At 43.3% G+C, this 72,089-nt stretch overlaps 1 protein-coding gene across 2 annotated transcripts; it reads right to left on the reverse strand.

The window, feature by feature from the left end:
- Positions 1-6,860: 6,860 nt before the first annotated feature.
- On the reverse strand, positions 6,861-59,744 carry LOC147615187 (uncharacterized). 2 transcript variants are annotated; one of them, XM_086779214.1, is made up of 8 exons: positions 59,511-59,744; positions 58,175-58,267; positions 49,845-49,908; positions 49,609-49,763; positions 8,089-8,278; positions 7,697-7,812; positions 7,408-7,474; positions 6,861-7,213 (listed from the first exon to the last, which is right to left on the reverse strand). In XM_086779214.1, the coding sequence occupies exons 1-8, from the start codon at positions 59,555-59,557 to the stop codon at positions 7,181-7,183; spliced, it is 765 nt and encodes a 254-aa protein (XP_086635340.1). In that variant the 5' UTR covers positions 59,558-59,744; the 3' UTR covers positions 6,861-7,180. The 2 variants fall into 2 exon arrangements, with proteins under 2 accessions (XP_086635340.1, XP_086635341.1); XM_086779215.1 differs by lacking the exon at positions 8,089-8,278 and having other exon boundaries at positions 49,632-49,763.
- Positions 59,745-72,089: the final 12,345 nt, after the last annotated feature.

A 72,089-nucleotide genomic window follows, 5' to 3' on the forward strand; every position in this document is an offset into this window, starting at 1 on the left:
AATTTGCAGAACGTCAACTCGCATGAGTTAGCATTGCAACAATATGGGACAACCCAAAAAAAGATTCAAGACAACTCTCTCTCTTCATGCACCGTTTGGAGTCACCACAACAAATGCAGGGGAAGCTACCTCTGACCTTATTTCTACTTTTAGTTTAGATGCTCTCTTGAATGAAAATGAGGTTGAACAAATGCCTTGTAAAAATAAAAATAAAAACATATGTGAGAACTTTTCTTCATGCATCAAAGATTTCTTTTCCATGGGCTTATCCTATAATTGATAATAATGGAAAAGACCTAATTAAATGTAGTGTACACCGAAATGAAAGCGAGGAATATTTTTGGAGATAAGGGTAGTAGCACAATTCCAAAACAAGCCCTTGAAGTTCATCAAGCTTCAAACTCTAAAAAATGTTACGGCCGAACGGAGTTGACGAGTGGCGCATACATGAGAGAGTGGGTTACTGGCCTCTTAACTCCACACGTGCAGTCACATGCAGACCCAGTATGTCGACAGGTGGTCGACAACTTGGGCCTTGCATGGCTGAGCCATCTAGTGGGTGGTGTCATGGAGAAGAAGAGGGAGCGAATGGATGGGGGGACTAGGATCCGAAGGCTGAGGAGGAGATGAAGCGTCATGGTGAAGACATTGAGGAGGGGGAGAGCTCCAAGAGGAAATGTGTGCTGGATTGGCTGAATGAGAAACTTTGTTCGCATGTTAAAAACAAGGTATGTTTGAAGCTCAACCAGGAATTCGTCACTCAGAAGCCAGATAGGTCTATTTCTCGATGTGCAGTGTATTCATTTTCTGTCCAGGTAAACCTCTGTCCAAAGGGGAATTAGGAAGATGGCTTCAGGAGAGTATTTTGCATGATAGTGTTGTATCTAAGATTTTCTATTTGGAAAAAGGCTTCTTTAACATCCTCTTTGTCAAGGGTCAAGCACTCTCTAAGCTATTTGCTAAAGGGCCTCTATTTGTTGGGCAACGTCTGGTGCATGTCTTTCCTTTTGATCCGATGTTGAACGTTAATAAAAGTATGCGGAGTGCATGCCTTGTGTGGGTGGAGGTGGTCAGTCTTCCCCCTGGCTCAGGCCTGCTTTGCGAGATATAGCCCAAGCTCTAGGTCCAGTGTTGTATGTCCCTAACAATGAGGTGGGAGGGAGGCAGGGTAATGTGTTTATCACCCGGAAGACTTCCATTGAAACTCCAAAGTCAATTGATGTGGACCTGGGTCAACTGGGTACCTTGGAATTAGGTCTTAAATTCGGTGCCTTCCTAGGTGCATGTTTTAGGTGTGCGGGGGCTTCAGCCACATTGCCAAAGATTGCCCTGACGTGATGGTGGCCGCTAAAAGGGAGGAGGTAAAAGAGGATAATTTGACTGGAATGAATAAAGCTAAAACCTCAGTTGAAAGCTAGAAGAATGAGGAGAAAGGTAAAGAAGTAATGAATGAGTTTGGGAGATGCACCTTGAAAGGGGAATGCGTTAAGGTTAAGGGGAAACCCATCATTAGACAAGCTAAGGCGGCAGAAGCCAGGAAGGCTTAACCTAACCAAGGATCAGAGGGTAAAAGGCTAGATCTTTGTGGGAATCTAAGCCCTACCTATTACTCTAATCCTTTCAATCCACTTAATGTGATAGTGATAGTCACCCCTCGTCTCTGAACAAAGATTTGACTTTATAGTAGGGGAAGCTTGGAAAGGAATCCAAAATGAACAGAACAATATGAGGAATGAAGAGGAGTTTGAGATGGTATTAGAGACTACTCTTTCATGAAAAATTATCTAGAGTTTATTGGATGTACGTGGAACGTTAAGGGCATCAAAGATAAAAAGAAGCACCTTGTTTTGGGGATTAGTGAAATCTTGGGGCTTCTTGGTTTTTGCTATCCAAGAGCACAATCTTTTTGGGAAAATTCCTAGATTAGATAGGTTTAGTGAATGGGCGATTTTTTATGGTGGGATTAATTTTGGGTACAGTGGAGTTATGACCCTAGTGAGAGGAGAGATCTTAATCCCAGTGTCATTGCCAATTACCCTGAGGGTAGGATTTTGGTAGTTGAGGTTTTGTTAAACGGGGAAAGAATATGGATTATTAATTTATATGGGGCTCACAATCATCAAATTAGGAGTAATATGTGGAATTAGATTGCCAACTTAAATATTCAAGTTCCTTGTATTGTCCTAGGGGATTTTAACATGGTGGAAAAGGTTGGTGGAAGTACTGTCCTCTTAGGGAAGGAGAAAGGGAAATGGGAAGAGCTTAGAAGGGGACTGGGCCTTAAGGATAGCTGGTATATTTAGGTGACTGGAGAGACAACCCGGGTCATACCTATTTCAGCCTCTAATATATGTCATCTTCCAGAATTGAGAAGGTTTTTTTTAGTCAGCAAGCTTCGTGGGTGCCTCATACTCTGAGAGTCTCTGTAGATTGTAGTTCTACCCTTTCTGATCATCTACCTCCTCTAAAGTGGGGCTGGAACATAAATGATGGGGCTGACATAGATCTCTCTCATTACCCAACAAGGAAACTGAGAGGAGTCAATAACTTGCTTCTTACGGACCCTCTCTTTGTGGATTATACAGAAGAAGCAATTAGTAAACTTAAAAGGAGAAGGGGGGCTGATGGTGCCTAGAGGCAGTTTGCCAATGAAATGCAGGGGATTATCAGAGCTGTGGGTAAATTGAGGGCTGAGGAAAGGAGGGGAAAGAAGGAAATGGGCAGCCTTGCTAGAGGAACTCCTTGTTTAAGAGACAAACTAAAGGTTTGGATGTTGAGGATACTGCATTGTACTTTAAGTGCCAAGCTAGTATTAAGGAGGAGGAGGATAGATGGTCCAGAGAACATGAGAATTGGGCTAAATGGAATTTCTTTAATCACAAAAGGAAACCACATAGTAGATTATTCAAACTTCCAAAAAGAAAGAGTGATATAGTGAGGTCGTGGAAAGCATTCTAGATGAAGATGAGACCCCCTTGAATGATATGAATACTCTTGCTACGAAGTGGGTTAAATTCTTGGGATCTACTCTTAGCATGAAGGAAGATTGTTCTTTGAGGAGGTTTCAAGCTAAAGATAGGTTGCTTTGCTTACTGAGCCAAAATGTGGATCCAGACAAAGAAAGATGGTTAGAAAGGGATATTGATGTGGAGGAATGTTGGTGTGCCTTGTTAAAGTTGGGGAGAGATAAAGCCCCTAGCTAGGATGGTCTATCCACTGAGTTTTTTATAGCCATTTGGCCTTCCTTCTTGAAGGATTTTGTGGGTGATATTTGTAGGAGAGCTTTCAATACGAGGCTTATGGATAAGGATTTTAAAGAAGGGCTAGTGAAGCTTATTCCAAAACAAACTTCCTGTAAAAACAGGTTTGGTCACTGGAGGCCCATTACATTGCTAACCAGTGATTTACAAAATTCTGGCCAAAGTGATTGCTCTTAGAATTATTCTAGTGATGCAAGATGTTACTCTTGCTTGGGGAGGCTACTATAAGGTGTTGTTAAATGGAAGAGTGGTAGGTAGATTTGAGATTAATAGATCAGTCAGACAAGGCTGTCCTCTAGCCCCCCTTTTGTTTGCTATTGCTTCTCATCCTCTAGTGATTTCCCTAGAGATGAACATATTGGTTTGCTTTTTAATGTCATCAAAGCTTGTATTCTGTGAGAAACCTGGTCTAACAGGAATGCCATTGTGTTTATGAATGTTTTATGTACTGGCTTGCAAGAGTCAGACTTAAAGCATAAGTGTGTGCATGTGCTGGTTTGTATGCAAAGTGAATAAGATGAGATGCACTGAGCTGGATGTGTTGATACTGAATCTGTAAAGAAATATCATTTGAGTCCTGCCCAAGGTTTGGTGGAGCTTCAAATATACTCGGGAGTAAGTTCCTAATGCTGATTTGTATGCTGCAGGTGAGGTGTTGGGAAGGGAAGAAGAGACCCCCCAAATTTGGACCAAAAACTCAAAGGTGGTACCGTAAAGTAAAGCAGGATGATCATACTTTTTTTGCCTTTTTAGAAAACCCTGTGGGAACCAGACCCATTGTCAAGATTTGGTCTAAGGAGGAGGGAATGTTGGAAAAACAATCCCCTCCTTGTGGTGGATGCACTACAGAAGCAATGATGGAGGCCAACATCTTGCAAGGGTATCAAATATCTTGGGAGCAATCTTGCTTTTTGATGGAGGAGGAGAGATGGGATTGTCTGTGTATAATTCTAAATGAAGACAAAAATGATTTGTAAAGATCAATAGTTTAGATCTTACTTGGTTGTACTACAATTTTTGGACAATTTCTAAGTTAATATATATATAATTACTATTGATCCCAAAAAAAGTGTTAAAGAAAGATTGAAATTTAAAACAAAAATACCATCTAATCTAATTGAGAAGCATGTTGATTTGATGAAGGTAGATGCTCAAAAAAGATGCATCATTAGTGTGATGCAAGCTCCATGGCTTGTTGCTATAAATGACATGTCATTGGAATCTTTTCAAGACTTATGTCATTTTCGTATGTATATGCGCAAGGTGATACATGTAAGAAAATACGACTTGTGCGCAAGATCTTCCACAAGACAAAGCAAGGATTATGGAGAACAATATTGAAATACCATTGCAAACTAAACTACAAATTAGTGGCATTTGCCCATCTGTGCGCTCCAGCAAGGAAGCACACATGCCTAGGAAGCACATCGTAGGAAGCTTGTCGCACCAGCCATCACACACTAGTTTCCAGAGAGAAGCCATGTCTTCACCTGGCGAAGTACAGCGGTGGCCGAGCTCTACAACATACGAGGCTAAGTCGCACTCAACCCAAATGTAGCTATTGTTGAGCAACTGGTGGATATCAGTGATGCACCTATGCTCGACGATGACAGAGGGCTTCCTGCATTTGGCCATAGGTATGTCTACTACAAACTTGCAAACCAACATCCGCTTCTAGGGGGGAGGAGTTGGACGTCCGCTTCTAAAAATCGGTCGTCCATGTGGCTATGGAAGTGGGAAAGGGGGGGAGAAATATAGGGGAGGAGAGGAGGGTGTTTGAGTGGGGCAAAAGCTCAAATGCATGCAGCCAGGAAGGGGGGAGGGTGGTGGGCACGACGCTTGTGGGAGCTCCAGCTCTCCTCTTGCTCTCAAATGGCATGTTGTGGTAGATGGACTCGTGGACTGTTGTGGTAGATGGGCTCATGGACTTTTGATGTTGTGGAACCAGTTGATGAAAGTACACAACAATTTGCTGGAGATTATGAAGAAGGTGGTACTTGTAAACATTTTACCTTCCAAAAAAGAGTATCATAGCTAGCCGAGATGATGTTTTACCACATGTATCTCTCAGTGTACCTTTGGTTTCTCCCTTGCAACAGTGTGTCTGATCATGTAATATTCTCCTTTCTCGACATCGTCCAGTGTAAAACTCCTCTCAACATTGTCCACTGCCTCTACATTCACACCAAGATTATTGACTACACAGTAGCATCACTAAGCAAGTCATAACACGCTACATTTATGAATTCTAAGAGGCTACATCATTAGGATCTATTGGACAAGGATCTGATAATCCCAACTTGCAACGTGAGATTTTTTGGTACATGATATTCATGCATGATGCATAGTGGAAGAAAACAACTGTCTTTTCTTGAAAAGTCACATATGAAATGTGAATGAAACAAGACAATGGACTAGGATGGCATCCCCATTATTTTGACATACAACTCCCATCTTGATCTCCTAAAACACATAAGTTATTTCTCTTGTTTAACTAGCTTGCACCCTGAGCAAGCAGTCAGCTACAAACATCAGCAACACATTGTTGCATATCCCTGTCAATCTTGAGTTACTCATGGTCAAATCACTCCATTGTGCCTATCCCACCATGCTTCCCCCTTGACATATACTTCTACGTACTTAAGAACCTTCTTTCCATCTTCTCCACGAAGCACACAACTATGAACATCGTCACTTGGAAGGGGCAGAATTTGGAATGTTCATGGCCACAAACATTGCATTCTCTCATTACACATTCCAAGTGATGGGAAATAGCTGCTGCAAGTTTAGAAGAGAACAAACGGTTACACTTTCTACTGATCAAATCTTTGAGGAATGACATTTGCAACTGTTCAATGCAGCAACATGCGTATCTGTCCTCTAGATTGTGAACAAGGCAAGGCTTCACGCACTTGGTGGGAAGGCTTCATGCACTCAACCAAGCACTAGTGTTTTCAACTTTTCAACATGCCTTGAAACACAGAACAAAGCTCCACTGGCAAGCACAAAATGCCATGTGATTACCATACAACCTGCTATTTAGTGGACTGCTATATAGTAAAGGTTTACTACTAATTGGTTGACACCAACTAAGCAGTCCAATAGACATCATTTATGCTCCAAAGCCAAAGCCATCTCCCAAGCTGCTAGTTAGCAAGGGTCTATTTGTAACTACCTAGAGGTGAGGAGCTTGTGCTGCTAGATGGTAGGTAGTTAACCCATTCTTTGTAGCAGCACATGCTTTCCACTCCAAGGGATTAGCTTTGCTATCTAGTAGCACATTCTTCCCACTTCCAGCTAGTTAGCAATAGCCTGTCGCTAGCTAGCAAGTGGTTGTCATATAGTAGTATGAGCTTTTTATCCACGTAATTGTCTAGTAGCAAGCCGCAATGTGCCTTCACTAGCTTGTAAACAACCAATACTATATAGTAGGCACCCCTGCTAACTAGCAGTAGGCCGATTGCTTTATCAGCATTCTTTTAGCATAAAAAGCTTATGCAGCAGTTGGTAACAGGAAATATACAAAAACATTAACTTTGACTTCAACCCTTATCACTTCAAACATTCTACATTGTCAAATATCAATGTGAAGATTTTGAAAACTACTAACTTACTATATGCTTAACTTTAGAATTCCTCCAAAGTTTACACAATGTATTTTTTGATACTCTCTCAATGTAGATGGAAGTGGTACAATTGACAATAAGCAGGGCATTGACTCAAGTCTACATGGTTCATACCTTATCCAACTTGCTGTATAGTTTACAACATGAAGTGTGTGTGCTCAAGAATCGACATTAGATAATACATATATATACAAAACACCATAAAACTTCAATAACTCTTCTTTGTTGACGATGATTGGATAAGATCCACTCCAGCCATTCTTCTTTGTAGTCCACTTGGATTTGCTGTGTTGCTTATTTTTGTGATTCCACAACAAAAACAGCTTTCTACATGGGACAAACATGCCAAGCAAAAGAAATGTCTAAAACAAAGAAGCCAATCAGGTTACAATGCCTGATAATGGACAAGGTCCATAGATGTATCTCTTGATTAAAGCACCTCTCATTATAAAGATAATTTGATGTTTTCACATCCAAAAATTTGCATGAAAATTCTAAAAAATAAACAGGATTTAGCGTACCTCATCTCCAAACTTCAAGGTGTCGCCACAAGAAAGTTTTACTTCAGTCCGAGGCCGCAATTTTGACCTGTAATGTGTCATTTTTGGGCACTTTGTCACCTTTTTGAAGCAAAAATAAAAGATACATTACACTTACCAGTTTTCTAAATTTTACACACAAGTTATGTATAAATTTGATTATCTTTTTTGCATCTTTGTCTTTTTTATGTTAAATTATCCTGATAAAACTTATGGTAAGTGAATCCTTCAATCATCAAAATCCAGAAAGTCACCATGCTTAGCCTTTCACCTGTTCAGATAGGTGCCATTTGTGCTCCCAAGGTCAACAACAAAGTACTCACGAACATATTTCTTGTAGGATTTCAGCACATCTTTGCCATACACATGTGCATGAACACTCGAAACCTGTCAACAAACTTAAATTAGAGAAGCGCAACTCTAAAAGGTGTTCTCCAAAGCTGAGCACTACAAAGGAAATACAGATGAGAAGCATAACAAAGCCTAAACATATATTGTGTTTCCAAACTACGCAAGGCCCTTTGGGTCTAGTCGCCCATCCCTACTTCCAGATGCCTTAGGAGGGCGTATGATTTCTATGGAAAATGAGGGTTAAGGGACAGGTGCCCTTTTTGAAGCCACCCTAAAATAGTTTTGAAATTATTCAAGTGAAAGATCCCTTACCATTGGTAAATCTACCACTAATGGCTTTATTGACCCTGATACCAAAGGTGCTGCCCCCACCAGTATGCCTTCTCCAGAAATAACCTCATTACTTGTTACTTGAGCTTTATCAGCAGGTCGTAGCACCCAGCATTTCTCATATTCTCCCCAGCCTTCACTCCTCTTTTTGGCTTCCCATTTCTGCATCCACCTTCAAAATGGGCAGACAAGAAAGTATCACTTATATCCCAAAATCTCTCTCTCATCCTACTAAAGATGGGAAGTACATATGCACTCATCATTTTTAATAATACCTTTAGATGGCCTCGCTTCCCACATGGCCGAGGCTCTAACACAGTTGACTATCTATGAGGTTTGTGACTGAGGCTTCTATTACATGCAGGTAAGATGACGAAGCACCTTACAATAGGACGGGTGGGACGAAACCATGTTAACCAATGGAGTGGTTATCATACCCCCCTTCCTAATGGTAACCGCATGAAGAGACCAATCCACATGCTTTAGGGCTTGTTGAAGATGGAGAGTTTGTTTGGCCCCTTGCGTTAGAAAGCATGTCAAGGTTGCATGTGGTGTAATGTGGACTTAAAATCTTGATGTGAGGCCTTAACTTTGGGATTGTGAGTTAACTGGGCCCGTACAAAGAAAGAGGGCCCGTGGCTTTGCTTTACAGATTCATGTGCCAAGACCACCTTCATTTGACTGATGCATGGTTGTTTCCATACTCCGTACGACTACATTTCGTATGGAATACCGTACGGTCTTTGTACTGTCCACAGTTTTCGACCGTTTTTGCTCGTTGCCTCCTGTGTGCAGTTTTGCAAGTAGCCACTTTTAATCATTTTCGGCCGTTTGGATGTCTGTTTTCAGCTGTTTGACTTTGGCATATGGGCTATTATGCCATATGCTATAGCCTATAGCCTCTACCTATTTAAGGCTCAAGCCTTCAAGCTCAAGCTCTCAAGCCATCAAGCTCTAAGGCTTAACCTCCTCCGACGCCCTCACCTCCTTCCCTCACTTAGGAGGTACTAGCACCGTGGACTACCTTATGGGATCTCCGGCTTTGGTACATTTCTCCCCGACTTCTCCATCCCGCCACCCCCCTTGAAGCTAACCATGCCTACCTCTCTTTCACTCTTACCTGCACACCACCACCCCCCCATCTCACATTACACTCAGGTCCTTTTTTATCACAAGCTTGACCTTGTTTACTCAACCACATCCACTGCCAACTCCAGGATGTGGAACCTATTGTCCCCCCTACCCACCTTCACATCACAGCTCACCACCATACTCCGCACATCCGCCACCACTTCTTTCATCTGCACGCGGTGGTCTACCGCCAAGCCACCTTGCAGTTCCATGCCCTAGAACTGTTGGTATGATGACGAATGCCGGGGCCCGGACCACACGCTCCTGTCTCAAGCATGAGGGGTAACGTGAGATTGGGCAAATCACGAAGCGCCAAGCGCAACGGATTTCTCAACAGCTCACCCAACACAAGAAACGGGAGTTCTACGCTCGGGAAAGAGGATGAGTTATACCGAGTTTTCTTAGGGCCGAACTGCAAAGAGACGCCTGGAGGAAACTCCGAGAACATCACCCTCCCCACCTATCACCTGCCCAGACACATGGCACTCCTATGCATGTTCTCTCTATCATATCCCCCATCAGCCACCCCTACCCCCACCACCAGATCCCCGTTCCACCACCTCCACCTTCTTCACAAAGGGCATGGTCCTCAAGGCCATTCGTGTTGGGTTTTATGCTGTGTATGCACCCAGAGGAGTGCTAGTGATCATCAGTAGATTACTGGGGCACTTTTTACTTCAGTTAGTGGAGGTTTTTTCCCCAGTTTAGGTCAGTTTCACTTATATGCAGTTTATAAGTGTTTTGGTCCACCCGGCACATTTATGGCCGGACATGTGAACACTTATCTTTTAGGGTCACTATCATGTGGCTATTGTACTTCACTTTTCTCATCATTGAAGCATACTGGAAGTCGTGTTCACTCCTCTCTCTTGGTTTTCACGCCTGATTGCCTTCTGTAAACCCTAACCCTAATCCTTGAGTGCCTTCAATTGGTATCAGAGCATTGAAACTCTGCATTGTTGCTGCCCGTACAGCATACGTACACCTTGTCTGCACCGACTTCAGTATACCTTGTCTCCGCCGGCTTCAACATCTGCTGCCCGTACACCCATTGTGCGCCGCCTTCAGCTACAGCTGTGCGCCTGCTGCCAATACACACCATTGTGCGCCGCCATCAGCTACACGTGCGCATTAGCTGCCCATACGTACAGTCAAGCGCCGCCTACAACCTCAGTACCTGGTCGCCTTCAGTCGGGTACTGTACCTGCATCGCCTTCAGTTACTGTACCTGCCCATACAGTCAAGCGCAGCCACCATCACCTGTGCGCCTGCTGCAACAGGCGACTTGCTTCCGTACAGTCAGCGCCTGTACCTGATAAGCACATCTGAACCTGCAGCTGACGTGTAACTGGTCGCCCTACTCCGTACAGTGCACAGTACAGCACACGACTGCAATAGTACAGTCAAGGTATCTGCACAGTACAGCCGACCAGATTCTGCCACGTCAACATTCGATTGCAGTTAAGCCTACTGCTCAGCACAGAAGTGGTAAGCATTACATATTTTGAATATTGGGCATTTTTATTTTCTCTGTGAAAATATACAGGCACAACAGGCAGATTTTCTATCAAAGAAATATACAGGTTTTTTGCACAGTTTGGGTGCAACAAATTTGGGCATTTTTGGGGCATTTTGGCATTGTGTACGCCATTTGCTGCTCTACTCAGTCAATGGTGCATTGAGCTGCACATTCAGAGGATTGAGAGTGCAGGCAGATTTGGGTGAACTGTATTCAGTGGAGTACAGTTATTATCAGGGTTTCTGCTATTGGGTTTTTTGGTAAACAGGTACAACATTGTGCGTAAAGCATAATGGCAAATCAACAGCAAAGTGATGTATTCACATATTTGTCTAAGGAAGACAAATTGGATGGCACGAACTACTCCTTGTGGAGTTTTATGCTGAAAAATGTGCTTGTGGCAAAAGGTCTTTGGGATTTTGTTAGTGGTGATGAACCACGTCCAGGTCCATTGGCTCCAGAGACTCCTCCCCAAGGGGGTGTTCGTGGACGAGGACAACAGGTACAGGCTCCAGGACAGCCATTGCCTGTTCAGAGAACAAATGCTCAAAAGACATGGGATGCCAGGGATGCACAAGCTTTGTCACTCATTGCATTGTCAGTTCAGAGGTCCATTATACCTCATATTCGTTCAGCTGGCTCTTCACAGAATGCATGGGTGACTTTGGAGCAGATGTATGCTGCTCGTAATGAGGCTAGGATCTCATTTTTGAAAAGAGAACTGGAAAATCAGAAGATGAATGAAGGAGATGATATGTCTAGCCACTTAAACAAGCTGCAGGATTTGAGAGAGCAACTCATCAATGTGGATGAGATTATTCCTGAGACACAGCTTGTGTCCACCATCTTGCACTCTTTGCCAAGATCTTACTTGGCTTTCCATACCTCTTTGAACCTCAGCATGAGGAATGCTGTTGAACCCCTCAAGTATCAGGAACTTGTTGCTCTCTTACTACAAGAGGAGCAAATGAGGAAGAATATGAATATGAACACAAATGCTGAACAAGCATTTACTACAGGTCAAAAGGGGAAAGGAAAAACTCAGCCAAAGAGTGCAAATCAAAACTCAGGTGATGGTGGTTCTTCACAGGATACCAAGAAAGGTGATGGACAGCCCAAGAAGAAGGGCAAATGTCATTACTGTAAGAAGCCAGGTCACTACATCACGGAATGTAGGAAGAGGATTGCCAAAGAGAAGGCAAAGGAAGCTGGGATGTCTGTTAATGATGCTCCTAAAGCTCCTCCAGAGACTGCTTCTTTTGTTGAGGACAGGGATTACTGTTTTTATACATGCAGCTATGATGCCTCTTGGTCTTCACAGGCACTCAGTTTGACAGAGCATGCATGTACTTGGTATTTTGATAGTGGTGCCTCAAAGCATATCACATCTCGCAGGGATTTGTTTAGTCATGTTGGCCCTGCCCCTGTTGGCAAAACTGTTCAGTGTGCCAACAATGCTTCATATCCAGTTTGTGGCATTGGGGAGATTCAGCTTACAGCCATTGATGGCTCCATTCTCCGCCTTACAGATGCCTTATATGTACCAGGGATAAAGAAGAATTTGTTGTCCATTTCTTCTTTAGCACATTGTGGAATGCAGGTCTACTTTGATGATGATAAATGCATGGTCAGAGACAAAGCAAATGCCTTGACCTTGATGCTTACTGGTACACTATGTCATGGACTTTATGAGTTGGATGCATTTCAGCCAGTGGATCAGTCTGCTTATCATGCATTCACTCTTACTCCAGCTATGGTTGATGCGGAGTTATGGCATGCTCGCATGGGGCATGTAAATTTTGGTAGTCTTATGCTTATGCAGCGACATAATATGTTTACAGATCTACCTCTCATGGAGAAGCCTCCAGATCACATTTGTGAAGGATGTATTTTGGGAAAAATGCACAGGTTTTCCTTCCCACATGATCAGGCTCTAAGAGCAACTGCAAAGTTGCAACTTATACACAGTGATCTTTGTGGTCCCATGCAGACGAAGTCATTAGGTGGTTGCTTTTATTTTGCAACATTTATTGATGACTTCTCTCGTATATGCTGGGTCTATCCTTTGACACAGAAATCACAGGTATATGATGCATTTTTGGCCTTTGTAGCACTTGCTGAGACAGAGTCAGGATGCAAGGTGAAGACTCTCCGTTCTGACCGAGGGGGGGAATATATGTCACATATGCTGAATTCCTTTCTTGGGAGTAGAGGTATAAAACATCAGTATACTACTCCTTACACTCCACAGCAGAATGGGGTTGCAGAAAGGAAAAATCGGTCACTCATGGAGATGGCCAGATGTATGCTAAAGGCAAAAAGACTACCACATATCTTTTGGGTGGAAGCAGTAATGTGTGCTTGTCATATTTTGAATCGATGTCCCACAAAGGCATTGGTTTCTATTACTCCTTTTGAGGCTTGGCATGGCCGCAAGCCTTCTGTATCGCATTTTCGTATCTTTGGGTGTCTTGCATATGCACACATACCCAAAGAGTTGAGGAGGAAGCTGGATGATAAAGCCACAAAATGCATTTTTGTTGGGTATAGCCGTGAGAGCAAGGGCTACAGGTTATATGACCCACTATCCAGGAAGATATTCATCACTCGGGATGTGATTTTTGATGAAAAATCAGAAATATCCATGGCTGGTTATGAGGCAAATCAGGCTGAAAATGATGTGTTTGAAGGTCTACTACCCATGGAGTTTCATTCCACAGTTGGTGATCCAACTCATGAGGGTACTGGACAGCCAGCAAATGATGTAGGTGGTGCAGAAATTCAGCAGCCAAATGAGCCAGAAGCTGAACCAAATATGGGACAGCAGGCACCACAGGTCAGACATATACCTAGATGGTATTTGAGGACATTACAGGACAGCCATTTAGAGGGTCCTCTTGCTGGTCGTACTCGTAGGGAGACAAGGACCAATGAGCATGCACACATCATGGATTTGAATCTGGTTATGGCAGCCAGTTTACAGGATGATGATGAGCCTGATTCATTTGTGGATGCACGAGATAATGTGCATTGGAACAAAGCCATGCAGGCTGAGATTGATTCTATTAAAAAGAATCAAACATGGGATTTGGTTGATCTGCCCAAAGGCAAGAAAGCCATTGGTACTAAATGGGTCTATAAGTTGAAAAGACATGCAGATGGATCCATTGACAGGTACAAAGCCCGTCTAGTTGCAAAGGGCTATGCACAGAAGAAGGGCATTGATTATGAGGAGACATTTGCTCCTACATCCCGTATGTCGACACTTAGGTGTGTCATTGCATTGGCTGCACATCGTGGTTGGGTTGTTCACCAATTGGACATAAAGACTGCATTCCTACATGGGGACCTCGAGGAGGAAGTTTATGTATTTCAGCCCATGGGATTTGCAGAACATGGTCATGAGGGAAAAGTTTGCAGGCTGAAAAAGGCCTTGTATGGTTTGAAACAAGCTCCACGAGCTTGGTACGCAAAAATAGATGCTTTTCTACTCACTCAGGGATTTGTGAACAGTCCACCAGAGGCCACTCTGTATGTAAAGAAAGAAGACACAAATCTGCTGGTCATCAGTCTTTATGTGGATGATCTCTTGCTCATGGGATCAAATGATGACAAAATTGTAGCTTTTAAGGAGATACTGCAACAAACATTTGGCATGTCTGACTTGGGCCTTGTACATTACTATTTGGGCATACAGTTTGTACAGGATAACAGAGGCATTGGGTTGTTGCAATCACGTTATGTTGCTAAACTTCTGGAGAAGTTTAAATTTCAGGATTGCAAGCCTATTAGTACTCCTATGGAGCCTGGGATGAAACTATCACTACAAGATGACAGTGTTTCCTTTGATGCCACTACATATGCTCAGGCTGTTGGGTGCCTCATTTACTTGTGTAATACAAGGCCAGATATTCAGTATGCAGTCTCTCAGTTGAGCAGATTCATGCACAGCCCACGGTTGTCACATTGGCAAGCTGTGAAGCGTGTATTCCGTTATTTGCAGGGTACCTCGTCTCTTGGTTTGCTTTATCCTGAGGGGGGTGACATGCAGTTACATGCTTACAGTGATTCAGATTGGGCTGGTGACTTTGATACCAGACATTCCACTAGTGGAAATTGTTTCTTCCTTGGCGCTTCATGCATTTCTTGGCTAAGCAAGAAACAGACCACAGTGGCCACTTCGTCTTGTGAGGCAGAGTACAGAGCAGCCTACACTACTACTGTTGAGTGTGTTTGGCTGCGTCGTCTCATGACTGATATGGATATTTCAGTGGAGGAGCCTACACCTATCTATACTGATAGTCAGAGTGCCATTGCTGTGGCCAGGAATCCTGTGTTTCATGCTCGCACGAAACACATTGAGATTCACTATCATTTTGTTCGGGAGAGACTCCAGGCAGGAGATATCAGTCTGATCTACTGTCCTACAGATCAGAATGTGGCAGACATCTTCACCAAGGCATTACCACGTCCGAAATTTGAAGCATTCCGCAATGCTTTGAATTTGTTTCCTTTTGGTGGATGATGTATAGTGATCACATATCACTCCAGGGGGGTTTGTTGGGTTTTATGCTGTGTATGCACCCAGAGGAGTGCTAGTGATCATCAGTAGATTACTGGGGCACTTTTTACTTCAGTTAGTGGAGGTTTTTTCCCCCAGTTTAGGTCAGTTTCACTTATATGCAGTTTATAAGTGTTTTGGTCCACCCGGCACATTTATGGCCGGACATGTGAACACTTATCTTTTAGGGTCACTATCATGTGGCTATTGTACTTCACTTTTCTCATCATTGAAGCATACTGGAAGTCGTGTTCACTCCTCTCTCTTGGTTTTCACGCTTGATTGCCTTCTGTAAACCCTAACCCTAATCCTTGAGTGCCTTCAATTCGCAGACTACGCAATGGGTGAGCCCAAGATCATGAGGGACTAACTGCAAGTACATCTCGCATGCCGATGATACACTGGCGCCCCTACTAGCCTACATGTTCAATAGAGCCCTTTGTGAAGGATTTCCACCCTCCTGGTCCACCAGCACTATCACCCCCATCCTCAAAGCTGGAGATCCACTTGATCCTAATAATTACAGGACGATCATGATTGGCCACACATTGGCCAAACTCTATGGATCAGTGCTAGAGGCGGATCTCAGTTCGTTTGCAAAGAGCCAGGGATGCAGAGCCTCAGGACAGGTTGGCTTTCGGAGGAGCTACTCTACCCTTGACCACATCTTCACCCTCTATGCCATCATCAAGGAGGGTAGAGCACGACATCAGAGGATTTATTGTTGCTTTGTGGATTTCCGCAAAGCTTTTGATATTGTACCCCGAGCCCACCTCCTACACCGTCTACAGGAGATAGGAGTCCCATCTGACATGGTTTGGAGCATCATCGCCCTCTATGAGTCTGTCACCGAACGAGTGAGAGTCCTACCTAGGAGGTACATCACAGGAGATTTCCAACACTGTTGGGGTGAAACGGGGCTGCCCTCTATCACCCACTCTTTTCGGCCTCTACATTGATGAGATCTCGAGCTTCATTGATGGATTAGGCGGGACTAGTCCCACACTGGCTGACATCGTGCTCCTCTCAGATTCAACTAAGGGACTTTAGAGATAGTTGGATGCCTTACAGGACTTTTGCACTCAGCAGGACCTCTCTGTTAACCTTGGTAAAACCAAGGTAATGGTCTTCAATACCTCTCGCCCCTTCACATCCAGATTGACCTTCACATATAGAGGGGATCTTATGGAAATTGTAACCGCTTCCTACAAGAGGCCTGACAAATCGGAAGATAAAATACACATATTTTAGATCACTTAACTAATTCAAACAATGAGCAACACTTGCAACATTAAAACTGAAAATAACAAAGAACACTTGACACCATCACTGGAGCCGCAAAGAGTCGGGCCTCCCCCTCAATACTGTTGTATTTCTTGTAGTATATATATGTACAAGTGTTCACGGGCCCTAGGCCAGATTTCTCCATAACAAGGAGCGAATACAACTGGTAAACAATATGATGTTGTCGGTGAAGAATCAGTTGTCGGAGTCGACCAAGTCACAAGTAATCTCCCACCTTCACTGGATGAACACTTGCCCTCGCTGGTCTCCCGGGACCATGCACCAACAGGCATGCCCGTACTAACGCCTGGCAGGGTGAAACACCGCGGAGGAAACAATACCTGGTGCTCCCGAATCACGTTTTCTCCCAATTTTTCTCATTCCCCAAATGACCTTCACTGGCTCCTCAAAATGTGAGGACGCGGTCAGAATAATCATAGGAAAAAGTCACCGTCCCGGTGGTCTTACTTAATGAAGGCAACAGGATAATATATTTTCCTGACAAGACTTGTACAAACAACATTTAATTTTACCAATATCAATACAAAATTAAATACCTAACAAGGATTCAAATTCAATCCTCAGGAGAGAAGCTCATCCCCTTTTTAATGCACTCCCAAACTATAGGCGGATCCTGGCAACAATAGATGCTGGACAGTAGCTGGTACAACTGCAGGTATAACTGGGTACTCCAACAGCAGGTACACCAACAACAGGGGGTACACTTGCAAGTGCAATCGGATACTGGAACAGTAGGTGCAAGTCGGGTGCAGGACAACAAATGCAATCAGGTATAGGACAGAAGGTACAGTCGGGTACAGGCTGGTACAGCAGGTGCAGTCGAGTACAGTCAGCTACAGGCTGGTACAGCAGATGTAGTCGGGTAAAATCAAGTACAGGCTAGTACAGCAAATGCAATCGGGTACAATCAAGTACAGGCTGGTACAGCAGATGCAATCGGGTACAAAGTGCTGGACAGAGGCGGATACAGGCTGGTAAACAGAGACGGGTATAGGCTACTGGACAGAGGCGGATACAATGGAAGGTGGGTCCAGCTTCCAGGCGGGTACTTTCCATCAATCACAATCCCACCAACCATCCACGTGTGGGGAAAAGGAGTTTCTTCATGCAATACTTATTATAAATATTATTAATAATGTTGGGCACCCACATTAGAACAAATGTCCAACCAATGTTTAAATGTGTGTGAACACCCAACCTTATAAATATTACGGTTGACATTACTTAAGGGATTTTACATTTGAAAAGGCCAAAAAGGGTAATACTTACCACCTGTTCATACGCCACACCAACTCATCAGCAAACAGCACACCCACGATACACTGTGGACTTCCCGTCCAGTGTACTAGGACATGACAGTAGGCAAACACACGAGAACAAGTCATGCAAAAACAAGTTTATGCATGCAAACATAAATGCATGTGCACATGTAATGAACAAAATCTCCCTTTCATGAAACTTGTACAAGGATTTCTTGTCGGGCACAAAACTGGCGCGACAGAAATGTGAAGTCCTGGTTTTCCTATGGAGTGACAGTCCCATAGACAAAACATAAGTCCTGGCACGAGCCTTCCTATGGAGTGACAATCCCATAGACAAGGTTGGCACAAATATTAGTCCTACCATGGAGTGACAGTCCCACTGATAAGACGCAATCCTGGTCATACACGGGTGGCAGTAAACAGGCTCCCGTCCATATGGCACAATACTGGTCACACACAAGCGGCACAAAACTGGTTCCCGTCCATGTGACACCAAATGACTAACCCTTTCACATGGGCCACTGGCCTGGCCACATGTGAATATGGTACAAATCTGGCCGCTCTTTGGAGTGACAATCCCATAGAACTGGCTCCAGAAATGGAGATGGACCAAATGCTGACATCCCCCCCGGCTTCTAAATAGTTGCCCTCAATTGAAAAGCCTCAAGATATGCCTGCAAAAGCTGCGGGTAGTCAACAAAGTAATCCTCATCCACCCAGTTTGCATCAATGGGTAAGTAGTTCTTAAATTTCACAAGGTATCTCTTGGAAGGCTTCCCAGGTGATAACTTTCTCTCCTTATGAAATACAATCTGCTCTGGCTGGAGGATCTCCTGAAGCTCATCAATCTCGGGCGGATCTTCTGTGACAGGCTCGTCCGGATTTGGCCCCACATACTTCCGCAAAAGACTCACATGAAAAGCATTGTGAATCTTCCAATGGCTGGGTAAAGCAAGCCTGTAGGACACTTCGTTGATCTTTTCAATCACTTTGAAGGGTTTATAATATCGAGTAGAAAGCTTTGGATATGGTCCCTCGCGTCCTGGCCTCTTCCGAAGCCTAGCTTTCTCAAATTTTAGCAATACCCAATCACCTTCCTTGACTTGCATGTCCCTTCTATGCTTGTCGGCAACCCTCTTATGCTTGTCTTGTAACCTTGCAATGGTTGTCCGCAGTTGAGCAAAGGCTACATCCAAGTCACGCACATACTCATCGGCTGCAAAAATCTCATCCTTTGTACGAAGGATGGGTAGCAAGATCACTCTGCCATAAATAATCTCAAACGGGGCCTTTCCCGTGGAGGTATGTACTATGTTATTGTAGGCAAATTCTACAAGTGGAAGATACTTCTCCTAAGCACTCTTTTGATCTGCCACATAACACTTCAACAATGATAAGCTGATGAGAACTCAAGTTTAGTGCCTATTTTATCAACTAAAGCCCTCCAAAAGAGGCTCGTCGTCTTGGGATCTCTATCCCCAACAATGGACTTAGGCATATCATGATGTTTGAATATATGAGCAAGAAAAAGCTTTGCCATATGATCAACTTTAATGGTTTTCTTGACGGGAAAAAAGTGAGCTTGCTTGCTAAACCTGTCAACTATGGTCCAAATAGCATCATTTCCATGCTGGGATCTAGGTAAGTCCATGATGAAGTCTATAGTAATGCTTTCCCATGGTTGCAAGGGAATAGGCAATGGCTGAAGCAAACCGGGAGGCTTTTCCCTATCAAATTGCACCTTTTGACAAGTAATACATGCGCATACATAGGCCTCAATGTTTTTACGCATGTTTGGCCAAAAGAAATATCTTTCTATCATGCGTGTGGTGGGTAAAATACCTCTATGACCAGCATAAGGTGGAGCATGACATTCCTCCATAACCTTTGGACGCATATACTTCACCACACATAGGCAATTATCCTTCATAAGATAACCCTCTTTGATCACATAAGAGGCATGTGAGTGACCAGCCATCAAATCAGTCCATATATGGGAAAAATCAGCATCCAAATGATACAAATCACGCATGGCAAATAAGTCCCCATGAGAGGCCACTGAAACTGCAACTATATAAGACTTCCTGGACAAAAGCATCTGCCACTACATTCTTCTTTCCCGGAGTATGAAGAATCTGAAAATGGAACATGGAAAGAAAGTTTGCCATTCTCATTTGCTTCTCCGAGAGCATTGTTTGAGATAGAAAGTACCTCAAGCTTTGATGATCTGTCTTGACTACAAATTCAGCCCCAAGAAGATAATGCTTCCATATTTTGAAGGCATGAATTACAACCAAGAGCTCTTTTTCATAAATGTCCATATGGATCTCGGCATCATGCAATTGACGGCTCTCATAAGCAACTACATTACCCTCTTGATTTAGGACAGCTCCTATACAATTCCCACATGCATCACATTCCACAATGAATGGCTTTTGCAAATCGGGAACAATAAAAAATGGGTCCATAAATGATAGCATTTTTTGAGTTACAAGAAGGCATCTTGCTCATTCGAAGTCCATTGGAAAGTGGCTTTCTTCTTTGTAAGATCATGCAATGGCGAGGCAATCTTAGCGAAATGCCTTATGAATCGCCTATAGTATAAACATAACCCAAGAAAGCTACACACTTAATGTACATTTTGCAACTCTGACCAATTCCGAATGGTTTTAATCTTAGCAATATCCATTTTTACACCCTCTTTGGATACGATGTGGCCCAAATAGTGTATCTCTGAGAGGAAGAACTCACTTTTCTTAGCATTTATGAAGAGTTTATGCTTTCGCAACTCTTCAAACACTGTAGCCAAATGAGTCTTATGTTCATCCTCATTCTTGGAGAAAACCAAGATATCATCAAAGAATACACCTATGAATTTACGATGGGGTCAAAATATCCTGTCCATCATACGGTTGAATGTTGCCGGGGCATTGGTAAGGCCAAAAGGCATCACCAAAAACTCATACAATCCAAAAGCTATCCTGAATGCGGTTTTATGGACATCCTGGGGTACCACACGAATCTGGTGATAGCCACTCTCCAAATCTATACGACTGAAACAAGCCGAACCATCAAGCTTATCCAAGATGTCATCTATGCGTGGGATTGAAAACCTATTCTTGATGGTGAGCTTGTTTAGAGCTCGATAATCCACACACATGCGGAAAGATCCATTCTTCTTTTGTACAAGAAGCACAGGCGAACAAAAGGGTGAGGAGCTTGGCTAAACCAAACCCTTCTCTAAAAGCTCATTAACCTGCTTCATGATCTCCTCTTGTTGTGCGGCACTCACACGATATGCGGGTTTGTTAGGTGGGGAACTACCTGGCACAAGATCTATGCGATGATCCCCGGGTCTCTCAGGAGGTAGCTCTCATGGCAATGCATCAGCAAAACAATCTTTATATGCATTAAGAAAATTCAGCCTATCTTGAGTCAATACATCCACATACACATTACTTTGTTCAATTTTGTCACGAACAAAAACCAATTACGCGGAAAGACTCTTTTTCATTGCCTTATTAATTTGGATGTGAGATACAACTAGGATGGAATCCCCTTCTTTGCGAGCATTAATGACATGCATGCGGCCTTTATGCATAAAGGTGATCCTGTTGGTTTTATATTCTTTGCGGGACTCAAGCCTATGATGCCAAGGCTTACCAAGCAATACATCACATCCATTGAGAGGGGCAATCAAGACATGCTCATGATCCAAATAACCCTGTATATGTATGCGCAACTTGCCAATAAGAGGAGTCACTTGCACCTCTTTGCCAACAAAAGCAGCCTCTACCTCAATCTGGGGTCCCATGTCTCCAATCTCTATGTCCAAGACAGCTACCATCTGTGTAGAGATGAAGTTATCTGTGGCACAATCATCAAACATGAATAATGCAGGCTGATCCTTGATTTGTCCCCAAGCTTTGCATACCACTCTCTCTTTGCCATCATGCTCAGTGTTTCCCTACACATCGGGAATGGCATGCACATTTGCCTTGGGGGGCTTGTCCTCTTGCTTTTGCTTGCGAGTAGGGCATTGCCTAGACATGTGCTCTTTACTATCACAAGAAAAGCATTTCCTCTCTTTGGCATATTGCTCCCTTTGCTCAGAGGTCAAGCCAAACTTATTCTTCTTTGGTGCAATGTCCTTGGATGGGATACTTTCAGCTTTACCTCCCTTTTGGGATTCTCGAAAGCTCTTGTTAGGTGGCTGTCCACCTTTTTGCAGGTTTGGGACAGCCCTCTCTTTGCTAGAACCTCCCTGATCTTGCTTAATTTTAAGCACCAATTGCTCCGTAGCAAGAGCAGATGCTATGAGCTGCTAAAGGGTGTGTTTCCGGTGCAATTCGATGCCCAAACGGTAAGCTGGTTGCAATCCGGAGCGAAACTTCCTCTTCCTTTCATCTTCAGAGAGTTGCATAAAGGGAGTTATGTCACATGCACTCTGCACTGTAGTGCATGGTGACAAACTGGCTCATCATCATCAGTGCAACATTGTAACAATATCAGTACCATTTAGGATGATATTTATCGTACGCCGCGACCCCATTGTAATCCTCAAAGAGACGCATTCACGCATATACAGTCAGTAGAAACCTTAGGGTTTGCATCAGAAAGCATCCTGCATATTGCACATCATTCATGCATAGCATCTAGACCATTGCAGGAACCCCAAATATCATCCAATATTTATCATGATATTTACTAGGATTTTTCTCGTATTTTTTCCATCATTTTCAGCATTTTATACGCATTTATGCATTTATTATTGGACATGAGCAGTCGGCCAGCTCAGGCTCAGTAGCTAGCCGACTGGCTCCATGAGTCCATATAAATAGAATTCTTGCATCATCATTCATTCATTCCATCATATAAACAGAATTCTTGCATCATCATTCATTCATTCCATCATATCCAGCCAACAGCACTCAGGCACATCATATTTAGCCTTGCTTTCGCTTCAGTCCCATGCGTTTTGGAGAAGCGTGTCATCCTACTGCAAGAGGAGCATCAACACTTGTGCATTCAGCCCTCCATCAGCAAACGCAACAGTTCTCAGCATTCAACCATCAGTGCGTTTTTTGCATCCATACAGTTTTCACCATTCATTCATCGTTTTGCTCCAGCCACTTCGTGAAGGTAAAACGCAGCATTCATATTCCTTTACAGCATTCATACTCAGTCTAGAACAGTCCCAAACAGCCCCTCTCTCAGCCCTAGCTTTGCATCCCTCCCTCATTCCATTGGGAAGAGTGCATAGGCTCGAGATTGAACATCTTTGGTGCTTCTACAGCAGTGCATAGTTCAGCCCAACACTTGGTCTTCAAAGGTCTTGCGTTTGGCTTATCGTCAATCACACCGTCAATCTCTTTAAAGATAATAAAGCAAATACTATCTCGGTAACGGGATAGGGGGCCCTTCAGTGGGTAATTCGGGACCCCATATGGGGTGTACACTTCTCATCTCTCTCTCTCATATCGCTTTAAAATTTGAAGTCATTAAAGTGGATTGCTAAACTCGCGAAACTCAGGATACACAAGACGGTGTGAGCATTTGTGTGACATGATCCTCCAATACGAATACTTCCGCTACATGTTACATTGGTATCAGATTCAGCTTGTCCACACACACTGTATCCTAGCGTGAGGGCATCCTTGGATGGTCAAATTGCGTTCCGGCACGACCACCGACTTCAGCATCATGTCTACAAAGGACAGTACCCATCAATCGAAAGAAGTCTCCCCCTAAGAAGACCTTGCTCTTCCGACTACCGCAGACACCATAGCTCTTCTTAGAGAGCTCAGAACAAGCTGCTCATGGAGCGTCTCCAACTCTTGGAGGCAACTGCAGCACGTTCTCCTCCGCCTCCAGCAGCCCCCGACTACATCTCCCTCTTCTTTCAGATGGAACAACAAAGGAGAGAAGACGAGGCCAGAAGGATAGAAGAAAAAGCAAAAGTAGAAGCAAGAAAACAACAAGAAAAAGCAGAAAGACCGGACTATGAGGAAGCCCAACGCAAGATCGACGAAGACCGGTGTTAGGCTGAACTCGCCGCTCGGGAGCACCAACGAGAGCTCGATCGAGAACGTATGTTACTCGAGCACCAAAGGGAAAAGGAGGCCATTTATCTTAGATACTAGCACCTCTCTTCAACATCCCCCGCCTCAGGTGCCACCAGTAGCAGTCCGCAGCAGCATCAACCAAATTTCAGTAAGTATGATGGTACGTGTGATGATTTAGCACTTAATCAGTTTATTCATCAATTTACTGCTCATTTTCCAGGATCACGGATCCTCAGGATAGAGTCCACGTAGCGGCTCCCCATCTCACTGGTGAGACAGTCACTTGGTGGCAGCATCGGTCTAATCTTTATACAGACCAGACCATGGGTGTCACAGCTTTTAGCTGGGATACATTTGTCCATGACCTGAAGACCAAATTCCTCCTGCCCAAGTACATGACCGGTCTGGCAGATGAGTTCTATGGACTCAGACAGAACGGATCCCCAGTCCTTCAGTTTTCCGGCAAGGTTATTACTTTAGCACAGTAGTTAGGGCTATCTGCGCAAGCCAAGTTGGAGCAATTCATTCATGGATTAGATCCTAACATTCGGTTCACAGTTCGCAACTTTGAACCAAGTACATATGACCGGGCTTTGACTCTCGCTCAGAATGAAGAAATGAAGATGAACGGAGGCAAGCCCAAGCAGTCATCCCAGTCCAATACCAAACCCCAACCACGGAAAGGTAATTCGTCTTCTAAAGACACTAAGACAGACAACAGTCCTAGCTCTAGTTCAAGGGGTAAGGAACCCAAGCCTAAGAAAACCCCTGAGGAAAAGACTAAAGCAGGCATCACCAGGGCTATCTTCCTCCAGAGGAGCAAAGACAGTATCAATCAGAAAACTGATGTTTTTTCTGTCATACCATTGGGCATGGTAAGAAGGATTGTCCAAAAACGCAAGCGGAGCAAGCCTCCAAAGAGCCTTCCGCCAGAGTTGCCACAGTATCTCCCGCTCCTCCTGAAACTCGCAGCGGGTGCCCGGGGGACTAGGGCCTTTGACACACTTGTTGATATCATCAATGCATATTAAAACATTTAAACATGGCCACAGCCTTAACACATATCCATCATCACTTTGCATAAAACATAAAAGCTAGACAAAACATCCACAAATGCTGAAAATGGAGCTTGCACGTGTGACACCGCATAGAGGTCGGAATGGACCGACCCCCCCCCTTGGAGTATTTTATTACCCAAGGAGAATAATATCATGTACAAGCTTTGAGGGCCTAACTCTCCCCATGGGAGATGCCGGATTATCCATATACAAATGCCATAACACAACCCAACACAAGGCAACCAAGCCGGAACATAGGCTGTAGAAATGCCGAGCCAACAATATAATCCATATACCTCCGTGTGGGTACTGATTCTTCCCCAAAAACCACGGGTCTTCATGCAATAGGAAGGGTACAGTAAGTACAACTCTCCATTCAGCCGGTACAATAGGTACAATGGCTGGTACAACCGGTATAATGGCTGGTACAACAAGTACAATGGTAGGTACAACCGGTATGGTGGCTTGTACAATAGGTACGGCAAGTACAAAAGCTGGTACAGCCGATACAATGGGTGGTACAGCAAGTACAAAAGCTGGTACAACCAATACAAGGACTGGTACAGCAAGTACAACAAGTACAAATGCTGGTACAATAAGTACAATGGCTAGAAATCATAATAAATGATTAAATACCCTTGCCTTCAGTATTTCTTCGCGATGGAAGCCTCCAAAACAGTCCCCAACAGCCGGTATTCTTCATGGGCAGCCTTCAAGTGAGAGAGAAAGAGAGTAGCCATCATTAGGGCAGCCTGTAACCGTGGTAGAGGCTAGTGTGCAGCAAGAGAGTCTTTATTTATGAAGAGAGAGGGCTCCAATTTATAGATTTGGGTCTCCCATAAGCTAAAATGGCAAGACAAGGCTACAATGACAAGTGGAGAGCCACACAATAGCTAAAGTGACAAGTGTGAGGCCACTTGTCTCACTTTGATCCATTTTCTAACAAGTGTCAGGCCACTTGTCTCACTTTGCTCCACTTTCTTGCCACATGTCCCAATCTAAGAGATGGGTCCTTCCATAATCTTTACCTCTAAAAATATCCCAACTGGTAGACATTCTGTCATAGGCACTTTGCCAACGTCCAAGAAAGAAATCTCCATGGATATAATCCATCGCAATAAAGGGAGCCATGAAAAGAATTCATCCCATTAAAGGGAGCCAAAAACAATGTTTCCCTGAAACCATGTCAAGGCAAATAACACCACCTTTCTCCTTGCATGGCTATACAAGGGTTAGTGAACATCAAAAACACTTCATAGTAAATAGCAAAAGCACCAACTTTGCAAACTCAAAGTATACTTAGGTTTTCTTTGCCAGGTTGGTCATGAAGCCAAAAGAAATATCTCGTCACCATATCCTTAAGATATCCTGAGATATATCTCCATATAGCTTGCCTGTAAGCTTGATAATATAATCCACAATATCCATATGGAAAGAGTGCTAAACGTGTGCACATAAAGCCAACTTCACACTTCCACGATAAAATTATGTGAATTCATAAATCCTTAGATCAACAAGCTGTCTACTACTCATGCTCTTGCTTCATAAGCTATAATGCGGCTGGCCATGCTTAACACCAATCATGGTAAGTGTGGTCCCCACTTGAGATCTTTTGTCTTCCTTATTGATAGAAGGAAGCCTCCGCTTCCAAGAAAGCCTATGCTCTGATACCAATGAAACTCGCGGCGGGTGCCCGAGGGACTAGGGCCTTTGACACACTTATTGATACCATCAATGCATATTAAAACATTTAAACATGGCCACAGCCTTAACACGTATCCATCATCACTTTGCATAAAACATAAAAGCTAGACAAAACATCCACAAATGCTAAAAATGGAGCTTGCACGTGTGACACCGCATAGAGGTCGGAATGGACCGACCCCCCCCTTGGAGTATTTTATTACCCAAGCACAATAATATTATGTACAAGCTTTGAGAGCCTAACTCTCCCCACGGGAGATGTCGGATTATCCATATACAAATGCCATAACACAACCCAACACGAGGCAACCAAGCCGGAACATAGGCTATAGAAATGCCGAGCCAACAATATAATCCATATACCTCCGTGTGGGTACTGATTCTTCCCCAAAAACCATGGGTCTTCATGCAATAGAAAGGGTACAGCAAGTACAACTCTCCATTCAGCCGGTATAGCAAGTACAATGGCTGGTACAGCCGATACAGTGGCTGGTAGAGCAGGTACGATGGTTGGTACAGCCGGTACGATGGTTGGTACAACAGGTACGATGGTTGGTATGGCAAGTACAATGGCTGGTACAACCGGTACAATGGTTGGTACAGCAAGTACTAAAGCTGGTACAACCAGTACAAGGGCTGGTACAGCACGTACAACAAGTACAAATGTTGGTACAACAAGTACAATGGCTAGAAATCATAATAAATGATTAAATACCCTTGCCTTCAGTATTTCTTCGCGATGGAAGCCTCCAAAACAGTCCCCAACAGTCGGTATTCTTCATGGGCAGCCTTCAAGTGAGAGAGAAAGAGAGTAGCCATCATTAGGGCAGCCTGTAACCGTGGTAGAGGCTCGTGTGCAGCAAGAGAGCCTTTATTAATGAAGAGAGAGGGCTCCAATTTATAGATTTGGGCCTCCCATGAGCTAAAATGGCAAGAGAAGGCTACAATGACAAGTGGAGAGCCACACAATAGCTGAAGTGACAAGTGTGAGGCCACTTGTCTCACTTTGATCCATTTTCTAACAAGTGTCAAGCCACTTGTCTCACTTTGGTCCACTTTCTTGCCACATGTCCCAATCTAAGAGATGGGTCCTTCCATAATCTTTACCTCTAAAAATATCCCAACTGGTAGACATTCTGTCATAGGCACTTTACCAACTCTTGGTATCTGCTCAATTCCAGACGTAATGACGCGAACAGAATTTTCATCGGAGTCGGGCCAAAAATAGCAACTCTCCTAAATTTTAGGAGTGTGGTCCTTTGTATTCTAGGATAATCCCCCATTCCCAAAGCTTGTACTTTCCAAATATTTAAACATTCTAGAGTCCACCATGTTAGCACTTTCATCCCCAGTTTCTGCTCTGTATGGTGCCCATTTGGTCCCCTTTTGCATGGCCCTTGCTTGTGGGCTGGCCACCCCTTTTTTAGTATTTTTCTGGGATTTTTCCCAGCCATTCTGGCATTTTTCTAGGGAGCCATGTCCAACAGCTCCAGTCGGCCTGTTTCTATGCTCTAGTCGGCCAGCTCTTCCCCACTATAAATAGTGGGTGCTGGCCTCTCATTTTTCATAGAGTCTTGTACTTGTTTGCTCCCTCACTTATGAGACTATCACTGTCTCTTGCTTGGGACTGTTTTGGTTCAGTATATTCAGCATAGTTTGCTCCATATCTCTCTCTCTCTTGCACTCTCTGTTCAGCACATTCTAGTGCCACTTTGCTTCCGCTCTGTGCACTCTTTCATGGTATCATCGCTCTAGGTTTAGCAACCTTTCTGCTGCCCCAGATTCAGCCCTGTTTTCAGCACCTTCTCCTCTGCGTTTTCTTCCAGATCCATAGCCTTTGCTGCTGCGTTTTCTGGACAGCACTCTGCTGGTCAGTTTTTCTTCAGATTGGCTTCACCGATTCAGCCGTCTGGCTCTTGGAGATCAGCGTTTCATTGCCCACTTGGAGATTGGACTGCAGGCGGCCTGTTTTCTACAGAACAGCACTTGTTCATTGCTGCGTTTTCCTCTCCAGTGGTCCTTTCCCTTTGCAGAGGGGGCTTGTGGTGTTGCAGGCTTTGGTGGCACTCTTGGTACCTGTGGAGGACACCTTTTCTTCAGAGATTGTGCATTTCTTGAGATTGAGCCCAAGCTCTTGTGATGGCTGCTCCCACTTCTCTTCATATGTTTGCTGAGTCTGCCAAGTTGGATGGTTCCAACTACACCCTTTGGAAGGTGAAGGTGAAATCGGCCTTGCGTGGCGTGGATCTCTGGGATTGGCTTGTTACACCAGCCAATGCCACCCCTCCCACCCTTTCTTCCGGTGGTGTGACTCAGGCACAGATTGATATTTGGCAGTCGAATGATCGACGTGTTTACTCCTTCCTGATGTTGAACTGTCAGGATGCTGTTCTCTCTCATGTGCGTACAGCTGATGCTGCACATGAAGTTTGGAAGGCTTTTGCAGATCTCTATGAGATTAAGTCTCCGGGTCGGATTTTGGCATTGGAAAAGCAACTTATGAACTTATCAGTTTCTGCGTTTCCATCTTTATCTGCTTTCATCTCGAAGATGAAAGATCTCCGGGACGAGCTTGCTGTTTGTGGCAAGGACATCTCCACAGAGGATATGGCTATTCGGCTGCTCTCCAAACTTCCAGAGAGGTTTGATGCATACTTTCAGTCTCTTGTTTCTTCTCCTCGTCCTGTTCCAGTTACTTGGGAGGAAGTTCTCCCCTCCATTATGCAGATAGAGTCTCGCTTTGAGGAGCGGACTGGCACCTCCGGTGGCGCTGATGGAGCTTTGGCAGCACGAGATAAAGGGAAGTCTCAACAAAAGAAAGGTAAAGGGGGTTCTGACAAGAACTCCAAGGATTCCGATAAGGATAAAGACAACAAATCTTCAAAGAATAAGGACATTGAATGTCATTATTGTGGCAAGAAGGGTCACAAGTCACCCCAATGTCACAAGAAGAAGCGTGATGAAGCAGCAAAGAACTCTTCCTCAACGGCGGTGTCTCAACCCAAGAAGGATGATGGAATTCTTCTCTTAGCAGGTACTCGGCGTATACTTGCTCTTGTGACTTCTCAGTCACGGTCTTGGATTGTTGATAGCGGTGCTACTGCTCATATGACACCCCATCGAGATTGGTTCGAGGACTTCACTGCCAGATCAGGCGAGATCACTCTGGGTGATTCTTCTTCTGTGCCAGTGCATGGTCATGGCACTATCCCCATCTTCCGTTCTGAAGAGGACAAGAGGTACTTCTCTGACGTTCTGTATATTCCAGATTTGGCTTTTAACCTTTTGTCAGTGAGTGCTCTTACAGCTCAGGGTGCGGAGGTGATCTTTTCTCGTTATGAGATTACCATTCGTGATAAAGCGACTGGTAGCATCTTGGCTCAGGGAGTCCAAGATAGTGGTCTCTACAAACTGACCGCTCTGCTTTCCTCTGGTGCTTCTTCTGCTCTTTGGCATGCTCGGTTTGGCCATTTGAGCTATCAGCTTCTGCAGCGAGCTTCGAAGGATGGGTTGGTTGATGGATTACCAACCATCAAGGCTCCGTCTTCTCCTTGTTCCTCTTGTTTACAGGGGAAGCAGCACCGAGCCGCCTTTCCGAAGGAGGCGACACACAGATCTTCGACATCACTTGCTCTCATTCATGCAGACTTATGTGGTCCTATGAGTACCGCGTCTTTGAGTAAGGCGTTGTACATGCTCGTGATGGTGGATGATTTTACCAGATATACTTGGGTTTTCTTTCTGAAGACCAAGGATGAGACTTTTCATCACTTCTGTGATTGGAAAGCCGAGGTGGAAAAAGAGACCGGTCACTCGGTCAAGGCTCTCAGGACCGATGGAGGGGGTGAGTTTACATCCCAGGAGTTTCAGCAATATTGCAAGACACATGGCATTCGGAGACAGCTTACTACAGCATATACTCCATCTCAGAATGGAGTTGCCGAGAGGAAGAATAGGACCATTATGGAGATGGCCCGTGCTATGCTTGAGCATTCTTCATTACCTCGACGTTTCTGGGCTGAGGCGGCTTCCACTGCTGTCTACATTCAGAATAGGTCTCCTACTGCTGCTCTTCCCGACAAAACTCCATATGAGGCTTTCCATGGTGAGAAGCCCTCCGTTGTTCATTTCCGGATATTTGGATGTACGGCGTATGTTCATGTGCCTAAGGAGCACCGCTCCAAGTTGGACTCGAAGTCTCAGCGCATGACTTTTCTCGGATACAGCACTGTGTCCAAGGCATATCGTCTTTATGATCCTCAAGCCGGTAAAGTTGTTGTGAGCCGTGATGTGGTGTTCGACGAGACTCCTACATCTTCAGAGGGGGGTGGTGAGCTTCTTCTTCCTGCACCTCCTTCTCCTCCTCCTACTCCTCCTCCTGCTCCCGCTGTTACTGTTACACCTTCAGCTGAGGATTCTCAGTCAGATGATGATGACCCTGCTCCTCCTCCGGCGAGTTCGAGCAGATCTGTACCTGGTTGGTATTATCAGACAGTTCGTGACTCTGGGTTACGTGAGCTTCCTTCTGCTCCTCCGCCTGGTTCTCTTCGGCGTTCTTCCAGAGTTTCAGGAAAACAAATTCATGAGGGCAACATGTTTGTTAATTATGCTCTTATGTCTACAATCATTAATGGTCCTTCTGATCCCACTTCTGTAGACGAGGCTCTTTCACATGAGTCTTGGCGTCATGCTATGCAGACAGAGCTGGATGCTATCGAACGGAATGGCACTTGGATTTTGGTGCCTCGGCCTCTGCAGCGTAAGGTGATTGGTGTGCGTTGGATCAAGTAGTACTAGTTTAGGTGAAGACAAGTAAACCCAAGTCTAGGGTAGTCAAAGCAAAACATCTTCTCAAGGGAGCACGTAAGGGACAACAAGTTCTCCTTGCCAAGCTCAACAAAGCTGTTGAACCTAGTAAAGAATCAGAACCCTCTTGGCTCCAACAAATTTTTGGCATCTTTCTTGATGAGCTTACAGGACTACCACCCCCTTGAGAAGTTGACAATGAGATCGAGCTAATTCTTGGTGCTCAACTTGTCTCCAAAAGATCCTATAAGATGTCTCTCCTTAAAGCCATTGAGCTCAAGGAGCAACTTTGCCGACTCATTGAGCAAGGATTTGTACGCCCCAGCAGCTCTCCTTGGGGAGCACCCCTTCTTTTCCAAAAGGATTGCACTCTTTGTCTCTGCATAGATTATCGGGGGCTAAATCAAGTCACTATCAAGAACAAGTACCATATCCCTCTCATAAACGAGCTTCTTGACAGGATTCATGGGACCCAATTTTTCTATAAGATAGATTTAAGATCTGGCTAAATCAAAGTTCCGAGCTGATGGCAGCTTGGACAAGCACAAGGCGAGGTTGGTTGCCAAGGGTTATGCTCAGCGCCCTGGTGTCGACTTCGATGAGACCTTCGCTCCAACGGCCCGGATGACTACTATTCGTACCGTTCTTGCACTTGCAGGACATCATAGATGGCCCGTTTTCCAGATGGACGTCAAGTCGGCTTTCTTGAATGGAGAGCTTACACAGGAGGTTTATGTTGATCAGCCGCCAGGATTTGTTGTTCCGGGCAAACAGGATCATGTGTACCGGCTGAAGAAGGCTTTATATGGTCTAAAGCAGGCTCCGCGGGCTTGGTACCAGCGGATTGATGAGTTCTTTCAGAAGCTCGGCCTGCGCCGTTCTCATGCAGATTCGAACCTTTATATCCTCCTTGAGAGGGGGTTGATTGTTATCATTGTGGTCTATGTTGATGACCTCATCTTTACAGGTTCTTATTCTGTGCGGATCCGTTCTGTTATGGATGCTTTGGAGACAGAGTTTGAGATGACGGATCTGGGCCTCTTGCACTATTTTCTTGGCTTTGAGATTTGGCAGACCTCGAAGGGCATTTTCTTCTCTCAGCAGAAGTACACTCGGGAGATTCTCGACAGATTTCAGATGACTGGGTGCAAACCAGTATCTTCTCCTTTGGATATTGGTGAGAAGCTTTCTTCACTTGATGCTTCTCCAGGGACTGATCAGGGACAGTATCGGGTTCTCGTCAGTTGTTTGGTATGGTTGACCTACTCCCGATTGGACATATGCTTCGCAGTCAGTTTATTGAGTTCCTTCTCATCCAAACCCCGTCAGCAGCATTGGCGGTGTGCTCTCAGAGTTCTTCGGTACTTACGTGGCACTCTGGATTTTGGCATCTTTTATGGCCAAGGACGCACTCTTGTTGGATGGTCTGACTCAGACTGGGCTGGAGATCCAGATACACGGCGCTCGACCACTGGTTGTGTTTTTTCACTTGGGTCTGGAGCCATTTCTTGGAGCAGTAAAAAGCAGCCTACTGTGGCGCTTTCCTCTACCGAGGCGGAGTACCGTGCAGTTTGCTATGCTGCATGTGAGGCGATATGGTTGCGGAGATTATTGGAGGAGCTTGGCTGTCCTCCTACCGGATCTACTCTTCTTTGGTGTGACAATCAGAGTTGCATCGCCATCGCCAAGAACCCTGTGTTTCATGCTCGTACGAAACACATTGAGATTCAGTATCACTATGTTCGTGAACGGGTTCTTGCTGGAGATTTGCGTTTGGAGTATTGTCCTTCCGCGGAGAATGCTGCAGATTTGTTCACCAAGCCGGTTTCTCAGGCTTCCTTGGCTCCTCATCTTCGGATTCTCGGAGTTTGTTCAGCATCTGGTGCTGAGAGGGGGTGTTAGCACTTTCATCCCCAGTTTCTGCTCTGTATGGTGCCCATTTGGTCCCCTTTTGCATGGCCCTTGCTTGTGGGCTGGCCACCCCTTTTTTAGTATTTTTCTGGGATTTTTCCCAGCCATTCTGGCATTTTTCTAGGGAGCCATGTCCAACAGCTCCAGTCGGCCTGTTTCTATGCTCTAGTCGGCCAGCTCTTCCCCACTATAAATAGTGGGTGCTGGCCTCTCATTTTTCATAGAGTCTTGTACTTGTTTGCTCCCTCACTTATGAGACTATCACTGTCTCTTGCTTGGGACTGTTTTGGTTCAGTATATTCAGCATAGTTTGCTCCATATCTCTCTCTCTCTTGCACTCTCTGTTCAGCACATTCTAGTGCCACTTTGCTTCCGCTCTGTGCACTCTTTCACACCAGACCCCTTTCAGACTGGGAAATGTTTAGGCTGGTGACACCTTCAGACCTGCCTGCTACCACCAATGCAGTTCAAATCTTACCTTCTATGCATCCCATGCCATCCGTGGTACTTGATGCTAAGCAGAAGGGTGAGGCGACAACCGCCTAGAAAAGCTTGATCCGAGCTTATGGCTCTGCCAAGGGCCGCCAGTTCATAATCCTTTTTGACATGGGCAGTTCTGAGGATGCCATCTCTCCCCAGTTGGCTACCAACATGAGCTGTACCTTAGTGCCCTATCATTTGGAGGTAGACGGGTTTACACCTGGTCTCCGAACCCACATATCTCAACGGGCACAACAGTTTTCTTTTCAGGTTCAAATGGCCTCATTCCAGCGAGATTTCATTGTCACTCCTCTTTTGGGATGTGACATGATCTTGAATCCAGTGGTTTCGACAGTATGAACCTATTCCCAATTGGGGGCAAAACACCTTTATTATTTCTAAAGGTTTTCCTGAGCCTGTCATGATTCGAGGAGTTAGGAGCATTCTTGGCATTCCTATGATTTCTCATCCCCAGGCCCGATGAGCTATCCGCAAAGGAGCAGAAGGAGCATTGATTTATGCTCAGACAGCTTCTATCTCATCGATAACCGCTGTCTCATCTCCTTCAGTCCCTCAGTTGGCAAATCTCCTTTCTCATTCAGACATTTTTAAGGATGATCTCCTACCCAGTATCCCACCCTCTCATCCTGTGGATCATCATATCGATTTGGTCCCTAGGGCAGAACCTCCTAGCAAGTTTCCCTCTTGTCTTTCCAAGACTTTCAAGGGCAAGCTAGAACGGCAATCATCATTTGAAACCTGTTCCTTATGGACGCATTTTCACAGTCATCACAGACTACCAACCACTTCAGTGGCTCCTGACGATGCCAAGTGCCCAGCGGAGTGATCAACACACTCGACAGGGTCAGCTCTTTCATCAGGTTGGAGGAATGATCGAGTACATCCCTGGTCAGCATAATCCAGTAGCAGATGTTCTTAAAGGTGGTACCAAACGTTATGTACTGTACGGATCCGTACGTACTGTACGTTGTTTGGTACGGGGGGAAAAAAAATTTAAGGTACGTAAAAATACGTAACATTAGTAAAAATACATAAAAATACATAAAATCTTAGAAATTTCAGCCACCTACATAAAATTTCAGTCCATGTCAACATTGACATATAAAACTTTCGAAATAGAGACACAACAAGGTCACAAACCTACTAATTCAAAAGTGAGAAATTAGAATCACAAGTCGTCAATCATACTTAATAAGTTAATCGTACTTAATACTTAATACTTATTACTTAAGACAAGTCACATTGTCACAAGTGAGTCGTGACAACTCACAATTCACATCAAAAAATGATGAAATTTGAAAATGAGTATGAATAATGACAAAATGTGCCATGTCCATACAACATCAAATCAAAACTAAGGTAATCCAAAACAAAACTCATCATCCGATGAGGATGATGACCCTGGAGAATCAAGCATATAACCCTCCGTGATGACATTGCCCTCGTCATCATACTCAGGCCCTGTCATCATGGGCATAGGTGGGTGGGCTGCCTCAGATGTCCCTGTCCCTACCTCTGCATCATCCTGCTGGGTAGTGTGAATGAGGCGAACGGCCTCATTCGCACGTGCTCGAGGAGTCTGAATAGCAGCTTCCCTCTCCAGGCGCCTCTTCGGCCAGAACTCTCTGCATCTACAGGTCCCTCATGTAGCTGAATTTTATAAGCCCGGGCTCTCGATCTCGTCACCCGCCTGTCTACACTCTCCAACTCTCTATGCAGGAGGCAAAGAATCTCGTCCTACTCATCTCTCAACCATTGCTCTGCCTCATCAATGGTGGTAGGATCTGGGACCATCTTGACACGTGTTGGATCCACCTATTCAACGTAAAACCAAAGAGAACGCGGAGTGTCAACGACTCAACTGTGTGTATACTATAGTATAAAAGCTATGTAAATGGGAGGCCAATCCCCATAAGAGAATGAATAGGATAAACTCACCTGTTTTGGGGTGCCCAAAGCATGATAAGCTCGTACGAGCTTCATGTTGGCCCTACAAAGACCAGTCTATCTAGTTGAGAGGTGCTCAAACGATTGCGTATCTTTGTATGTATGAGCGAGTAAGCGCTCCAGCTGCGCTCACAAGCACCTACTGAACAATCCTGCACTCCAATTCAAAAAAAGTGCTTCATTCATGTGAGCTCGGCAATTCCCAACAAGCTTCACAAGACTAGTTCATATGGCATAGTACATTCATGATATACATACCTGAGAGCACTCGCAGAGCTATATCTGTAAGCTGTGGAAGAACCTGTCTTCCATAGTTTTGCCACCAAGTAAGAGGAAGCTTGGTGGCCTCTAGTCTAAGAGCAACAGCTCTAGCAAATGAGGGTCCCAAGTTGTTGACCCACCTGCAGAGCTCCGCATCAATCTCCAATTGCTGCTCCACATCATACATACTATTAATGTACCTATCTCGTAAGGTGAGCAGCTCCCTATCATGAAAGAGAAGTGGCATCTTGTAGAAAGGATAGAGGAATGCAGCCATCCCATGAATGGGGCGACTCATATACCCCCATCGATAATCCACAATAGCCAATATATCATCTCAGCTGCAAGAGTAAAATAAACAGAGAAGTGGAGCGATTAGTAAGTCAAGACTCAAGAATCAAGATTCTGTAATCGGCCATCAAGAATCAAGATTTTACTTACCAATTCTGTGTCAGGGACGTACAGGCTGCAATATGACTCTTCATCTGCATGAAGAGGTGGTACACTAAGCCCAAAGTGGAGCCCTCCATGTCTGTGACTCGCAGAAGTACAAATATTGGTTGCAAAGCCACTAAGAGAGTTTGCACATCCGTCCAGGGGGTCTCATCCAGTATCCATCTCTGTCTGTATTTAGTGGGCTCTGTATGTATTTGATACATATCTCTCCACTTTGGATCCACAACTCTCTATGATAGTGGATCTCTCAATTTGAAAAGCCTATGTAGCACCAAATACATATAGGCAAATCTTGTCTTGGATGGCCGCACCATATCTAGCTTGTTGTGGCTCCTAAAGATAGCCAATGCCTGGTGCTTCTTTCTGAAGAATGTAGTGATCTTCGTGGCATCAGAAACTATGGGTTGCACCCAACTCAGCTTGCCTATGTCCTCCATAAGCAAATCAAGGCAATGGGCTGCACACGGTATCCACACAATGTGAGGAAACTCCGCCTCCACCATGTCTCCCATTGCCTTGCAATTAGCAGCATTGTCTGTTACAACCTGCACCACATTCTTTGGACCAACCTCAACAATTGCCTGGCGAATATGCTCATAGATACTCTCAACAGTGATGCGTTCGCCTGCCTTCCCAGCATCCACAGCACGTAAAAAATACGTACCAAGACATGAAGAGACAAGAATATTGATAATGTGTCGTCGCCGTGTGTCACTCCAGCCATCCGAAATGATAGTGCAACCAAATTGTTGCCAACCTGCTTTCACTGGCACCAATGCCTTGTCTATCAAGGCCTTTTGCTCATCAAGCATCATGGTGCGCATCTTTTTGTACTCAAGCCCTGACCATGACTCCATGTGTCCAACCTGGGCTATAGTTCTGACCATCCTCTTCCATTGGTCAGTCCTCAAAACATTGAAGGAGATATTGCACTCTATGAAAGTGTGAGCAATCTCCATCTCAGCCACCTTTTGCCTTTGTGCTTCTCTATTTCTCTTCCCCTTATCCAACGGGGCAGCCCTCTCTGCATGGACTTCATGGGCAACCAAAGATGTTTCACAAGGCATGGTGGCATGTGCATTATGAATCTGTGGCCAAGATGCATGTGACCTCCCTAAATGATGCAATGTCTCACCACGAGAAAACTCAATCGACAAAGTCTTTCAGCTTGCATGCCGACCACTCTCCCCATGATATACATCCTTTGAATCCACAAGGCCATCATGTCGCCCACTAGTTCCAACATGCACATACTTGTTTGCTCTTGTCCCATGAGAAGTAGATGCATGGCCAGAAGTGACCGATACCTCTTCCTTGTGTATAAAAGACCTCCCCAAATGATGCAATGTCTCACCACGAGACAACTCAATGGACAAAGTCTTTCAGCTTGCATGCCGACCACTCTCTCCATGATATACATCCTTTGAATCCACAAGGCCATCATGTCGCCCACTAGTTCCAACATACACATACTTGTTTCTTGTCCCATGAGGAGTAGATGCATGGCGAGAAGTGACCGATACCTCTTCCTTGTGTATAAAAGACCTCAACTGTTGAGATGCTGGGTCTTCCTGCTTCAAACGAGGCGGATTCTTGAATACTAACTCCCCATCCTCTCCTTCTTTGAGATCACCCTTTTGGATGAGATAAAAGAGTGCCAACTCCCTTGGCTTCTTGCCCACTTCACGAGCCATAGACTCAAAGGTCATATCCACCATAGCATCAGCTTTCCTTGCTTCAATGACACTTTGTACATGGGGATCTTCATGCAAGAATTTTAGCTCTTGCTCCTTTGTCTCCAAAAGCTTCTTCATATGCTCCAATTCAGCCCTCAATGCATTGGGCTCATCCTCATGCACAGGCTCTTTTCCACGGGATGGCTATCCCATGCATGCACTGTCATAACCTCTCTCTAGAGGCTTGTGCCTTCCATACAATGCATCGGAATCACGAGAAGCACTAGACTAGCCTTTTCAATTTGCCACTTCCAAAGGGTTGCCTTGGCTGTCTATTGAGTCAAGTGTCTGTATTTGAGACAACCGGGCTCTGATACCAATGTAACCGCTCCCTACAGGAGGGCCTAACAAATCGGAAGATAAAATACACATATTTTAGATCACTTAACTAATTCAAACAATGGACAACACTTACAACATTAAAACTGAAAATAACAAAGAACACTTGACACCATCGCTGGGGCCGGGCTCCCCCCCTCAATAGTGTTGTATTTCTTAGAGTATTTATATGTACAAGTGTTCACGGGCCCTAGGCCAGATTTCTCCATAACAAGGAGTGAATACAACTGGTAAACAATAAGATGTTGTCGGTGAAGAATCAGTTGTCGGAGTAGACCAAGTCACCGGTAATCTCCCACCTTCACTAGGTGAACACCTGCCCTCACTGGTCTTCCGAGACCGTGCACCAACACGCACGTCCGTACTAACACCTGGCAAGGTGAAACACCGCGGAGGGAGCAATACCTGGTGCTCCCAAATCAACTTTGCTCCCAATTTTCCTCATACCCCAAATGACCTTCACTGGCTCCTCAAAATGTGAGGGCACGATCAGGGTAATCATAGAAAAAAGTCACCGTCCCGGTGGCCTTACTTACTGAAGGCAACAGGATGTGATATTTTTACCTCACAAGACTTGTACAAATAACATTTAATTATACCAATAACTGAATCTGAAAATACAAAATTAAATACTTGACAAGGATTCAAATTCAATCCTCAAGAGAAAAGCTCATCCCCTTTTTAATGCACTCCCAAACTGTAGGTGGAACAGCAGCTGGTACAACTATAGGTACAATTGGATACTCCAGCAGCAGGTACACCAGTAGCAAGGGGTACACTTGCAACTGCAATCGGATGCTGGAACAATAGGTGCAGTCAGATGCAGGACAGCAAATACAATCAGGTACATGACAGAAGGTACGATTCGGGTACAGTCAAGTACATGCTGGTACAACAGATGCAGTCGGATACAGTCAAGTACAGGACAGCAAGTGCAGTCAAGTACAAGCTGGTACAACAGATGCAGTCGAGTACAATCAAGTACAAGCTAGTACAGCTGATGCAGTCGGGTACAATCAAGTACAAGCTAGTACAGCTGATGCAATCGGGTACAGTCAAGTACAAGCTGGTACAGCAAATGCAATCGGGTACAGAGTGCTGGACAGAGGCGGGTACAGGCTGGTAAACAGAGGCGGGTATAGGCTGCTGGACAGAGGCGGATACAATGGCAGATGGGTCCAACTTCCAAGCGGGTACTTTCCATCCATCACTCTCCCACCAACCATCCATCTCTCCCACCAACCATCACTTTCCATCCATCACTCTCCCACCAACCATCCACGTGTGGGAAAAAGGAGTTTCTTCATGCAATACTTATTATAAATATTATTAATAATGTTGGGCATCCACATTAGAACAAATGTCCAACCAATGTTTAAATGTGTGTGAACACCCAACCTTATAAATATTACGGTTGACATTACTTAAGGGATTTTACATTTAAAAAGGCCAAAAAGGGTAATACTTACCACCTGTTCACACGCCACACTAACTCATCAGCAAACAGCACACCCACGGTACACTGGGGACGTCCCGTCTAGTGTACTAGGGCAGGGCATGACATAGTAGGCAAACACACGAGAACAAGTCATGCGAAAACAAGTTTATGCATGCAAACATAAATGCATGTGCACATGTAATGGACAAAATCTCCCTTTCATGAAACTTGTACAAGGATTTCTTGTCGGGCACAAAACTGGCGCAACAAAAATGTGAAGTCCTGGTTTTCCTATGGAGTGACAGTCCCATAGGCAAAACATCAAGTCCTGGCACGAGCCTTTCTATGGAGCACAGTTGCATAGAAACGCGTTTCGTACACGTTCAAAACGTACGAAACGTTTCGAAACGTTTCGAAACGTACGAAACGCGTTTTTTTTCATCATGCATATTTTAAAAACCTACGCATCGAATCGTTTCGTACGACGCACTTTCGTTCGCGTTTCCCAGTGGCAGCCGCCTGTACATTTTCGCCGATTTGTGTGCCAGCCGCTTTATGTTGGTTTTCTCTGCACAACTCACAAAGTAGCACACTTTTTTCTCTTCCATCAATATTTATGGCATATCTTCCACACGGTCCACCCTTGCTCTATTGAGGCCTAACTTCTAAGGCTATCTACCTTCTCTTCCCCTTGCTCTATTGTTGGCCAAGATGACAATTAAAATCATGAATCATATAATGAGATTAGTTTATGTTTTGTGTCGCACTTGCAGGGCCAACAATCTGCATTTATCCCCGCCTTGTAGGATGCCTCGAACAGGTGATTCTCTTTGGAACAATGTCACCTTCGAGTCTAGATATGGTGGCTCGGGCTCCGGAAAGTGAAAATGCAACCTTTGTGCTGATAAGCACCATGGCAGTGTCACCAGGCTGAAGGCACATTTGTCACAAACAAAGGGTTTTGGCATCAGGCCATGTAAGCATGTGCCACAAGAAATCTATGATAGCCTAAAGGCTTGGAAGGCCATGCAGCTAGGTATCCCCCTTGAGGATGAGCTAGTTCAGGGCCTTGTGAGAGGAACTGGAGTACATGGGCTCTTTTTCACACGAAAAAGAGAAATGGACTCTCCACAGCACAATTGGAGAGGCTTGTCTTTTGTCATTGCAATCTCCGATTGCTAGAACAAAAGGGTTATCCCGTTGAGCCTCCCCAAGTGAATCCAAATAAGATTGATATCATGAAGTGCAAGGAGATTCCTGACATTCCTTAAGAGGAGAGAGACATCTATTCTATGCTCTATGAAGAGATCATGGCTCCGGCTCGCACTACACGATCTTCTCGAGAGGCTACTACTAGTGGTGCACCTGCACCTCTAGAGAATGAGGCATTTGAGGACTCGGCTACCGGCAGTGACCTTGAGAGTGAGGCTGCAGAGGCAGAAGATGCAAATGAGGATGACATGAGGATGCAGATAGTAGCTAGCAACTGCCAGCATCATTTTATTTGGACATGTTATTTAGTTTGAACTTTGGACATATTATTTATTTTGATCTTGGATTTTGAGTCATGACTCATCACCCACGTGGTGATCCTTTTGATTTCTATTTAGTCATCAGTGATCACCCACGTGATTTCTGTTTAGTCATCAGTGATCACCCACGTGATTTGTGATATCATCATATCTTACATGTATTTTGTTTTTATTGAAATGAATTCAATGTGGTCTCTTATAAGTTATGTCAACAGTTTTTTCTTTTGTATATTTTAAGTTAAAAATATACATGCTTTTTCTATTTTGTATGAAACTTTTTTGTACCCATTTCTTACCTGTTATGAAACGTTTCAAAATGTATGAAACCCGTTTCATACCTGCCGTTTCAGAAACGCCTGGCAACACTGCTATGGAGTGACAATCCCATAGACAAGGTCGGCACAAATATTAGTCCTACCATGGAGTGACAGTCCCATGGATAAGACGCAATCCTGGTCATACACGGGTGGCAGCAAACAGGCTCCCGTCCATATGGCACAATACTTGTCACACACGGGTGGCACAAAACTAGTTCCCGTCCATGTGACACCAAATGACTAACCCTTTCACATGGGGCACTGGCCTGGCCAACATGGTACAAATCTGGCCGCTCTATGGAGTGACAATCCCATAGAAGTGGCTCCAGAAATGGAGGTGGATCAAATGGTGACAGAGATTGTCTCTTCCTATGTCTACCTTGGTGTCACTTTTAGTGGCCCACGCTTCACCATGCTTCCCCAGCACATGCCAAAGTGACACGGGGATATGCCTCTCACCCCTTCACATCCAGATTAAGCTTCACATATAGAGGGGATCCTATGGAGATTGTCTCATCCTATGTCTACCTGGTGTCACTTTCAGTGGCCCACGCTTCACCATGCTTCCCGCAGCACATGCTAGAGTGACACGGGGATATGTAGCCTTGAGCTTACTTGAGCGGCAGTGCTTCTAGGCACATTTCCAGGAGCCCAGGACGAAGGGCTGGCTTTTTGACAACCTCGTCACACCAGCCTTGATGTATGGAGCAGCCTTCCGGGGACCATATTTATCCAATGAGGATTGGCAGTGAGTTGAGAGGCCCCAAGTCATGATGTTCTCCCGTATGATCCGCAGCAAACCATCAATCCCACACCAGATTATCTAGGCAGAGTTTGTTGCACCCCGAATGGTCATGGATGCACTCTTCCAGACAGTCACACCCCTCCATCGCATTAGTCACATGGATCCCCACAGGTACCCGAGGCTTGCCTTGGAGTCCTCAAGACAACTAGCACTTGAGGGCCACTCTAAAATATGGTCTGCACTAGTTTCCACTTGGTTCTCAGTATATGGGCTCCACGTGGACCGCCTACCCCCCCTTCAGTACGGTTTGGACTACCCTTTTCTCCGGCTCTCTCACAAGGATATCAACCAGGTTATCCGGTTAGATCTTCTTAGCCTCTACGCCCATTGCACATGGATCACACCTCCACAGCTCCCCACAAAGATGCACTTCTACAAAGATCACTTCCTCACACTCACTGAGGATGGATTCATCCGGCAGCCGGGCTACTTGAGTAAGTGTTCACATGTCCCATGTCATGCGGATTGCGATTGGCCAGATACGGGTTTCATCCCACCGCCTCAGAGTGGAGATAGGTAGAGCTAAGCGCATCTTCAAAGTCAGGAAGCTCATACAGAGACCCAAAGAGGAGAGGATCTACCGATTATGCCCCACAGAGGTTGAGACGGAGGAGCATTACATATGCCGCTGCCCAGTATACTATGAGATCCGTGGGAGGTTTCACTGTCTATTCCGTGATGGATTTGGTCCACTCTCTAGGATCATTGACTTCCAGGACCAGCGTTGCCAAGACCTCTTCCTGCTTGAGCTCCGCAGACACAGGGACACCTTGAGAGAGCTTCGGCCCCAGCCACCTCGCCCCCTCCCTCTCCAGCCAACCGTCACCAATTTCTTCTGGACCCAAGAGGTGGAGGACAGCGATATAGTGGATCTTGTGCACCCTCCACACGAGCTACTCCGGACCTACCTCGCCCGAGAGAAGTTACCTCAGACCGAGCCTCCGCATTCCAACGTGCCCGATGCCTCGGTCCCCCAGCCGTTGAAAGAGTGCACAAAGCGGAAGCAAATAAGCACTAGAGTGTGCTGAGTAGAGAGTGCAAGAGAGAGAGATATGGAGCAACTATGCTGAATATACTAAAGTGATATAGTCCCAAGCAAGAGACGGAAGTAGTCTCATAAGTGAGGGAGCAAAAGATAGACTAGGCAAGATGAAAAAGTGAGAGGCTAGCCCATCTATTTATAGGTGGGGACAGCTGGCCAACTGGAACTGCAGAAGCTGGCCGACTGGACATCTGTAGCTGGCTGACTGGGAAAAAGGCATCCAGGCTAGGAAAAATCCCAGAAAAATATATAAAATAAGGGTGGCCAGCCCACAATCAAGGGCCATGCAAAAGGGACCAAAAGGACACCAGACATGGGCAGAAACTGGGGATGAATGTGCGAACATCCCCTCTCAGCACCAGATGCTGAACAAACTTCGGGAAGCCGAAGATGAGGAGCCAAGGAAGCCTGAGAAACCGGCTTGGTGAACAAATTTGCAGCATTCTCTGCTGAAGGACAATACTCCAAACGCAAATCTCCAACAAGAACCCGTTCACGAACATAGTGATATTGTATCTCAATGTGCTTCGTACAAGCATGAAACACAGGTTTCTTGGTGATGGAAATGCAACTCTGATTGTCACACCAAAGAAGAGTAGATCCGGTAGGAGGACAGCCAAGCTCCTCCAATAATCTCCGCAACCAAATCACCTCACATGCAACATAACAAACCGCACGATACTCCGCCCGTCTCTCTAGAGGAAAGCACCACAGTAGTCTGCTTTTTACTGCTCCATGAAATGGCTCCAGACCGAGTGAAAAAACACAACCAGTGGTCGAACGCCGAGTAACTGGATCTCCAGCCCAATCTGGATCAGACCATCCAACAAGAGTGCATCCTTGGCCATAGAAGATGCCAAAGTCCAGAGTGCCACGCAAGTACCGAAGAACTCTGAGAGCACACCGCCAATGCTGCTGACGGTGTTTGGATGAGAAAGAACTCAATACAGACTGCGAAACATATGTCCAATCGGGAGTAGGTCAACCAAACCAAACAACCGATGAGAACCCGATACTGTCCCTGATCAATCCCTGGAGCAGCATCAAGTAGAGAAAGCTTCTCACTAGTATCCATAGGAGAAGATACTAGTCTGCATCCAGTCATCTGAAATCTGTCAATCTCATGTGTGTACTTCTGCTGAGAGAAGAAAATGCCCTTCGAGGTCTGCCAAATCTCAAAGCCAAGAAAATAATGCAGAAGGCCAAGATCCGTCATCTCAAAATCTGTCTCCAAAGCATCCATGGCTGAACGGATCCTCACAGAATAAGAACCTGTAAAGATGAGGTCATCAACATAGACCACAATGATAACAATCAACCCCCTCTCAAGGAGGATATAAAGGTTCGAATCTACATGAGAACAGCGCAGGCCGAGCTTCTGAAAGAACTCATCAATCCGCTGGTACCAACCCCGCAGAGCTTGCTTCAAACCATATAAAGCCTTCTTCAGCTGCCGATACACCTGATCCTGTTTGCCTGGAACAACAAATCCCGGTGGCTGATCAACATAAACCTCCTGTGTAAGTTCTGAACTCCGTTCAGGAAAGCCGAGTTGATGTCCATCTAGAAAACAGGCCATCTATGATGTCCTGCAAGAGCAAGAACGGTGCGAATGGTAAGTCATCCGGGCTATCGGAGCGAAGGTCTCATCGAAGTCGACTCCAAGGCGCTGAGCATAACCCTTGGCAACCAACCCTCGCCTTGTGCTTGTCCAAGCTGCCATCAACTCGGAACTTCGATTTGTAGAACTCTGGAAGATCACCGGAGAGAACCAGGCAAAGGAGCAGAAGGAAGCTCACATAACCCAAAATCACGAACTGTCTGATAGTACCATCCAACACAGATCTGCTCGAACTCGCTAGAGGAGGAACAGAGTCATCATCATCTGACTGAGAATCCACAGTCGGAGGTGTAACAGAAGCATAGGGGGGAGGCGGAGGCGGAGGAAGAAGAAGCTCACCACCCCCCTCTGAAGATGTAGGAGTCTCGTCGAGCACCACATCACGGCTCACAACAACTTTGCCGACCTGAGGATCGTAAAGACGATATGCCTTGGACACAGTGCTGTATCCGAGAAAAGTCAAGCGCTGAGACTTCGAGTGCAACTTGGAGCGATGTTCCTTAGGCACATGAACATACGCCGAACAACCAAATATCCAGAAACGAACAACAGACGGCTTCTCACCATGGAAAGCCTCATATGGAGTTTTATCCAGAAGCACCAAAGTAGGAGACTTGTTCTGAATGTAGACAGCAGTGAAAGCGCCTCAGCCCAGAAACGTCGAGGTAATGAAGAATGCTCAAGCATAGCACGGGCCATCTCCATAATGGTCCTATTCTTCCTCTCTGCAACTCCATTCTGTGGTGATGGAGTATACGCTGTAGTAAGCTGTCTCCAAACGCCATGGGTCCTGCAATATTGCTGAAACTCCTGGGATGTAAACTCACCCCCTCCGTCGGTCCTGAGAGCCTTGACCGAGCGACCGGTCTCTTTTTCCACCTCAACTCTCCAATCACGAAAGTGTTGAAAAGCCTCATCCTTGGTCTTCAGAAAGAAAACCCCAGTATATCTGGAGAAGTCATCCACCATCACGAGCATGTACGCCTTACTCAAAGATGCGGTACTCATAGGACCACATAAGTCTGCATGAACAAGAGCAAGTGATGTCGAAGATCTGTGTGTCACCTCCTTCGGAAAGGCCGCTCGGTGTTGCTTCCCTTGTAAACAAGAGGAACAAGCAGAAGATGGAGCCTTGATGGTCGGTAAACCCTCAACCAACCCATCCTTCGAAGCTCGTTGTAGAAGCTGATAGCTCAAATGGCCAAACCGAGCATGCCAAAGAGCACAAGAAGAACTAGAAGAAAGCACAGCGGTCAACCTGTACAGACCACTATCTTGGACTCCCTGAGCCAAGATGCTACCAGTCTCCTTATCACAAATGGTAATCTTTTAACGAGAGAAGATCACCTCCGCACCCTGAGCTATAAAAGCACTCACTGACAAAAGGTTAAAAGCCAAATCTGGAATGTATAGAACGTCAAAGAAGTACCTCTTGTCCTCGAAAGAGCGGAAGATGGGGATGGTGCCATGTCCATGCACTGGTACGGAAGAAGAATCACCCAAAGTGATCTCACCTGACCTGGCAGTGAAGTCCTCGAACCAATCTCGATGGGGTGTCATGTGAGCAGTAACACCGCTATCCACAATCCACGACCGCGACTAAGAAGTCACAAGAGCAAGTATACGACGAGTACCTGCTAATAGAAGAATACCATCATCCTTCTTGGTCTAAGACACCGCTGTAGAGGAAGAGTTCTTTGCTTCTTCGTCCCACTTCTTCTTGTGACATTGGAGCGACTTATGACCCTTCTTGCCACAATAATGACATTCAATGTCCTTGTTTTTAGAAGATTTGCTTTTGTCTTTATCCTTGTTGTTATCCTTGGAGTTCTTATCAGAACCCCCTTTCCCTTTCTTTTGTTGATTCTTCCCTTTATCTCGCGCAGCCAAAGCTCCATCAGGACCACCAGAGGTGCCAGTCCGCTCCTCAAAGCGAGACTCAATCTGCATAATGAAGGGGAGAACTTCCTCCCAAGTAACTGGAACAGGACGAGGAGAAGAAACAAGAGACTAAAAATAAGCATCAAACCTCTCTGGAAGCTTGGAGAGAAGCCGAATAGCCATATCCTCTGTAGAGATATCCTTGCCACAAACAGCAAGCTCGTCCCGGAGATCTTTCATCTTCGAGATGACAGCAGATGAAGATGGAAAGGCGAAAAGTGATAAGTTTATAAGCTGCTTTTCCAACACCAAAATCGACCCGGAGACTTAATCTCGTAGAGATCTACAAAAGCCTTCCAAACTTCATGTGCAGTATCTATTGTACGCACATGAGAGAGAACAGAATCCTGACAGTTCAACATCAGAAAAGAGAAAACATGACGATCATTTGCCTGCCAAATATCAATCTGTGCCTGGGTCACACCACCAAAAGCAAGGGTGGGAGGGGTGGCATTGGCAGGTGTAACCATAGTCACAAGGAATGGGCATTTTTAGACTCGGGAACGTTGGGGATGGCTGCATCTTCCCGTTCCAATTCCCGTCCCATGTCACTCTATAGTCACAGGGAATGGCCATTCTCAATCTTTTCCGTCCTCGTTCCCCATCCCCATTTCGCGTCCCGTGTGACTATCCCAAAGATCAACACCACGCAAGGCTGATTTCACCTTCACCTTCTACAAGGTGTAGTTGGAACCATCCAACTTTGCAGACTCAGAGAACATATGAAGAGTAGTCGGGGCAGCCATCACAAAAGCATGGGCTCAATCTCGGAAATATGCACAATCTCAGAAGAAGAAGTGTCCTCCACAGGTACCAAGTGTGCCACCAAAGCCCGAACCACCACAATCCCCCTCTACAAAAGGGAATGTCCACCGGAGAGGAAAACGCAGCCAAAGAGGGGCTACTGTCCCTAAAAAACAAGCTGCCTGGATCCAAACTCCAAGTAGAAGTAAAACGCTGATGAGAATATTACCTTTTGGCTGCAAGCGATGAAGCCAAACTGAAGGGTTAAGGGGCTGTAAATAGGGCTGAATCTAGGGCAGCAGAGGGAATCGTTGAACCGGGAGCGATGATACCATGAAAGAGTGCAAAGAGCGGAAGCAAATAAGCACTGTGTGCTGAGTAGAGAGTGCAAGAGAGAGAGAGAGAGAGAGAGAGAGATGGAGCAACTATGCTGAATATACTGAAGTGATACAGTCCCAACCAAGAGACAAAAGTAGTCTTATAAGTGAGGGAGCAAAAGATAGACTAGGCAAGATGAAAAAGTGAGAGGCCAACCCACCTATTTATAGGTGGGGAGAGCTGGTCGACTGGAACTGCAGAAGCTAGCCGACTGGGAAAAAGGCATCCATGCTGGGAAAAATCCCAGAAAAATATATAAAATAAGGGTGGCCAAGCCCACAATCAAGGGCCATGCAAAAGGGACCAGAAGGACACCAGACATGGGCAGAAACTGGGGATGAATGTGCTAACAGCTGTCGGCCACGATCACCTCATTAGCTCCAGATCCAAGGCATGCTCCCACCGCCATCGAGCTACCTTTCCACGTGACATAGCTGAGGGAGACCTCTCGGCCATACTCATTAGCCCCATGCTTGATATTTTGGAGAGTGGTATACCATCAACTTGGAGCTGATGTTGCTCTCATGTTTCGATATTCTTAGTATTCCATGATGAGTTTCCATGGACAATTTTGTATCACCCTAGTGAGATAGCTATGTTTATGTTTTCTTTCTGTTTTATTTTCCATTCCATGATGTATCTAGATATGCCATGGACATTATTGTATCACTTTGGTCTCATAGGCCCATTGGGTCTTTAGTAGACGCTTAATATATCTTTCTTCCTTTATCTCTCTCTCTCTCTCTCTCTCTCTCTCTCTCTCTCTCACCCTCCTTCTATGATCTCTCTCAAGCTCTCAAGCTCTCACATTTGAAGCTCTCTCTCTCTCTCTTTGCCCCCCTCTCTATTCTCTATTCCTCTATTCCTCTATCTTCAAGGCTCCATAATCCATTGCCCAAGCATAAGTTCCACCCTCCTTCCCCTCTCTATACTCCTCTCTCTAAGCCGCTCCTCTCTTCATCAATCACAATGACGAGAGACATGAATGAAGCTTTCATATTGCATGCCATCCATGTCTCACAAGCTGCCGGAAGATCAAAATGCTATAGGTGGACATGCAAATATTGTGGCAAGCCTTATGTGAGTGGACATTTGTAGAAAGACAATGGTGAATTCTCTCACCATTCACGCATTTCTTTCCTTGCCTTTTCATTAGCACGTTGGACTTTGACTGCTTCTTCCTCTGCTTGGCATGCTATCCTATCTCTCTCTATTTGAAGTTCTCTCTGTATAATCTCATCCTCCCTTGATACTTCAATCTCACAAGCTTTGATAACCTGAACATCAATATTAATTAGAAACCAACTTTTAAACAACTTGTCTAAGAGTACCAATATCAAAACCCAGTATATAAGTACCTGAATAATGTCCCTTTTCCTTCGTCCATCTTGAAATTCAGTGGGCCTGAAATGCCTTTTTGACCTATCATCAAGAAAGGGTTGTCCACAGTAAAGCAACCACCACAATCTCTATGCAATGAAACTAAAAAGGAAAGGATTCCATGGTCACAATGGTGTTGTTTTTGAATAGACAGATTCACTTTTTCAACAATTGAGAATTATGCTTATCAAAATATTTCAACTTGGACTCTGGCTAATATATAAAACCAACAAAATCAACTAATTGGATCTTCTAGCAGGATCAAGATTTAAAAGTCCATCAGACAAGTTCACAGACCAAGCTCCCAAAAAGGTGATGCGTACATGGCCCATTTCCCTCTTGTGCGGGGGTGTGTTCATAAGGTCCAGATGAATGAGTTTATAAAGAGCACCCAAAACCGCCATAACACAAGAATGTGGCAGGCCTAGTGGTTAAAGTATTCTACAGATGGAGATATAGGATTTGAATCTCCCTGACCCCACACTAGTTATCTTTTCATAATTGTCTATGAATAGTCTGGCTTGTCCATGCTGGATGAAATTCCTAGGTGGTACTGGTGGGCCCTTTGCCCAGATGTCCATGCCACAGTGACAAGTGTGAAGATGTTTACCGGCAGAAACAATTTTGCTCCAATGGCAGCTTGCCATGTAGGTTTCAGAGATTGTCCCTGACAGACATGTCTAAAGCCACCCTCAGTGTATCAATATGTTTCTTGAGGGTACTTAGAACTTTCCCTCTTCATAAAGGGATTAATCACACCTCTAGAACAAAAGAGGGTGGAAGCTACTGGACTATAACACAAATAAAGACCAGTCTTCTAAAAGAAAAGGAGGCCTTTGTCGTAAATATAAAGAAAAATCTCTTGATGCTGCTCTGCAACTTGAGAGCCACCTCGTATCCTCTCTTACCACTCTCGCAGCAGACTGGCTATAAAATTGATCCACATGGCCTTGATGCACAAGGGGACGTCCTCAGTGGCCTTTGTTCAGTTAGCTTCCATAAATTTCCAGAACATGAGAATACGTCACAAGATAGGAGTTACATGCAGGGAGAGTTTAACCAACATAATCCTCTTGTAGTTAAGCATGTCCTGTCTTGCAAAAAAAAGATGGAGATATTGCATGACTAGGTCCTCTATATCCTTGCTAAGAATCAAAACAGGCCCACAAGGGTAAAGGGTCAGGCTAGCAATTATGTGTACAATCTATGATAGAAGATGCCTAGAGCATCCCTTAAATGCTATAGCAAAAAAGCAATGAAAACTTAAATGACCTCTAACCTAGATGATTCTAGAAAAGCATTGTCATCTACTAGTGGGTTCTAGGCATATGTTCCTTTGCCGAGGCTACAAGCTTACTCTATGTCAAAGGAATACAAGGCCAGCAACGAATCTTATCTTTTGATGGGGTGAACTTGATGACTCTTCATAGATGACAAAACCCCCCTGAATAGGCAATCATGGCAGTAAAGCAAGTTCCTCTGGAGCTTGTGATTAACCATTTGTCAATGCTTGCTATAGGGTGGTCAGAGGATGTATGTGACCAACTAAAATGATGCATCTATGGGCATTATGCATAATCCAAAATCAATTAAGATGATGTGATGTGGAACAGAGGGCTCACAGCTCATGAGGCGTAGGAGAATCAATATTTGTAGTCTCTCTTTCTGACTCTACCCTAGTTGAGAGATGTCCACAGCCCAAAATGGCTCACCAGAAGTCATTGCTGGTCTGACAAGGGAACCAAAGGAAGTGCCTTGGTTTGAACGTGCTGAAAGCAAGCATGAAAGCAATGTCTCTCAAGGCCGGAAAATGGTGCAAATCCTCACACCAGCCATGATGTGGCAGCTAGTCTCATCATGAATTTTGGGCCTAAGAACACAACTCCCAAGCATCTCTATGTTCTTCCAATCTTCCCTAGCTCTCCATCAAATGTAAAAAATTATGTGCATGTAACCATAGCTGTCAGGTACGATACCATACGGGAAAATACAGTACGATATAAGTTTTTTTCTTATCATACGATAAAATACAATGTTTTTAAAAAAATACTTATAAACTTAGGTATTTCCAAGTCCAGATATGGAGTAATTTAGAAAGGAGGGTAGCATCATAGTACAGAGGAAGCTCAAACAGCCATAGATAAGCAAAAGAAAGACCATTACCTACCAAAAATTTTATTTTTTTTGGGCCAAAAAAAAAATTTTTGGGAAAAAAACATTTTTGGAAAAAAAAAATCTTTAAAAAAATCATGAGAATCCGTACGGTATCGTACCGTACAGTATTCCGTACGATATGACGACGTACAGAAACAACCATGCAAGTAACTAGGGCTAGTGTGGAAGATCATAACCTTGGTCTTGAAAAGGTTAACTATGAGATCTATTTCCTTGTGAAACTTTAAGGCATCTAAATGTTGTTGCAGCCCCTTTGGAGAGTGTGATAGAAGTAATATATCATCTAAATAAAAAAGGAGAAAGACCAATGTCTCTCCTGGTATTGAGCCAGCCTCTCTAAACAAGTCCACAAAATCAGCCATTCCGGAATTCCGGAGACGGGAGCACCAGAAGTCTGGAGCCTAGAGTCCGGAACAAAAAGATTAAGGAACCGAACATCCAGAGACAGAGTCAATAGTCCGGAGCCGAAATCCAAACGAACAGAAGGTATGGCAATCTGGAGCAGCAGAGATAGGCCAGAGTCAAGATTGGAGTCAAAATCCAAAGTCGAGGGGGATCCAGAAAGAGTCTCCACCTCTACTTCAGAAACATCTCACACAGTTCTCTCATTGATCATCTGGTCATTGTTGTATTCCCGGTGTTCACTCTCTGAGGTACTGAAGTTCAGCTCTCCTAATCTTCTATTGTAATGGATCAGTGGCAGCTTGTTGGACTGCCCTCCAACTCTTCTCTATCTTTCCCTACCCAACCTGGAGATAGTAACCAACACAACCTTACTCTCCTCTCTAGAGTCCCTTAGTCCAGATCGGAATTTGTGCTGCGGTCCCCCGTCTCTGGATTTCCGGTCCATATCCCTTAGTCCAGATCGGATTTTGTGTTTTGTAATGGGCACTAGATGGACAGTTTTTCTGTATTCTTCTTATCTCTTTGAGATATTTCTATTGATACAATTCTCCGCCAAATTTTTTATTTAAAAAAAATCAGCCAATTCATCCACATAGAGTCCAAATGTAACTATTTGGCCCTCCTAGCTCTATTTCATATGATGGAACCCTTGCCCAAACACCAAACATGTAGAAGAAGGCATAGGGACAGGGATCATAAAGATTGCTCATGAAAAAGCACTAGTTTTGGTCAAAAAGCAAAGAAAAGCAAAAAGTCAAACTAGGTTGCCCACGAGCCAGGAGCACCACTAGCAAGAGGAGATTGAGCAGGACCAAAAAGCTAAAAGCCGCTTTTTCAAAAAGCAGCTCTAGGGCCAAAAAGCAAGGTCCTGAAGTTAGAGGAGCAAAGCTAAAGAACTTTAACAAAAGTTGAGTAATATTTTATTATTAAAAAGCAAAAAAGGGAAACGCAAAGAGTAAAAGGCAAAATCAAAAGCATGTATAAGCTGGCAAAAAGTAGGCCTCCCTTGGGTATAAATAAGCATGAGCCTCTCCAAGATCATCATCGCGGAGGCCTGAAGTTTCCTCATCTTCAGCTAAGCATGGAGATCATCATTGTTTTCATCATCAAAGCTAGAACTTATTGTTACCACCCGCCCTGTTTGCACCGGCTACTATTGGTCCATGCCCCCTGCACCACCTACGACGTTTGTTCAGCACCAGCACTTCAGCCAGCACCACCTCTGCCATCTGTCTGAGACGCCTACTGCTGCTGGCGCTGCTGCCTTCTAAACCAACCTGCGCCGCCTTTTTGCTTGTGTGCCGCCTTCACCAAGCTCTAGCTGACAGCGCTGCGAAGTGACCAGCCAGCAACACCAGCTGTTTTGGCCAACGCTGCTAGGTTGCACCTCCTGAAATGCCACCTCCGCCACCTATTACCGCCGCCTGGATGCGCTGCTGTTGCCGCCACCTGCCAACATTTGTTATTCCACCAGCCCCACCACCTGTCAAGCCGGCTTCAGCCAGTGCCACCGTCAACTTCAGTCAGCGCCACCGCTAGTTTCAGCCGCCCAGCCTATCAACAACGCTTATGCCAGCGTTGCTGCATCTATTTGCCCCCATCTATTCCCTGTCTGCTGGCAACCGTCTACAGGAACTGAACCACAAGATGTTGCTACTATCTACCAAGTGTTATTCAGCTCAGCCTTATTGATGTTCAGAACAGCTTGTGCCCAGCTGCACCATCAAAAGCGTTGTTCCTGCCTATGTGCCACCTAGCTTTGTCATCTACCACCTCACAGAGTTGCTAGCATCGTCTGTCATCTGACAACGTCGGCCAGCTTTCATACGACCTTGTTGGGATACTTTGGAATTTTTGGATTTGGACTTGGATCTAGACTTGGATCTGGATATTGGATCTAGTACTAGCCCGGCGAGAGAGAGTTCTGGGTTATCCCCGTGGGGTGCTTGGCCTCAAAGATCTCGTTCCTCGACATCGACTTGGACTTGGATATTCTACATCGGCATAGTTGTTTGCAACTTTGCTTGTATTCAATGTTGTATTGATCCTAGCTTGCGAGCCCGTGGATTGTTTCTGAATAAATCCCTGAAAGGGGGGGGGGGGGGGGGGGGGCAAGGCTTGTTCACCATTTAGTGTGGTGTATTGTGCAAAGTTCCCTATCCCTTCTCTCTCCCTCTCTCTATCTTATCTCTTGGATACATGGTTGAACCTGTCATGGCACGCCCCGTTGGGCTTACACCAAAGAACGTAGGGGAGACTAGGCATCCCTTTTTCACTCAAAAGTGCAATAAATCTAGCCGATCCATCTATGTAGAGTCTAAAGATCATAGGGTAGAGTGGGCATCCCTTTTCCACCCCAACAATGCAATAAATCTAGTCCATCAATTCTGTTGACTTTGTTAGCAACCTGCTCATCCAGTGTCATTGTGTCATTGTAGCTTATATCACTAGCTCCACCACCTCTAGATGCCAAAGTCTTAATCAATCAAGCTCATGGAATTGTGTCAAAAGCTTTATGGAGATTCACAAAGCAAAAATAAATTTCTACCCTACGAGATCGGTTTCCTCCATCGCGGCAAAGAAAGCAAGCCTGACTTTTGGTGCCATGTAAGAGGAAACACCATGCAACTACACTCAAAAGAAGTAGGATCTTTCATAGCACAAAACTTTATACTCAAATTGCACAACAACAGAGATAGAGAACAAAATTATATTATTCATGTAATGCAATAGATGGCAAAGCTCTCTAGTGAAGAGAGCTTCAAAGACTAATCTGAAACTGTTGAGACGGAGATTGTATGCTAATAGAAGCTAGGAAGTAAATTCACAGTGACGACTAATGAACTATGTGGAAAAGGGGCTAGTATTGCCTCTGTAAACTCTTGGATACGTAGAGTGGCCATGACTAGACCATGTTTGTCCCCGATTGTAGTCAATGCCACCGTCCACAGTGTTGTTGAACCGATCCATAAAGAATGACTAGAGACTGCTACACACTTTTTGCACCTCCCACATTCATTCAGACCAAGGTGGTTAGAAACCTCGAATTTGATACAAATAACACGCGTTCAATACAAGTACAAAAAGTACTGATTAGATCAGGCATATTAAGTACACAAGTCTTCTTCTAGTTTAAATAGTATTAAATAAAAAATATGGTTTACTAAAAGCAATTGTGTACACATAATGTGTGCACGCAATATGGTTTATTGAAAGCAATTGTGTACACATAATGTGTGCACCCAATATGAGGATGCATGGATAAGGAATAGGAGCCACCTAATAAGATTTGGAACAAACAAGAACTTCAAAATTTATGTAGAAGCTTGGCAATTTGTATGGCATACCAAACATCTGTACGATACACAAAGTATTGTGCAAATCACAAGATTGAGGACAAGTACAAAATGAAACTATGATCTGGGCTAGGCCCGCAAACTTTGGACAAGATGCCTAAGAGTAAAGCCCAAGGTGGTTCCAAACGTAGTGAACGATACGTTTAGTACGTTTGGAAAACGTGCTGAAAAGATTCCAAACATAGTGAACGCTGCCCCGATATATATATATACAAGATTTATAGTTTACTTATGAAATTTTGAAATATGAAGTTTGAAGATTCATCAATGAACATTAAAGCACTTACTTATACTATACAACCTTTAGTTTCAATTTTGCAGGAGGGAGAGAGAGAGAGAGAGAGAGAGAGACTTGAGCACCACACAGAGACGCCCGCAAGAGAAGACTTGAGTGCCGCACAGAGACTGCCACACGCACGTAAGGAAAAGCATTAAAAAAACGACGTTGACTTGCGTCCATTTTTTTAACCTATAAAATCAAAAGTGCAAGTTCACTACGTTTCCAAACGTAGTTTGGATGCAACTATGGTAAAGCCTACCTACCCCATCTATGGAACATTATGGGATATCAGTCCAATCTGGCATGTAGTCTATTTAGCAATATGCCAAATCTTATCTTAGTCGTTCAACACCATCTATCCCCCTAGGCCACCATCCTATGTGAATACGAGGATGCCAAAGCACTCAAACCGCTCAACCATGGCTACTACTTATAATGGGAGCCATACAAAAAAACATGAGCTAGCCGGTGTCTAGACATTACAACAAAAGGGTGGAGCATTGATATCCAACAGTATGTTCACGATCACTAGACCCCAAAACAGCCCCCAAAACCCACATTACATATGTTTTCAATAACTATGGCTCCTCCTTTTTGGCTTCTCAAATCATGCACTTCTTGGGTCAAACCAAGTGTTTAAATTATTGACGTGTACATGGATGTCCTTGGCAGACTTGCTCATTGTGACACCTATGCATTGTCTTGCACTCTCATCATCATACCACGTATTTTGTGGAGTTCAGCCTACAAGAGGTTTCTTGGTGGATTTGATAGTATAAGAAGAAAAACATGGTTGGGCAGCCTTGTGAAGAGATTGATGAGGTGATTTTGGCTTATGGTAGTAAGCCAATGGAGGCAATACAGAATGCTATGAGGTGACTACATGGAAGGGTAAGTAGGAAAGATTGGCCCCTCCCATGAGTGTTGGAATCTGAAAATTATATGGACATGTGCGACAAAGCAAGAGACCCAATCAGATACTCAACTACACTTTGTCCACCTCGATGAGGTTGGCAAGTAGGGGCCCCTGACTACGGTCATCTACGCATTTCAATAAATACCAACAAGCCTTGAGCAGCTCCAAGTAAGTCCCATATATGATTTGCTGATGTGTGACTGATACCCGATCACATGGCATCATCATCTCTAGACTATCAATGCATCCTCCTGCATTCCAAAATCTTGGCTTATTTCTTGGCTGTACTAGGATTAAATTCTCCCAACAGCCAAAACTTCCCCCTGCAAGAGAATTATGTCTTTGTAAAGTGCAGAGTAAGGTGATCCAAGTTGTTGCCGTGATATCTCTTTGGAGAGTAAAAATACAAGGGTAGAAGCACAATCTCACTTAGCACAGAGCCACATAAACCTGGCATATTCATCTCAATTGCTAACACTAATCGTGATTCAAAGGTGTGAGCGCAAAAGAAGTCCACAAACTCCTGAGCATACTCAAGTCTCATCCATGTACTCACTGATTATCAAGTGTAACCGCAATCGCATACTATTAGCAAACCTTTCTTCAGAAATTGGTATGTCTCTGTATAAAAAATGACATCTCTAGCAGTGTATGTCCCACTGAAGTTACCCAGGCCTCACCAAAGTGTGCCATTAATATTCCATACCCATGCATACTTTGTCTTTGGTTGTCCCATATGCCATGCATCTCACATTCAAACAAATAAACAGGTAGATAGGTCACATTATCATCTTCTCAGGCCGCATACCACCAACAAGACCCACTCACTCATGTAGAATATGTGTATACAAAGAGTAAATCAAATGTCTAGTTATGTGTGGTCCGTGGATATGTATGTGTCCATTGAGAGAGAGAGAGAGAGAGAGAGAGAGAGAGAGATCCTAGAATGAGCTGTAAGATCAAGTGGAATCAAAGCACAAGTTGTTTAGCACTGCATGATATAGTGATCCTTGAATAAAATTTCAAGTGCATAGAGCGGAGAAAGCCACATGGGATACATTGTTGGGTCTAAGGTGAGAGGTCAAGAAAACAATATAAGCAAACGCATGTAGTAGCAGGAGAAACAGTTTTTGTTTTAAAAGAAACATCATTAGATCTACTCTAAAATTGGATTACCCAGTTTTGAAGCTCCTTGCACTCTCTAGAAAACCTTTACAGCTTTTGATTTGAAGATTAACCGTGTTTGACGGTGTATTGTGAAAGCAGCCTCTGCAAATAAACACGTTAATCACCACAGCCATGTCATTGTATATTCACATTTATGAAAGTGATCAAGATACTGGAATGTCCAAAGATAGAGTAGAATTTGAACATTGACACCACTTAATGTTTGTCAAAGTTGTAAAGCTAAATGTTCACTTTAGGTGAATGCATCATCATACATATAGCATTGACAAATCTCCATGTCTTCCAGAAAAGCGTGCGTGCGTGTGTGTACCCTCATATGAACAAACACAGACAAATTGGAAGGAAAACGAAACTCTTTTATTACCAATGTTGACCTGGATTAGTATGTGTATACGAACACTCAACCAGTACTCAAATATGTAGGCCTTCGCCAAACTGTGACTATGATTCTGCCCTTTGAGATCAATGTAGTAGAACCTGAAGCAGCCATTTTGGCTGTCAGGAGGAAAAACAAGGCCGCTTTTCAGAAGTAGTTCTTGTTAGTGAAGAACAAACATGAAAAGGGACATGTAAAAGCTTTTAAGATGGAATAATTATGCAAAGGGGTTCCTTTGGGTAGTTGCCGTACTAGCATACACATGACGCGTGAGAGTAAAGCCATGCGCAACACCTTACATCATCAATTAACAGTATCCCCATAAAGCATGTTCAGATTTATGCAGACTAAGAAGTGCCTCATCATTGTTGCTATGGCCATTAACATGCCATGTCGGTATGACACGAAAAAGCACCTGGATGTAACATCCATAATAATTATCCTCAACAGTCCTGCAACAATTTTTGCAAGAAAGCTCTTGTATTAAGTATGATCAAATTACAAAGAAGCCCTATAAATGCCTCATACAAGTGAGGCTGTTGTAGCCAATCCGGAGAGTGGAAATGCCATTTTTTGCACCTTCAGTGTAGCATGACTCCAAATCAATACGCATACATTCAGGCCGCATCATCCACAATTCTAGTGATGGTCAAGTCAATGTCACATGTACATGCCCATGTCCACATGTGCCAAGATCAGCATGAACTTTCACAGCACAGCAGCATCACAGAGACCAGACAAGCTCACAACTGCACATGCAAATGCAAATGCAGATAGACTTTTGCACAGTAAAAGTGTACTTAATTCCTTTTTTATGGATTGTATTATTATCAATCTAATCAAGAAAAAAAAAGGTATTAATCTCACACAAATGACAAGAAATTTCTGTATGGTTACTGAAAATCTTGATTAGCAAACTAACAGCAGGAATTGCTGAGAGACACCTACTGTGTAGGAGGATGAAGACAGGCGTTGTAGGTTGGGACTGTCTCCATTTTTACGTTTGGACGAAAAGGAGAATGAATTGTCTGGAATTTCAAAAACACGTGCAATATCTAAAGCAGCCACGTTAAATGATGTGGTTTCACACGAGCTGCATCGTGGGCGCCAGACAGACCTAAGGTTGGGGGGCACACACACTCGTTGGTGAGATGGAGTCGTCCATTCCCCACACTTCATCATTGTCCGGCGAAGTTTTGCTTTGAAGAGTGCCACATGACGTGAGTAGTGACGCCCCAAATTAATGGGGGTGCTTACACATTGGAATCGACGGAGATTGGACGAGCAAACGCAACGTACGATTGGGATGGGCCCCCACCCACAAGGGTAGATTCGTGTGAAAGCCTTCAGCGCCCAAGATTGGTTATACACCTTGGTAAGGGCACCAATAATCGAGCAAATCATTCATTACCAACACCACCACCATGCCCCTTTAATCTTTTAAGAAGGCCACGATGAACGTGTGTCAATGCACAAAGGCAAAGAACTGATAGATTGTGTTTACTGGGTTCTTGCATGCACATTTATGCATCCATAAATTGGCTCCTTAATTGGCCCTCTTTTGCTACTAGACACTGGAAAGGATCACAATTTATAAGAGAAATTTTCCACTCATAGGACAAGGATAACATGTGCATTATAGGTTTGTTTTAGTTGTAAATAAGTGTCCTTCTACCCTACTTATTTTTCAAGCGAGAAAACTTGGTTATGCCTAATGGGGGTAAGAACCAAGACCGTCTCTCAATTTGATTTTATAGATAAAGGTGATGGTTTCCTTGCCAGTTCTAACCATATTCATGACACTAATACCAAGTGAAGTGTGCTCATTATAGATAAAGGTGATGGTTTTCATTGCATATGTTAGATTTAGTGTGCTCAAATGTGTGATGAACATCTCGATGTCATGAGCTCCTTCAAGAGATGGTCTAGAGATAGTCCCAGGTCTTGCATGTTTGCTTGACTAGGGGTTGTGGTCAGCATTGTCAATGTGTGAAGTTGTTTAAGTTTTGGACATGTGGTCATAAGCTTGTAGTTGTGTATGGAAGTAGTTTTAAGGGACTTGGGTAAGTTGGTGGAGTAGTGTATAGTCTTGATTTGATCCAGTTGACCCCAGTTTGATACGATTAAATAGGATCCCTAGGTTTAGTATTCATAGTTCACTCATAAGAGTCATCTAAGGCATCTAAGCTCATGAGATTTGATCTACGGCACACTATATAGTATTCATAGTTCACTCATGAAAGTCATTTAAGGCACATTATAGAAGATCATCCAACTTCAAGGCTTGAGCACAATGTGGAGAGAGAGAGAGAGAGAGAGAGAGAGAGAGAGAGAGATCCCTCCTATTGTTCATGTAAAAGATAAAGGATTTTTTGCTTAAAAATGACAAATTTGTGTATTGTTGAAGTGAGATAAAATGTGAAATAGATTTAGTAGTCACATTGGAAAATTATCTGAGCTAAGTAAAAACCTTGGAAAAATTAGCATTTAGATAACAGCATTAATTTTGGCCCTAAATGCTAAGGTTCTCATGCCCTGAGAAATTATAAATGGAATATGGGAGTACTTGTGCATATGTTGCACATGTGTGTGTGTGTGTGTGTGTGCGCGCGCGCGCGCGCGCCCATGTGTGAAAGCACCTAGACCCAAGGGAATTTGAGAAATCTAAGATCATATTTAAATTCAGAGTATGAGGTTTACCCTTAGGTTATAAGAATGATAAAAAATTACAAGGCTAGCACTATAGAAAATTAATTGGTTAGAAGGATTTAATGTGTATGAACCATAAATCTTATCAGTACCTCTCTTAGGTAGAATATAGGTAGAAGCTAGCCTAGTTCTTTTGGAGCATTTACTTCACATTTGGGAGCTAATCCTCGTTAGGAATCTAGAGAGAGATAATATGAACCTAGAGAGAGAAAGTCAAGTGATAATAATTGATGATCCCATAGAATTAAGTTTAAGGAATTTTAAGCTTAAATGGAAACTGTATGAATCAAGACCTTTATGAAAAGGATAGAAGTCTAACCCAATGTCCAATAAAGGCCTAGAGAGAATGTGTTAAAATACTCTATAAATTTCGAATAGAAATTGACACAAACATTAAGGTTAGACAGACTTTTCTAAGGATAAGAATAACCTTATGTAAGGGAAAGACCATTAGGAGATAGAAAAAGGACTTGAGAAGTTTGAGACTACCTCGTTGAATCTCATGAATCCAAACTTTACCTAGAAAGTTAGAAGCTTTATCATTAAGAATATAGTTATGACCTTGGATTAAGAGCTTCAAATAAGGACTAGAATATGATCTTTTAAATAGGACTTAGGGCCTAGCTATAATCTCGAGAAATAGAGAAATTGAAAATATATCAAAGACATATGGCTTCAAAGGAAATTGAAAATAGAGAAATGGAGAAATTGAAAATACATCTAGAAGACCTATGGCTTCAAAGGAAATGCATTAGGATTTATTAAGGCCTACAATTGGAAATGACTCTTAGACCCCTCTCAGAGACCTATTGCCTACATCTTAAGGGAAGAACGAATTCAGGATTTTGAATGTTTATTTAAAGGACCAAGAAGGCTTGAACAAGGACATGTCAGCTCAAGAAATGCGTTCGAAGATTTAATGGAGGATTGAGATCATCTCATCGGAGCTAGAGAGATGATGATTTACCCCGTTTCATGATGCATGCGTAATGCATGGTCGCTTGATTATGTTTAATACTTGTTTGGATATTGTTTATTAAAATATTTGTTATCGAGCTTGTGAATGTACAACACAACATAATGTGATGCCGAGTGGATGTCATCCAAGTGGTGATTCTTATCATGAAGATAGTCACCCAAGACCTTGACCCATCTTAACAGACGTGGGTGTGCTCTTAACATGCCTGGCAAGGATAGAGGAAACTCTTGAGTGTTATTGGGTCAGGCATGGTCTGGACTAGGCATATGCATCGATCTCCAGACTCTAGTGCAATCATGACCTAGAGCGTTTGTGCCTTAGGAATGGTATGGCTATCAAGAGTGGCTCTTACCGATTTGGGATGCGAGACATAAAGCTCCTCTTCGGATGGTAACACAAGTTGGAGTGCTCGGTCTTAGTGGTGTACATCTTCCTAGTCCAAGGAGCGGAGGTGTGGCGGGAGGAGATATTTTTAGATATATGCGACATTGTTTTATTTGTTAGGATGATAATCTAGAGTTTTAGTATGATTTTTAGTGTGTGTTTTTCAGTAGATTTTGACATATAAAAGCTTTAAGTTTAAATGTCAATTTTTAAAAGACTTGTATGTTGTGGAGTACATGCGTGAACTATTTTTCATTGCTTTAGTTAAATGTGTGAGTAATGAAGTAGGAATATCAATTATGGGTGTGTGAGTTCATGCTAGCTCCATAGGCCTAGTGGTAGGGCAGTAGGCTAGATCCAAGGGACAAGATGGGGTCTAGGTTGTGCCTATGGATCCGGTCAAAGTAAAAAATAGATACACCATTGGAAATCAGGTGGTAAGGCGGACCCAAATAAGCAGGTGCTTTGCAAACAAAACTAAAATTTGTTTGAAAAACTTAGAAAAATAGCTAAACTGAGAAATTGGATTATAGGAAACAATGGAGTTAGTCTAAAGGTGTAGAGGTTGTTTGCTTCATGATCAAGGAGTAAGACATTGGTGTGTGTTGTACATGCTGTATATGTAGCCACCAATGTCACGGGATCTAAATTTCTAGGGAGATAGAAATCAAATAAATTGTAAGAAATTGATTTAAATTTAAATTCAATAATTCATCAAACATCACATGACCATGATTAAAATATTAAAAAACAAATGAAAATACTTAGCTCACAAAGATTCAGCTCCAATAATGGGTGCAATCATCTCCCTCATGTGTGTATGGCCTATTTTCCCTCCCCACACATGAGTATTTTTTACGAGATACTTTATTCCAATTTAGGCCATAGCCTCCAAAAATACAAAAGGGTGCTTTTTCTTGTACGACACTCTCTTATCTTCAAAAATAGAGTGCCTATAAATTGAGGCTTGGGTTTAAAGCATATCACACTTTACCAAAAATTAAAGATCAATTCTATGCTTGATAAACTATGGCTTTTACAAAATAAATCAAAATGTGCACAAGCTAGCACATATATATACAAAGCTTGTTTACAAAAATGGTATGCCAAGTAATAAATTGGTGCGACTTCTCCTCGATCCTCGAAATCCTCTTCACCTATAAAATAACCAATAATAAATTGGTGAAATAAATATTCCATAAGCATACAAACCATCATCACACACATGCTTGCCAGGCGTAAGTAACCCAGGAATCAACCCTACATACGAACCAATTGAAACAAACATTGGAGACCCCAAGCATACGTCAATATCCACCAAACGTATTAATTTTATAATGGTATCACCCATGATATTAACATAATTTGGCATGACGCAAAGATAATCCAAGCGTCCCCGAATTATCTAAGAGGATAGAATATTATTTTTAAGAGGGCTTAAAATATATTCCCACAACATCCCCTCTTGCTTGAGTTTGCAATTGCTCTCAATTGCCGGTTTGTTGAAAAGAATGATCTCACGGAAAGCACGAAAATATTTCTCAAGCACCCATCTTGCATCTTCACGAGGATGATTTTTGAAAGTTATTAACTATTTGCTATATTGGTTTCCAGTACGAGTTGGTGTAATTTGATGGTCAATGATAGTATCTGGGAGTAAGATTTCTTGGTCTCCTTCAATAAGAGGTGGTTCTTCATATACTCGATGAGTGGGAAGTTGTCCTTTGAAAGGTTTTAATAAACTAACATGAAATGAATTGTGAATGTTCCAATGAGAAGGTAATTTAAGTTTATATGCAACATCATTTATTTTGTGGATCACTTAAAAAGGTCCATAAAGTCTTTGTGCAAGCTTAACAGCAGCTGAGAATTTTTCAACACTTTTAAGTTGGCGTTTTTCAATTTTCAAAAGTACATAGTCTCCAAGTTCAAAGGATATAGATTTCCATTTATGATTTGCTTGCTTAACATACTTTTCTTGAGCATGAGCAATGGAATGTTTTACGTCATTCAGAATGGTCCTAAAATCAATAGTGAATTGATCAGCAGCTTCGATTTTGTGAGAAATTCGGAATAGGCAAAGGTTTTCCATATACTGTTTTGAAAGGAGCTCGTGTTAAAATGCAAGCAAAGTGATGAGCTATGGTGGATCAAATGCAAGAATCAACATCATTAGCAAAGTGATTAGATGATGATTAAGATAGGATTAGTGAGCAATTAAACTGATAGCTTAATGTAGGCATAGATCCTCAAAAACCAGCAAATTCTCATTAGGCCAATGCCTCAATTTAGAGATTTTACATCCACAAGATGCCAAGCATCTAATCCGCTGATCTCTCCTTGATTCACTCCACCTCTTTTGCTTGATTCTCTCCACCTCTTCACTTTTCCTAGAATATCTCCACACATTTTAGAACTTCTCATTCTACCCTTTATTCTCTCCCAGTAGATTCTACTCACCTTTTCACTGCTACTCACTCATTTACAGACTTTCTTTTATAGCCTCTTGCTAAGGGCTTGTTCCCACACACACACATTCACTTGTATATTTCAACACCTCCCCCCTCAAGTGAATAATCCTAGCACACCTGGACCCTATATGTGTCCAAGGCTACTAGGAGTGCCTGTGACCTTGACTAAAGTGCTCACACATACATCTGCCACATGGCCTACATCATTGGTGGTTTTACTCTGTTGGGGCAAGTTACCTTGGGTTGTTGGGTTTCTCTCTCTCTCTCTCTCTCTCTCTCTCTCTCTCTCTCTCTCTCTGAAAAGATGATCTGACTCCACTTCCTTAGGAGTCTCCACCATGAAGTTTGCCGATGTCGTTCCTTCTTCTCTGGTTTGCTGTAGCAGTCTCTTGCCATGTGTCCTGGCTTCCCACAGTTGTGGCAAGTGAAGGTCCTTCCTCCTCCCCTGCCTCTTCCTCGTCCTCATCCTCGTGAGAATCCTCGTCCTCATCCTCGTGAGAATCCTCCTCGAGTGAAGAATGCTTTTTCCTCTTCAGCTGTTGAGTCCACCTATTTCTTCTCTTTGACCTTAGTCTCTTGCTCTAGTAGAGCTCCTTCTATCTCATGCAACTTCAATTCAGGTACATTCTTTAAGGTTGCCACAATGTTTTCATATTCACCTTTGTCCCCACTCTTCAGAAGCACTGCTAGTGCCTCATCATCCTCTACCTTCTTACAAATGGCTGCCAATTGTTGCTTAATGCTTTTGTATTTGTTCAAGTGTGTGATTAAAGGTTCACTTTCCTTCATATCAAGTTTGTAGAATTGCATTAGCATATTTATCTTTGAATTTTTTGCTTCAGTGCCAAATAATTTATTGAGTTCATCCCATGCATCTTTTGCCCATTGTATCCTTGTGATGTGATGAATGATTTCATCATTTAAACTGAGTGCAATGAGTCCTAATACTTTCTCATTCCTTCTCTTCCACTCATTTTCCCCAATTACCTCTGGGCATTCATCTCTTCCCTCAACTAGCCCCCACAGATTTTTCCTCATGACCAAATACATAGTTTTTGTTTGCCATGTATAAAAATGCTCCCCATTGAATTTAGCTATTTCTTATGCCGTGCTCATGTGATGATGTGAAGGGGGTCTTACCTCGATCTAATTCAAGATTCAAGGGCAGTGTCTACCCTTTTACAACTCAAATCTGGTGTTTAAGTGATGATTACAACAGATTTATCAGCATAAATTCACCAAAAATTACATAAAGCCAAGGGTATATAAATCTGTACTGAATGGTTGGAGTATCAAACAATCTCTGAATTACAATATGAAGTGATAGGGATCTGTATCAAATACCCAATGGTAAATTTGAACCCTCAATTGTACCAAAATACAATGATTAGTGCTGATTAATCATTGATTAGCAAAATAATCCCCTGTTTTGTGTACAGAAAACAGAGTGTGCGGGAAGGCCAGATCTGGGGTCTTAGAGTTCAAATGAGCTCAACTCCTTTCAAAGGCATCAATAGCAGTTAGTCTAGAGAGGATCAAGCCGTCACTTGTAGATTTGATGCAAAGCTTGATGCCACTTCTCCTTGAGGAATTTCACAAATCTAACATCACAAGCATGTAGAGCAGGGCCAAGAGGAATTAGACCAATTGCTTTTGTGTAAGTGTAGATATGAGGTTTTCTCTAGAATTAAAGCGCCGACGAATTCGCGATTTTCTACAGCTCCCGTTGGCGGTTTGGCGATTTGTCTTGATGAGCTGGTGCATGGGCAGCTTGGCTAGGTGGGGCTAAGAGGCTATTGCCTAATGCTAAGCTTGGAGGGAGATCAAGCCCCTCCACCAGCTGGGGATACAGAAGCTAGTTGAAAATTGACTAAAAATTTGATTATCTCCTAATTATGTGTAATAGACTAATTAACAAGATAATTAGGCTCAAAAATTAGATTAATCCTAAGCTTGGCTTTGATACCATGTTAAAATGCAAGCAAAGTGATGAGCTATGGTGGATCAAATGCAAGAATCAACGTCATTAGCAAAGTGATTAAGATAAGATTAGTGAGTAATTAACTGATAGCTTAATGTAGGCATGGATACTCAAAAACCAGCAAATTCTCATTAGGCCAATGCCTCAATTTATAGAGTTTACATCCACAAGATGCCAAGCATCTAATCCCACTGATCTCTCCTTGATTCATTCCGCCTATTTTGCTTGATTCTCTCCACCTCTTCACTTTTCCCATAATATCTCCACACATCCTAGAACTTCTCATGCTACCCTTTATTCTCTCCCAGTAGAGTCCACTCACCTTTTCACTGCTACTCACTCATTTACAGACTCGCTTTTATAGACTCACCTTTTATAGACTCACCTTTTCACTGCTACTCGCTTTTATAGACTCACCTTTTCACTGCTACTCACTCATTTACAGACTCTCTTTTACAGCCTCTTGTTAAGGGCTTGTTCCCGCACACACCCATTCACTCGTATATTTCAACAACTTGACTAGTAGCTGAATGAGGAGTATTATTGTAAGCAAATTAGAGAAGATGAATTTACTTATCCCAGGAGTTAGGTTGTTGGGCAACATAGACTTTGAGTAGATTTAAGATAGTGTTGTTAGTAACCTCAGTTTGTCCATTTGTTTCCAAATGGAAAGCTGTTGAGAAATCTACTTTAGAATAATGTGATCCAAAAATTACTACAAAATCTTGAATCTTTGTTAGAAACAATGACTTTGGGTAAGCCGTGAGATGTACAAAGATTTGTTTGATAAACATATTTGCGAGTTGTTGAGAAGTCAAAGTTTTCTTACAAGATAAGAAGTATGCTTGCTTACTCAAACGATCAATTATTGTCCAAATCATATCGTTATGACTCGATTTAGTAGGCAAACCTGTGATGAAGTCCATGGATAAGTATCATTAGGAATTGGTAGGGGGGTAAGGAGTCCTTGGGTTTTGCCTTTGTAGCTTTTAATCTTCTGACAAAAGGAACATTCAGCCACAAATTTTGATATATCATTAGGAATTGGTATCATTAGGAATTGGTAGGGGGGTAAGGAGTCCTTGGGTTTTGCCTTTGTAGCTTTTAATCTTCTGACAAAAGGAACATTCAGCCACAAATTTTGATATATCTTGTTTGAGATGAGGCCAAAATAATTCCCTAGATACTAGTTAGAAGGTAGCTGAAACACCTCGATGACCCATGTATGGTGGTTGATGCATTTCCTCTAGTATGAATTATCTAAAAGGTTGTGTAATACACAATCTTTTTTGGAAGAAAAGATAACCATCATGGCATGAGTAATCACTAATAGGGTTCCAATTATTGTCTCTAGCTTTAGTCCAAATTTCAAAGAAAATTGGGTCTGTATCATAGGATTCTCTCATAGGACTAAATGGTTGACTTTGAATAATAGAAATGTTGTGAATAGTGAGACGTCTACTTAAAGCATCGGCCACAACATTTTCTTTACCTGGTTGATGGGTTGGAAACTTTGGATAAATGAAGCCCATTTGATATGTCGATCATAGATCAATGGTTGAGTTAATAAATGACGAATGCTTTGTTGGTCTGTCTTAATTGAGAATTCAGATCCCATTAAATAATGTTTCCAAAGTCTTAAAGCATGGACAACTACAGCTAATTCTTTGTCATATGTACTATAATTTCTTTCTGCTAGTTTTAGCTTATGACTTTCATAAGCAATTGAATGTTCATCTTGCATAAGAACAGCACCAAAGCGTTGTCTACTTACATCAGTAACTACAATGAAGAACGATCGTTGAAAATCTGGTAATGTAAGAACTGGTGCATGGGTTAATGCTTTCTTAAGCTCAGCGAAAGAATGATCCTATCGAGACTAGTCCAATCAAAATGTCTAGCTTTCTTGAGAAGTTCAGTCAAAGGATGTGCAATATATGCAAAATTTCTAACAAACTTCCTATAGTAGCTACATGATCCAAGAAAAGATTGGAGTTCGTTAATATCACGTGGTCTAGGCCAATTAGTAATGCTTTCGATCTTTTTGGGATCTACTCAAATACCATCAGCAAAGACAATGTGTCCTAGATATTCAATTTCTTCTTGGAAGAATTTGCTCTTTTCAGGATTGACTCTTGTAGATTCTCGTGAAGAAGTGAGAATACTTTTTCTAAATGTTGTTCATGTTCTTGATGATTCTTACTAAAAACTACGATATCATCAAAAAACACTACAACAAAGTTTTGATATTTCAAGAATATCCTATTCATCATTCTGTTGAAAGTAGGTGGAGCATTAGTCAAACCGAATGGCATAACTAAAAACTCATAATGGCCAATTTGGGTCTTGAAGGCAGTTTTATAGATATCTCCTTCGTCCGTTCGAATTTGATGATAGCCAGACTTTAGGTCGATCTTGCTAAAGACTCGGACTCCTTTAAGTTTGTCTAGCAAGTCATCTACTCGAGGTATTGGATACCGATTCTTAACAGTAATTTTGTTTAGTGCACGATAATCTATACACAATCGATATGTACGATTCTTCTTACGAGAAGAACTGGAGTACCAAATGGAGAACTACTGGGTTGAATCAATTTCTTATCTAATAGTTCTTCGACTTGTCTTTGAATTTCCTTTTGTTTAAGGATGTTAACTCTATAAGGAGCTTTACATGGCGGTGAGCTACTAGGAATTATTTGAATTTTACGGTCTTCTAGACGAGGTCTGGGTAAGCTAGGTGGTAAGTCATCTATGAAGCAATTAGAGAATTTAGAGATGAAAGGGTCATGAGACATATTTGATTTGGAGTCATCCTCGGCAGTAAGCTGGTTGACAAAAATAAAAAATGTCTTCTCTTTTTTTCATATAGCTCTTTTTGCTTGCGTATGAGTAAAAAATGGGCCTAACTCACCTTCGTTTTGGCATTGAAGACAAATTTCTTGGTCTTCTTTTATTAACTACATGGTATGGGTGTCATAGTCAATGTGGGGGTTATGCTCATGTCTCCATGGCACCCCTAAGATGACATCCACACCTTGTAAAGGTGCCACTAGGAATGTTCTCTTTTCTTTTAGCGAACCCATTTATAATTCTAAATCTCTAACCTCCTTGGTGTAGTTGTACTCAGTACCTTGAAATGCAGCTTTTACTTTTTAACTAGAGTATGATGGATCTAGGTTAAGTGCTTTCAATGCTTTCTTAGAAATAAAATCATGCGAACTACCATCATCACGTAATATAGAAATTGAGTTTCCTTTTATTTTCCCTTGATTTTTCAATAAAGCATGAATTAAAATCTTACCTTGATCTGAATAGTCGGGATCATAGTTTCCCTCTTGCTTGAAAGAATCTTTGTCATCTTCTTCAATAACGTAGAGTCAAGCCGTCGATGTGGAATTCTCAGGGCAATCTTGCACGAGGTGTCCTTCATTAGGACAATTGTAGCATCTGAAGATTTGATTCTTTGGTTGTCCATTTGAAGGTTTGTTGTTGTTGTTGTCTTTCCGAATACCTCCTTTAGCCACATCTTTACCCTTTTGCATCCTGGATTTGTCAAAAGTACTAGCAGGGAAAGAAGATTTTATAAAAGATTTATCCTTAATCTTGAAATCTCTAGATGTAGCTGTTTTATGTTTTGAATTTAGGGCAAGGTCCAGAGCAGTGCTAAGGTCATGTGGACGAATCATAATAACATCAGCCCTAATAGTAGACTTAAGTCCTCCAATGAATTTTCTACATTGCTCTTTTTCCTTGACTTTTTCAATGACTTGAACCTATAAAAGAATATCCCAAAACTTGTCGATATAAGCTTGGACATTCTCTTTATCAATTTGGTGCAGAGTGTCCCATCGTTGACGTGCTTTAGCTTTGTACTACGATGGTAGAAAATGTTTCTTTAAGAGTTTATGAAACTCTTTCCATGTTGAAGGTCAATGTTTACCTTGCTTAATCACGTTCCATCATAAAGCCGCACTTTCAATTAAATGATTACAAGCACATTTAATTTTATCTTTTTTTGAGAACTTCTTGCCAAAGAAATAGTCATCTAGTTGGCTAATGCAAGCAATGAGAACTTGTGCATCCTTCTTGCCATCATAATTCTGCCTTTCAACTTATTTGTGAGTCTTTCTTATAATATTGAGCATGAAATGTAGCTTTAATAGTGCGTCTAACTTGATCACTTTCCTCGTCATCTGAGTTGGAAGAATCAAAAGCATCGTGTTTGCGTTTGGTACGCTTGACTTGACGCCCTAATTTGCGTCAGAGTTCTCGTTCATTAGCAAAATTTGTTCTTGAAGTGCTAAGATTTGTTATTGAACCATGGGCAGAATGGGTAAAGCAGCCATTGCAACCTTTCTTTCTGAATTGTTGCCTTTTGTGGGGAGTGTGAATTTTCTCCGAAACGTTTTTCTTTTGAAGGGATGTTGATAGGCTTTATAAAAATTTTAAGGCCTTTTAGCAAAAATTTGCTTTAAAGAAGCTATGGGTTTTCTCTCTTTGAATTTTTAGTCACAAAAATACACCCAAAAAAAAGAGAGAGAGAGAGAGAGGTAGATGGTTATAGGATAAGGTATATATATATAAAGCTTGTTGTATAAAGCTTATCAAAGCTTTAGTGTTAAAGCTTAACAAAGCTTTTAATCAAAATGATTAGCGTAGCTTTATTACACTAAGCTTAACAAAGCTTTTATCCAATGTAAGCTTTATTAATTAAAGCCTTCAAAGCTTTTATGGAAATAATCAGCGCAACTTTAATAAAACCTTACAAAACTTTTAATTAATGTAAGCTTTAGTAGTAAAAGATTACAAAGCTTTTGAGGCAAATCAACCCAAATCTGTGCAATATAGCTGCTTCTTCCCTGAAAGCGCAGCGCCGATCGGGTTGTCGTGGTGTTGAGAGAGAGAGAGAGAAATAATTTCCCCTTAAATTTAATATTCAAGCCATATAGGGCTTTGCATAACCTGCATACAAAATTCAAGTGTGCATAACTCTCATAACCTGGC

The sequence above is a fragment of the Cibotium barometz genome, chromosome 40 (assembly GCF_041138505.1).
Source record: "Cibotium barometz isolate CiBa-2024 chromosome 40, ASM4113850v1, whole genome shotgun sequence".
Taxonomy (NCBI): Eukaryota; Viridiplantae; Streptophyta; class Polypodiopsida; order Cyatheales; family Cibotiaceae; genus Cibotium; species Cibotium barometz.

What these genes read in the sequence shown, in the direction of transcription:
- LOC147615187 (XM_086779214.1), bottom strand. Translation starts at nt 59,557, where the DNA reads ATGGAGACAGTCCCAACCTACAACGCCTGTCTTCATCCTCCTACACA. An exon ending in TGTCTTCATCCTCCTACACA is followed by an intron (nt 58,268 to 59,510) that starts GTAGGTGTCTCT and finishes GTTTATTTGCAG; the next exon opens with AGGCTGCTTTCACAATACAC. An exon ending in GGAAAAGGGACATTATTCAG is followed by an intron (nt 49,764 to 49,844) that starts GTACTTATATAC and finishes ATTGATGTTCAG; the next exon opens with GTTATCAAAGCTTGTGAGAT.